The sequence below is a fragment of the Mustela erminea genome, chromosome 15 (genome assembly GCF_009829155.1).
Source record: "Mustela erminea isolate mMusErm1 chromosome 15, mMusErm1.Pri, whole genome shotgun sequence".
In the NCBI taxonomy this organism is placed as follows: Eukaryota; Metazoa; Chordata; class Mammalia; order Carnivora; family Mustelidae; genus Mustela; species Mustela erminea.
Genome location: NC_045628.1, coordinates 65,194,617 through 65,266,705, shown reverse-complemented (window position 1 = coordinate 65,266,705; position 72,089 = coordinate 65,194,617). Strand labels below are relative to the sequence as shown.

General features: G+C 41.0%; 1 protein-coding gene and 1 long non-coding RNA gene across 6 annotated transcripts; one reads left to right on the top strand and one right to left on the bottom strand.

Annotated features, from left to right (window-relative positions):
- Window positions 1–27,491: 27,491 nt before the first annotated feature.
- On the bottom strand, window positions 27,492–63,939 carry MRPS31 (mitochondrial ribosomal protein S31). Of its 5 annotated transcripts, XM_032315148.1 has the most exons (8): window positions 63,721–63,936; window positions 58,446–58,730; window positions 48,502–48,660; window positions 47,581–47,718; window positions 44,096–44,175; window positions 38,543–38,686; window positions 29,686–29,695; window positions 27,492–27,501 (listed from the first exon to the last, which is right to left on the bottom strand). In XM_032315148.1, the coding sequence occupies exons 1-7, from the start codon at window positions 63,834–63,836 to the stop codon at window positions 29,688–29,690; spliced, it is 930 nt and encodes a 309-aa protein (XP_032171039.1). In that variant the 5' UTR covers window positions 63,837–63,936; the 3' UTR covers window positions 27,492–27,501; window positions 29,686–29,687. The 5 variants fall into 5 exon arrangements, with proteins under 5 accessions (XP_032171039.1, XP_032171036.1, XP_032171035.1 ...); XM_032315145.1 differs by lacking the exons at window positions 27,492–27,501; window positions 29,686–29,695 and adding an exon at window positions 30,598–30,898 and having other exon boundaries at window positions 44,096–44,169; window positions 63,721–63,939; XM_032315144.1 differs by lacking the exons at window positions 27,492–27,501; window positions 29,686–29,695 and adding an exon at window positions 30,598–30,898 and having other exon boundaries at window positions 63,721–63,937.
- Window positions 63,940–64,060: 121 nt separating this feature from the next.
- On the top strand, window positions 64,061–69,593 carry LOC116574421. Its single transcript, XR_004279284.1, has 3 exons — window positions 64,061–65,112; window positions 65,210–65,281; window positions 69,558–69,593. It is a non-coding gene; the product is annotated as an uncharacterized LOC116574421 (long non-coding RNA).
- Window positions 69,594–72,089: the final 2,496 nt, after the last annotated feature.

The window sequence follows — 72,089 nt, the reverse complement described above, 5'->3', positions numbered from 1 at the left end:
AGAGGCACCAGAGTGGCTCAGAGGGCTAAGCCTCTGCCTTAGGCTCAGGTCATGATCCCAGGGTCCTAGGATCGAGTTCCACATCAGGCTCTCTGCTCAGCAGGGAGTCTGCGTCCCTCTCTCTCTCTGTCTCTCTCTCTCTCTGCCTGCTTCTCTGCCTACTTGTGATTTCTGTCTGTCAAATAAATAAAATCTTAAAAAAAAGAAAAGAAAGTGACTGTGGAAATGTACAGGGGCATATCTTCATCTCCCCAGTTCTCTTCAGCTAAGGGTTTAGGGTGTGTTCTCTTGCCTTTTGCCTCACAACCCAAGGAAGTATAGGCAACCTCTACAAACCACAGACTACCGGTCAGTATTAGTCGGAAGAACTTATCTGTGGCTACCTTCCTTTCAGCCAGGAATCATTTCAATTGCCAATGAATCACAAAAAGGAAAATCACTCCTCAGTGCTTTCTAATCTCCAGGAGATGGCCTCATTTTAGTCACCCACTGAACTGTCCCCAATCCATCCAGTTGCTGTAGGAGTCTGCATATTTGAAGATGAAGGCCAGCCTTTGTGTGATAATTAAGTTAGGTCAGTCAATCATCCAAATATATTATCTCTTTTCTTTAATAGCCGTATATCCGAGTTTTGGTCTGAGTTTTGGTCTGAGTTTTCACTTTTCATTATAGATAGGGCCGTATGAGAAGGCTGACAGGGCCTGGGGAAACACTTCAGGGGGAGCAAGGAACAGAATGCCTCCTCTTGAATCTGAAAGCCCTCCAGACTGTGTCCCTGGGGTTGTTTCCAGCCAGGGCCTGAGGGAGTAGGAAACCACAGTGACATGGATTTGACAGCCTTTTTATCAAGAATGCCACCCTGATGTTTGTTGGCCTCACATGCAAAATATGATAAAGGGAAATCACCAATGGATCTTCCAAGAAAAGCTGAAAATCAACAAGGCATGATCAACGAGGAGCTCTTTTCTTCCCTATGCAATGTTCAATTTATTCTGCATTATGAATTTTTATTTCGGTATGACTTGCCACCTACATACCTCAATAAGGTATTATAAGGATTAAAATAATGTCTTAAAACGCTTTGAAGCAGGGATAAAATGTTTGTTCTTTGACATTGGTACAACCTCGTGGGTAGGTTTTTGTTACACTATGAATTACTTTAAGGAAGGTAAACATATGATTTCTAAATCACTAAATCCTACCATGGCTCCTTCGTATTCAAGCGTTATGAACATGGCTTGCTAATTCCAGCTGATTCTTTGTGAATTCAGAAGTAATGTGTGTAATATCCATGGAATATCATAGCAAGCCATTTAGGAGAAGTCTCAAATTAGGGATCTTCACTACCTATCAATGGCCCACAGCTGAGGTTAAAAAGAAAGCAGTACATAAAAAGGACTTGAGAATTCTAAACCTTCATATGGTCTGATAATATCAAAACTTTGCTATAAAGACCTTAAAAATCCTATTATTCTTGACAGTCTCAGTAGACTATTAAAAAGCAGTTAAAAATAAAGTTAGCTGACTCATTTGCGGAGTGTAGTTGATGATGTTACTGGCAGCTTCAACTTCAACAGATAATGTTATCACAGAAGGCAGCCCAACTTAACAATAGAGAAGATTTCTCTAAAATAATTTCAACAGAGAACTGATACAATTTATTCTTTGGTTTTCTGTGGTTCTTTAGGGTAAAATTCTTTTTTTTTTTTTTAAGATTTTATTTATTTATTTGACAGACAGAGATCACAAGTAGGCAGAGAGGCAGGTAGAGAGAGAGGGGGGAGCAGGCTCCCCGCCGAGCAGAGAGCCCAATGCGGGGCTTGATCCCAGGACCCTGAGATCATGACCTGAGCCAAAGGCAGAGGCTTAACCCACTGAGCCACCCAGGCACCTTAAGGTAAAATTCTTAAAAATGAAACCCACTCAGACATTCCAACATATTTTATAACAGGTAGATGTGCTTCTAAGAAACATAGAAACTGAAGACCAGTGACTTTCTCATGAAGAAAAAACAAACAAACAAACAAAATACCTCTCTCAAAAAAAATACCTCTCTCAAAATACCTCTCTCAAAAAAAGAAAAGGAATCCTACAGAACAAGAGTGACAACAAGTATTCTACTTAAATGGAAATAGAATATAGCTGCTTCTAAGTCCTGGATTTTTTTTTTAAGGTATGATTTTTTTTTAACTATTTCTATAGTTTATTGAGGAAGGAGTCATCTAATATTCACTTTTAAAATTAAAAAGGACTCATGTCTGCTCACGTAGACAAATTATTTCTAACAAGAAACACCACCTGTATTATGAGATTTTGCAGTTATTCCTAGATAAGTTATTCTTGGTAGCTGTGCTGTAAAATCACGTGTCAGTGTGTGTGTGTGTATACTAGTGTGTGTGCGCACGCACGTTCCTATGTGTACACACCAGGATTCTATTAAAAGATCACAAATCGCCACCTTATTTTTACAGTCAAATGAAAACATACAGCAAATTTAGTCACTAATAAAAGTTGGTGAGAACCATGGAAACCTCCTAATTTAGAAATCAGGTGGACCTGAAAGACAAAAAAAAGATTTTTTTGAGAAAATTAAGCAGTCAAGGTAAGAACGTTACCCCAAAACATTTAAAGATGTGGACGTTTTTTATTAGCAAGGGCCTTTGCTAATAAACTCTTAAACGGATCGTGATGGAAAAATTATTTTTAAATGGGTCATGATGGAGAAATTATTAAAATAGTAATTTTAATACCCCAGGTAGGGGTGCCTGTCTGGCTCAGTGGTTAAAGTGTGCAATTCTTGGGGCGCCTGGGTGGCTCAGTAGGATAAGCCTCTGCTTCGGCTCAGGTCATGATCTCAGGGTCCTGGGATCAAGTCCCATATCAGGCTCTCTGCTTGGCAGGGTGCCTGCTTCCTCCTCTCTCTCTCTGCCTGCCTCTCTGCCTACTTGCGATCCCTCTCTGTCAAATAAATAAAATCTTAATAAAATAAAATAAAATAAAAATAAAGTGTACAATTCTTAACCTTGGGGTTGTGAGTTTGAGCCCCCTGTTAGGTGTAGAGATTGCTTAAAAATAAATCTTTTAAAAAATAGTAGTAATGGGTAAAGCACTCTCCCTTATCTCTCAGTAAGTCCCAGGCCTTTCTTGAGTAGGACAGGTGTGTGTGCATGGTGGCAGGTGGTAACAAGGACGGGACGTCAGTTTTCCTGAAGTAGCTCTCCTCAGTCATCACTAATTTCCCTCCGCTATCCCTGACCACTTTGCTTCTCGTGGCCAGCTGAGAGAGAGAGAAGAGAGAAGCTAGGGGAAAATTCTAAATCATGATATCCTACCTAGTCCACAATCTGGAGTCTACTTTGATGCCTGAACATTCTCCTGGTCATGGGATGGTACTCCTGCTAGCATTCACCAACCATCAGATACCAAGCTCTCAACTTCTCCCTTTAGATGGCACCTATCTCATACTTTGATTGATGTTAACACATCTGGATTTCTTTTTTTTTTTTTGCTTGAGGAATCTATTATGGACTGAATTAAGCCCCCCTCTCCCATGTATTGAAGCCCCCAGAACCTCAGAATGTGACTGCATTTGGAGATAGTGTCTTTAAAGAGGCAATAAAGTTAAATCCAGTCATTATGGTGGGTCCAGATCCAATCTGATTAGTTTTCTTCTAAGAATTGGAAATTTGGACACAGGAGAGACCCCAGAGGCATATGATATGAGGACACTGAGAGAAGCAGGCCTTCTGCCAGCACAGGAAAGAGGCCTTAAAACAAAAACACAAACACAAACAAACATGCAAACAATCCTGCTGGCACCCTGATCATCTTGGACTTCAGCCTCCAGATCTATGAGAAAATTAAAGCTGTTGAAGCCCTCCCCAGTCCCCTCCCTAGGACCTATTCACCCCAACACCCCTCACACTCCCACCGCCGTCTGTGCTGTGGAAGCCCAAGCAAACGAATACACTGACTAAATGATCAGCTATGTTTTTGCAAAGCGTAAGTTAGATTTTTAATATTCCATTGAGGAACTAAAGGCCCTAACCCAGAAAGACAGTTAAGCAAATAAAACACTAATTTGAGAGCCAGAGTCTCATCCGAACCCACCTGCTAATGCTGGGGTTATTATCAAGTGGCACAGCCAGCGTTAGAGGGAAATCAAGCCCTAGGCGTTGTTCTAAGCACTGGACTGTACAAACTCATTTCATCTTCACCGCCTTGCGGGGAGGTTTGACTGTCTTACAGTTGAGTCCAGAAGGTAGAGTCACTTGCACAAGGCCACCTGCTAGCAAGTATGAGAGCTGGGATACTAACTGAGGGAGTCCAGAGTCTTTGCCCTTGACCATTAAGCCATGTGGCATCCTTAATTAGTAAGTCTACTACTTGGGACGCCTGGGTGGCTCAGACGGTTGGGTGTCTGCCTTTGGCTCAGGTCCTGATCCCAGGGTCCTGGGAGAGTTGCCCGCTTCTCCCTCACCCTTTGCCTGCCACTCTGTCTACTTGTGATCTCTCTTTTTGTCAAATAAATAAATTTTTTTAAATCTTAAAAAAAAAAAAAAGACCTGAATTCAAATTCTCACTCTACCCCTTAGCCCTCTAGGTAGCTTCCTTATCTGAATGATAATGGTACTTCTTATGGGCCTGATAATGCCTATCCACTGTGGGGGCCAACTGAGAGGATCATAGAAAGGTGCTTTGCAGGCGGGATTAGCCCCAGGCATTGTAGGCATGATTAAAGGGGCTGAGATTCCTTCTGGAAATTTTTTTTTATAGTCCTTTTTTTTTTTTTAAAGGATTTTATTTGTTTATTTGATACACAGAGAGAGATCACAAGTAGGCAGAGAGACAAACAGAGAGAGAGGAGGAAGCAGCCTTCCCGCTGAGCAGGGAGCCCAATGCGGGGCTTGATCCCAGGACCCTGAGACCGTGACCTTAACCCCCTTAACAGCCTGAGCCACCCAGGCACCCCCCCTTCTGGAAACATTTAGAGGGGTTCTCAGAAGAGTGGGAATCTACCATGGCCTTAGTTCCATCAGGGCTGTATATTCCCCACTGATCATTCCTTTTTTTTTTTTTTTTAAGTTTATTTATGTTTTAATAATCTCTATAACCAACGTGGGGCTCGAACCCAGGACCCCAAGATCAAGAGTCCTCCAACTGGGCCAGCCAGGTGCCCCCAGTCGGTCTTGTATCTACAGTCCGTGAGGACTCTTCAATGCCATCCACACAGCTCCAACTCTGCCTTCTGTAAACCATTCTGTGGACAAGTAAGCATGGGAGAAAAGAGAGATCCCCACTCACTTCCCCTAGCCTCTGGAGCCTTCTCTCCTGCCTTCTGAGTTTTCCCAGAGCCCTTAGAAACACCGTGTTTAGGACATGCAGAGTCTTTAGATGAAAAACATATGTGAGTGGGGCTCTGGACTAAAGGGAAGGCCGGGCCCCTGGCTGGCTCAGTCAGTACAGCATGGGACTCTTGATCTCGGGGTTGTGAGCTCGGGCCCCACCTTGGGTGTAGAATTTATTTAAAATAAAATATTGGGGTGCCCGGGTGACTCATTCAGTTGAGTGTCTGCCTTTGGCTCAGGTCGTGATCCTGGGACCCGGGGATCGAGCCCAGGGTTGATCTCCCTGCTCAGCAGGGAATCTGCTTCTTCCTCTCCCCCTACCCGCTGCTCCCCTTGCTTGTGTTCTCTCTCTCTTTCATTCTCTAAAATATAAATAAATAAAAATTAAAAAACAAATAAATAAATAAATTCTTTTTTTTTTTTTTAAGATTTTATTTATTTATTTGACAGGGAGAGAGATCACAAGTAGACGGAGAGGCAGGCAGAGAGAGAGGAAGGGAAGCAGGCTCCCTGCTGAGCAGAGAGCCCGATGTGGGACTCCATCCCAGGACCCTGAGATCATGACCCGAGCCGACGGCAGCGGCTTAACCCACTGAGCCACCCAGGCGCCCAATAAATTCTTTAAAAAATAAAAAAGAAAGAAAGGGAAAGCCAGCCTATTGAATAAGGCAAACACAAGACCAGATCTGACCACAGCCCCCTGCAGGCCCGCGGGAAACGTCCTCCGTCCCACCGCCAGCCGCCCTCAGTGCACTCACACTCATTGCCCGCTATGGTGCCTGTGGCTGTGAGGCATGGGAAGGCCACCAGTCTTCCCTGGGACAGGCCTCAGATGTCCGTGTTAGACCCAGTTCACACCAATTGTAAACCCTGGCCCTCCAGGTTAATACCTGTCGCTTCCTCCCAGGCCCCCCCACAGCTTGGGCCTTCTGGAATCATACTTCGTAAGTTGTCAGTCACCCCCATCCCTGACACTCGGCCTCGGCAGCGTTGTCCATGCCTTGCCATGCACCTGTTGGGGTGCAATAATTAATTAAATGACAACATTTCATTAATTTCCTGCCTACGCTTGATCTTAGCACAAGCCTCACCATGGGAAGAGAAAGACTCTTTCAAGAACCGGCTTTTGAAATCGACACTCCCCACCGAAGCTTGCATTCCCCTCAGCTCCATTCCTGCTGCTGCTCCCATGTCAGGATCCAAATCCAGCTCATCCCATGTGTGGAGCAGCTAATTTACCTTTCGGAGAAAGCTCTGTACATCTTGGCAGGGACAGAGCATCAAGCTTACCCCACAAGAGACTAGCTGGGCTGGGGCCCATATTGAAGATAAATCTTCACATATTCAGAGCCATAGGAATTTTTTCCCTGTGCTGTTGGCTTCTTTCTATACTACAAACATTTGCAAAACAAAGGACAAAAATGCCACAGGCTGGGCTAAATGCTGTGCACATTCTCTAGCTCTGTGGCACAGCCAAAGGGAAGTGCATGGGCTTACTTTTCCCTCTGTTCTCATGGAAATAAACACTCCAAGAAAGTAAGTGTTTCACTCACTGTTTAAAGATCTAATGGTCATTTACCTCCCACTGTTGGTTGTCCAAGCCAGTAGTCAAGGCCCCCAGCAGCCCAGCCTTCCCAGGTGAATACAACGCCCCACCCAAGAAGGCCATCTGGTCATTCTTCACCATGGACTCTTGCCACACTTCAAGTGGACAGCTAAATGTCCCAAGCCTAAGCTATCATTTATCTGAAGGCTACTACAATCTAGTATTTTCCGAAGTGGCTTATTCTAGACCACCAAAATGTGCAACAGGCCATGTGCAATTCAGTTTTGCCATTTGTTTCTGTTTGGGGGATCCTCATACATAATTGTCTATGTTCATGGTGAGGCGTCTGGGATGAGCATGAAGTTTTATGTTCATGAGCCCCTAATACTGAACATATTAAAGTGGGCTGTCACGTTGCTTTTTACACAGAAGATGATTCTCTACAAATTTAGTCATGGTTATTTGTCAGTTTTCATCTTCTCCTTGAACCACATTTCTCTCCCTTGCCAGTGTCCTCCATCATCTTCTGATGAATGAGAAGAGGCAAAGAAGTTGCCAAAAAGTCCTTTTTCACTTTGATAAAGTACCTTTAATAACGTTTAAAAGCAGTGTTTTAGTGCCCCCTACTGGTATATAATATTAGTAGTCCGTCTGCCAAAAAAGGTTCCCTTTTTAAAGAAAAGACAATAAACTCATGGAAAAGTAAAAAAAAAAAAAAAAGAAGAAGAAAAAGAAAAGTCTTTTATAAGAAATTTAGAAATTGTTTGATTTTTAAAATATCTTCATAGTAGGGGCGCCTGGGTGGCTCAGTGGGTTAAAACCTCTGCCTTCGGCTCAGGTCATGATCCTGGGATCAAGCCCTGCATTGGGCTCTCTGCTCCGCAGGGAGCCTGCTTCCTCCTTTCTCTCTCTCTCTCTCTCTCTCTCTCTGCCTGCCTCTCTGCCTACTTGTGATCTCTGTCTGTCAAATAAATAAATAAAATATTTAAAAATAAATAAATAAATACAATAAAATATCTTCAGAGTAACATAAATACTCCACCATTTTCACTATTGTACATTATGTAGGCGCACTAACATGAAATGTCTTGAATTCTCTATCAGCTCTTTTCTTCCATCTAATATTTAGTTTTGGCTGGGAGGAAAACTTTATCAGTTGTACTTTTTAAAATTTTATTTATTTTTAAGAATATTTTATCTATTTATTTGATAGAGAGAGACACAGCAGGAGAGGGAACACAAGCAGTGGGAGAAGGAGAAGTAGGCTTCCCACCCAGCAGAGAGCCCGACACAAGGGCTCCAGTCCCAGGGTCCTGGGATCAGGGCCCCCGTGGAAGCAGATGCCCAGCAACTGAGCCACCTGGGTGCCCTTCAGGTGTCCTTTTAGAAACTGTGTCATTTTTACTCAATGAGTAAATATACTTACTAAGAGAGAATTTTCCTTAGATCTTCACACCCTCTCTGAAACATCATTTTTGTTCATCTAAAAATAGCAATGTTCCACTTGAGGAAAAGGGAGGAAGTAGGCTTTGGGAATGAATCAATCTTTAAAGCAAATTGATGCCTTAGATTCTCATGAACGATGATAATTCTGAAAGTAGATCGATGATAGCCATTAGGATAAAACCCCAAACCCCTACAAGAATACTAGAAGAACACGTCGTGCCACATGAGAGACGGGATATAAGGGCCACTGATGTGGAGAGGAACTGAGGCAAATGGGTAGGTTGTGGGGTGGGGGGTGAGTTCGAACTAGAATGACTTTTAATTAAATGCAGAGGAAGAAGGGCGCCTGGGTGGCTCAGTGGGTTAAGCTTCTGCTTCGGCTCAGGTCATGATCTCAGGGTTCTGGGATCAAGTTCCATATGAGGCTCTCTGCTTGGCAGGGAGCCTGCTTCTCTCTCTCTCTCTCTCTCTCTGCCTGCCTCTCTGCCTACTTGTGATCTCTCTCTGTCAAATAAATAAATAAAATCTAAAAAAAAAAAAAAATGCAGAGAAAGATTTTTGTCCTTAATAAAACAAGCCTTGCTTTGAGTAGTAAAATAATTTCGCAACATTGATTTGCACACAGAAACTACTTTTTCTCCTTGCATTTGGGTGGAATGCCAGCCAACTAGGGCAAGAAGGACCCCATATGGCCTAGAGCTTTCTGTGCACTCTTAGCCAGAAGGAAGAGGAGAAAATACAAGGGAGCGTCCAAGCAGCCGGCCACAGCCAAATGACGCCCTATCTGCAGTGATGGCTCCCAGGGGCCCATGGGGAGTGGGGGGCGGGGGGGAGATGCATTAGAATAGGGGTTTCCAATTCAGCCATTGATGGGCAGGCCTGTTTTGGCAAAACCAGAGGGAAACTAGCCATAGATTCCTGTCAAAAATATGCCAAGTGAAACTAATTCAGTGATAACCTTGTGCCAAATTTGAATGATTAGCCCTGACATGAAAAATGCTCTCAAAGTATTATATCCTCACAGTGAGCAAAGCTTCCCAGGAAATTTAAATTGCCTGAAACATTCTTCTGTTACTTCCTCAGGGATTTTCTAAGCTGTTTGCAAATCTTTTAGACCTGATCTTCTCAGATTTTTTTTTTTTATTCTTATCCTAATTTTAATTTTAAAATTCAGTGGAGAAGATCATTTAAGGTACGTTTGTCATATTACTTTTATTTCTGTCACTTATTTCCACCTCTTGCTTTTAAAATCTGTTAAGCAAGAAGTGAACATTTCATCAAGGCATATACTTAAATGTCCAAAACTATGGAATGTCTCAGTGTGTTCTGCCAAAATCTTAATTCTAGGTATTTTGGCTTCAATGTTAATAACTACCATTATTAGTCATACCGAAGTGGGGGAAAGCTCCTTAACTGACAGTTCTCCTAAAACCTAACCTACCCATTAAAATTTCACAGGAACTAGACAACTTGGAAATCTACGTTCGTCTCCAGGGTTTATTTCTCATAAGGTCAGAAACGCATTATAAATTTGACACAACTGTACATCTCAGCTCATGTTCCAGGGGAAGGGAAGGGACAGGACGAAAGCTGGATTTTTGTTTGTTTGTTTAAATAAGCAAGCCTATTAACACATAGATCATTCTCATGAAGGAGCTCACATTCATTTGCAATCCATAGTTTGACTAAAATACCTAGCTTGGAGAAAGTAAAAATAGACTGTCACCCACAAACACATTATGGCTTATGCAGTCTCAAACGTGCTTTAAAAGAACAACTTCTGGTGGGCGCCTGGGTGGCTCGGTGGGTTACGCCTCTGCCTTCGGCTCAGGTCATGGTCTCAGGTTCCTGGGAAGGAGCCCTGCATCCCGCTCTTTGCTCATCCCTTCTCTCTGCCTGCCTCTCTGCCTACTTGTGATCCCATTCTCTCTCTCAAATAAATAAATAAAATCTTAAAAAAAAAAAAAAAAGTTCAGCTCCTGGGGTACCCAGGTGTCTCAGTGGTTAAGCGTCTGCCTTCAGCCTGGGTCAGATCCCAGGGTGCAGGGATCTAGTCTGGCATCCGGCTCCCTGCTCCGCAGAAAGCCTGCTTCTCCCTCTGCCTCTGCCTGCTGCTCCCCCTGCTTGTGCTCTGTGTGTGTGTCAAGTAAGTAAGTAAGTAAGTAAATAAATAAATAAATAAACAAGCACAACTCCTACAGGTAAGGAAAGTTGGAAACCCTGATATAAAAAACAGTTGTCCTGATTTTCTTTTGCTTTTCCTTTTCTGTCTTCTTCTTTAATCTGAGTAGAGCTGACACAAAACGTTACATTAGCTTTAGCGTACAACATAATGATTTGACAAATTTACACGTATGCTCTGCTTACCACCAGTGAAGCTACCTTCTGCCCTGATTTTCTTTTCTTTCTTTCTTTCTTTTTTTTAAGATTTTATTTATTTATTTGACAGAGAGAGTGAGAGAACACAAGCAGGGGGAGCAGCAGAGGCAGAGGGAGAAGCAGGCCCCCAGCCCAGCAGGGAGCCCAATGCAGGGCTTGACCTGAGCCCAAGGCAGCCACTTAACCATCTAAGCCACCCAGGCGCCCCTGCTCTGATTTTCTTTATGCTGAATTCCACCATGAACTTAGAGAAAACCTAGGATTACATAGGGGTTCAACAAGAAATTCACTGAAGCCTACTTACACAATGTTTAAGGCTACAAGAGAGATGTATGCAAAAGCATTTAGTTCATGCTTAGTATGTGCATTTATTCATCTTCTACAACATAGCGCAACAATCCTATAGGCTGGGGAAAAGTTTTACAATCCTTGTCAAATGAGGAAACGAAGCCACAAGGTAGTAAACAATTTATGCGCAAAGACACAGTTGATCACGGAACCAGGGATTCAGGGTCCCCGGTGGTCAGCAAGCCCAGCAACAACAGGGAGCCCACCTCTCCCTCTCCCTCTGCCCCTGCTCATGAGCTCTCTCTCTCTCCGACTTACTCTCTTGCAAGTAAATAAACAAAATATTTTTAAAAAATGACTTATCAATACTGCTTTTAAAAAACCAATCACTCGGGTGCCTGGGTGGCTCAGTGGGTTAGGCCGCTGCCTTCGGCTCAGGTCATGATCTCAGGGGCCTGGGATCGAGTCCCGCATCGGGCTCTCTGCTCGGCGGGAAGCCTGCTTCCCTCTCTCTCTCTCTGCCTGCCTCTCTGTCTACTGTGATCTCTCTCTGTCAAATAAATAAATAAAATCTTTAAAAAAAAAAAAACCAACCACTCTGGAGAAATTGTGTGATCTATTTTGGGCTCTTTTAGTTATGCACATAGAAGCAAATTCATCCTCATTGTTCTCAGGGACCACAGGACTGTGATGCTTCAGGAAGGGATGCAAAGTGTTCTGTTATTATCTTCTTATAGGACCATGCTCCAGTAAATTATGTTTCTATTAGGGGAGCCCTTCCTACCCAAATCTGGATTTAGCCCACTCGATGCTTACAGATTATAGAATGATTTTACAGACTTGAGTCTGCTGAGCTGGTGTTTGCAAAGGTGATGAGGACTGAGAGAGAGAGAGAGAGAAAGAGATCAGGGGTCAGATCCTTCCTCCTCCTGAGCTGGATGCAAGACTGGGAAAGGAGGCTGAGCAGCCCAGTACCTGGGGTTGAGCTGTCAGTGTCCACCAAATGAGGAAATCAAGAAGAAGGACCTGAGGGACAGCTGTTTGGCTCAGTCTGTAGAGCTTGTGACTCTCAATCTCGGGGTCATGAGTTCTAGCCCCATGTTGGGCTTCGAGTTTACTTAAGAAAAATAAATAGAAATTGAAAATTGAAAAAAAAAAAAAGATATGTTACCACTGTACCTCGGCAGGGGCAATATTAGCATTTAGGGCAGTTCTTCAACAATACTGGACTCTTGTGTGTATGACAAGGTGTTGACTTAGCAGTTGTGACCCTAGCAACACCACTGTCCTCTGCAAGTCATGGAGACTACCACAAAGCAAAGACCATCCTCCTGTCACACACATTTCCAAATACCCTCTAAGTGGGGTGGTTACATTCCATAATGAGTTTAGAGGGAATTTCAAGTAAATATCCTGATATTTCCATATATCACCTGTAGTTAAATAGAATTAATCAAGTGATGTCCCCCCAAACAGAGGACACAACATCAGAACCAGAAGTCACGATTCAGACTGCTTTGCAATTAAACCACCACTGCCACCACAAAGGAAAAAAAAAAAAAAAAAAAAAGCTCATGTCCCCAGAACTCATACCTGGATTTGGAGGAGTGTCAAGTGTTCAAACTACACAGTACCTAGCACAAAAAATGGGCACTCAATAAATTACACGTGGTTCTTGGGTTAAAATATACTGAATTCTGATTTGCATTGACTTCTAGCTAATCGTTTTATGCCTGTCTTTCACCCTAGACCCATGCTGTTGTAGCTAGCGGTCATGACTTAGTCATCTTTACCTCCCACAGTAGATCTGCAAATAACAGGAAGTATCTTGAACATCGTAAAGGTCAATATTGATGGAAAGTGATGAAAGATACCAGTAGTTGGATTAACTGGTAGCACCGTCGGCTCATGCACTGGTCCCTGGCTCCTGGCTGCATTTCAGAATCACCTTGGGGAGGGAGAGTTGTTAAAACTTCAGATTCCTAAGACTCATCTCACACCCTCTGAAATCAGAATCTCTGGGGCGGAATCAGCAGCATTTGGATTTTTTTTCTTTTCAGCAGCATTTGGATTTTTGTCAAACTCCCCAGGTGACTCCTCTATGCCTACCTGGGACACATCCAAAGACTTGGGTTTATGGAACCACCTTTCACAGGAGTGTCTCTCATACTTCCCAGATGGCAGAATTTATTAAATAAATTTCCAGGTTTCTACCTCAGAGGCTCTCATCAGAAAATCTGGGCTGGGGGGCGCCTGGATGGCTCAGTGGGTTAAAGCCTCTGCCTTCGGCTCAGGTCATGATCTCAGGATCCCAGGATCCTGGGATGGAGCCCCACATCGGGCTCTCTGCTCAGTAGGAAGCCTGGTTCTTCCTCTCTCTCTGCCTACTTGTGATCTCTGTCTGTCAAATAAATAAAATCTTAAAAAAAAAAAAGAAAAGAAAATCTGGGCTAGGTCTCAGGAGGCGAGATTTTTAAACAAGCATCCCAGGTGATTCTCATAACCACTCAGGATCACTAGCTTAAGGATTACGGCTGAATCTAGTCCCCATGGTGAAGGCAGGTGCCCACACAAGGTTTTGTGGTTGGTTGGTATAGAGCATGTGATAGCAAGAACTAACCAACACTTTCTTCCTCAGAAAGCTATTAGAGGATGTGCTTCAGTAAAAGATGAGGTCAACTAAGAAAGAGGAAGAACTATAGGAAGAACTATAGGAGATATAGGAAGAACTATAAGCAAGTTCTTCTATAGGACTTATAGGAGATATAGAACTATAGGAGATATAGGAAGAACTATAAGCAACACTGGAGAGAGGTCCTGGGGTGCCAGGTAATCACCATGTGCAGTGGACAGCCAGCCCAGAGCAGGAGAAGAGCCCCCAGGCAAGACGTCTTCGGGAAGGTGAACTGGATAACACAAGAAGCATCTCAGTATCTTCAGAGGAGAGATCTAGACCTTTTGAGTTTCCATTTAATCTCTCTGTTATTAGTGCAGAGCCTGGTATCCTCCAACCCCATCCTTCTGTTTTACCCTCTCTGGAACACATCTCCAGTGTTTTATGAGTAGGGTAGGTGAGACAGGTATCTGTCTCAGAGGCTTAGGTGTGTGTTTTCTAAGTAAATTCCACCTCCCACTCGGGGCTCAAACTCAGGACTCCAAGATTAAGAGTCACATGCTTCACCAACTGAGCCGGCCAGGTGCCCCACCTGACTTCTTCTTAACCTATTTTTCCACCAGTGTGTTTTCTTTTACCTATTTCCTTCTATCCTCGCCTCCAGAGGAATCTGGTACAATCGATGGCCAACCGGGGGAGGGGGTAGATTCTGTAGCATACAACAGGTTGGTCCCATTTCCTTGGTCGGCTCCCCCTTTATCACTCACTCATTGGCTACCCAGCCTCCAAAATGGTTTCATCTTTTCTTCTTTTCTGTCCAATTTTATGTACTTGGGCCTCTTTTATTTATTTATTTTTTTTTAAAGGAAAGATCCCTTTACAGCCATTTTAATGAGGGTTCAGCAAGGAAGATAGATGGCATGTGTTCAGTTTGATATCTTTAATCAATCAATTTATGTGTTTATTAAAGGTTTTATTTATTTATTTGACAGAGAGAGACACAGCAAGAGAGGGAATACAAGCAGGGGGAGTGGGAGAGGGAGAAGCAGGCTTCCTGCTGAGCAGGGAGCCCAATCCCAGACCTGGGATCATGACCCGAGCAGAAGGCAGACGCTTAACTAACTGAGCCACCCAGGTGCCCCAGCTTGTTATCCTTAGACAGAAACTCTTATAGATTGCAATTTTCATGTACTTCAAAAGTTTTTATTACGGAAAGTTTCAAATATATATAAGATGCCTGTAATGTTAATGAACCATCATGAGTTTTAACAACTACCAATCCAAAGTCAATCTTGTTTCAGTCCACATCCCTATTTGGCCCTCCTCCTGGATTATTTTGAAGCAAATCCCAGGCATCGTATCATTTCATTTGTAAATCAATAATGGATTTGAAATGCTTGTGTAACTACCTCAAGGAATGAATTTCTGATTAGGGCACATCAAATGCTAACTAATCCCCCCCCTAGAGTGTGGGTTTCTAATTAGGGCACTTCAAATGTGCACAGCATCTAGGGTGTAGCTTAATTTATACACACATACAACATACTGTTAATATTAAAGTATTTGAAAGTAAATCATCTTACAGACAATTGGACACTGTGAAACTCAGAGGTCTGGGAGCATTAAAGTGCTTTGCTGTCCAACCAGCAGAAACTTAAGAGACAGAGCACTCAAAGCTGACACATTTTGTATGCAAAAATCCCAAGGCGCATTTTGCTCTTGAGAGAATAAGAGAGGAGAAATCTAAGGAAAAAGAGAGAATTTGTGGAGAAAAATGGAGAACTGGAGATAATGTTGGGTGCCCGAAGAAATACAAACAATTGATACTCCATGATTAGGGCTCAGAGAGAGGTCAGATTGGCTATTTATATTTAATAACCAGTCTTTTGAAGCAAGAATCAAAAGCATGTGAACAAGGAGTTTGTCCAATTGAAGAGACTGGAAAGAGACCAGAATGCCCCCAGTTGGGGGATGGGGAGAGTAAAAGCAGTACCTGTTTGTGGCTCAGTCGGTTAAACACTGGGCTCTTGGTTTCAGCTCAGGTTATGATCGCAAGGTCGTAGGTCAAGCCTCACATTGGCCCCATGCTCAGCGGGGAGTCTGCCTAAGATTCTTTCGCCATTCCTCTCCCTTCCCGCTGCTCATGCTTGCACACACACGTGCACGCTGTCTCTCAAATAAATAAATAAATAAATAAATAAATAAATAAAATATTAAAAAGAAGTGGTACCTGTTTGACAGAAAGGGATTTGGATGTGACACTTGCAATTTCCATTACAATATGTTATCATCATGGAGAGTGTGGTATAAATTTTGTATATGCTATGCTCTCAGAGTAGGGTTCTTTTTTCTTTAAAAGATTTTATTTATTTATTCATGAAAGACAGAGAGAAAGACAGAGGCAGAGGGATAAGCAGGTTCCTTGCTGAGCAGAGAGCCCGATGTGGGACTGGATCCCAGGACCCCGGGATCGTGACCTGAGCTAAATGGCAGACGCTTAACCTAATAAGCCACCCAGGTGCCCTTGAATAATGTTTTTAAATGCATAAAATAAACTATATGGGAGTATAAGAGAGCTAATTATGTTGAAATACAGTTATCAAAATATTTTTGAAATGTGATATAATAATAAGAGTTATTACTTTATTGACACATTAAATAACAAGATCTAGTGGCGGGTCTAATAATTACTATAATTTTCAAATAGTAATGAGCATAAATTATATTTTGAGATATCTGCAACAGTGTTCTAATGTGCTATGAAAATAGTTATGACTTCTATGGGTAACAAAGTCATAGCATGGTTAATATGAGTGTGTTGTGATGTGCACATTTATAATGGAAGGAAATGCTCATTTTCCATGAGAGGTGAGTGGAAATAGGACATATTTTCCTATCTAAGTTCACAGACAGCCCCCCACCCTGAACTCTAGCCCAGACACACCTCTTCTCTCAACAAGACCCTGGACCTATCCCAGCGACATCTGGGTGGCTCAGTTAAACGTCTAGCTCTTGATCTCTGCTCAGGCCTTGATCTCATGGTCTTGAGTTCAAGCCCTACATTAGACTCCATTAAAAATATATATATTAAAAAAACACAAACCCACTATTCCAATGGTAGACAGTTGAATACAGTTGACCCTTGAACAACCTGAGGATTAGAGGTGCCAGTCCAGTGCAGGTGAAAATCCATATAGAACTTTTGACTTCCCAAAAACTAATAGCCTACTGCTGACCAGAAGCCTTACCAATAACATAAACAGTTCATTAACATGTATTTTTATGTTATATATAGTGTATGTTCTTACAATAAAGTAAACTAGAAAAAGAAAAATATGATTAAGAAAATCATAAGAAGGGAGTGCCTGGATGGCTCAGTCAGTTAAGCATCTGCCTTTGGCTCAGGTCATGATCCCAGGGTCATGGGATCAAGTGCTGCCTCGGACTCCTTGCTCAGCGGGGAGCCTGCTTATCTCTCTCCCTCTGCAGCCCCTCCTGTTTGCGCTGTCTTGCTCTCTGTCAACTAAATAAATAAAAGCTAAAAAAAGGAAAAAAAAAAAAGAAGAAGAAAAAGAGCTACCATAAGTGGATACTTCATTTAAAAAGTACAGAAGAGAGGGCACCTGGATGGCTCAGTGGGTTAAAGCCTCTGCCTTCAGCTCAGGTCGTGATCCCAGACTCCTGGGATCGAGCCCCACATCGGGTTCTTTGCTCATTCCCCGCCCCCCCCCCCCCCCCCGTCTGCCTCTCTGCCTACTTGTGATCTCTGTCAAATAAATAAATAAAATCTTTAAAAAAAAAAAAAGCACAGAAGGGGGGCAACAAATAGTATGCTTCTTCCCTCTCTAAGCTCTGAACCATTCATGAGGTAAACAATAAAAATTCTGGCATATGGAGAGGTGCCTGGGTGGCTCAGTCAGTTAAGCAGCTGACTCTTGTTTTCTGCTCAGGTCGTGGGATTGATCCCCTCCACGCTCAGCAGGGAGTCTGCTTGAGAGTCTCTCTCTCTCCTTCTCTCTTTGCCCCTCCCCTTGCTCCCTCTCTCTCTCTCAAAAAAAAAAAAAAAAAAAAAATTAATAAATAAAAAAGAAAAGTATGGCATGTGGAGACCAGACTATTATGTTTATTATGAACAAAGCTGATTTTGGATAATGCAGCCTATCTCTACTTGTGAGCAGAGAGCCCTCCAAATTCTGCACCCTAGATTTTGGCAGATCTACCCAGCAACTCACAGAGAGTGCTGGCCTGAGATAGCTCTCTGCCTGCAGGAAGCAAATATTTCAGCAGGCGAGCAGTCTGATTAAATGCTTGTCTTTTACACCCTCAAGCCATTTCCTGGCCTTGGCATCCATCACACCGTACGGCCACAGAATCTTTTTCTCTCTTCTGCGAGCATGTGTCATTCATCCTTTCCTCTCCTCCAACAACTAGCGTTTTTTTTTTTTTTTAAAGATTTTATTTATTTATTTGACAGACCGAGATCACAAGTAGGCAGAGAGGCAGGCAGAGAGAGGAAGGGAAGCAGGCTCCCCGCCGAGCAGAGAGCCCGATGTGGGGCTCGATCCCAGGACCCCGGGATCATGACCTGAGCCGAAGGCAGAGGCCCCAACCCACTGAGCCACCCAGGCACCCCACAACTAGCGTTTTTAAATGCTTCTCTGGGGCCTGGTGATATGCTAGGTCTCGAGCACAAGATCTCCCAAGACGACAGAAGCTGACAAAACCTCTCCCCTTGAGGAGATCAGGATGGGGAATGTCGTAACGGAAGTCAACAGAGTGTTGTGTCAGACAGTAAGCGTGGAGAAATGACTTAAGGAAGCAGGGAGAGAAGGCTTTCTTGGGAAGTGACTTTTAAGATGACACGTCAAGGCCAGGGAAGACCTGGCCAGGGTGTTCACACTGTGGAGGCTGGGGGAGGCTCTGCGCATGGCAGAGCTCCGAAAACGCTCAGCAGCAGAGGAGTGATCACTGTCGAACACTAGGAAAGGAGCACACGAGGGTAAGCCATTATCATTGGTTGATACCTGCAGATCTACTTTCATTCCACGTCCTTGGGGTACCCGAAGAGACGCTGAGGCAGACGACAGGAAAAGACGTTCACGTAAAGGGCATCTGCCCATCTGGACAGATGCAGGCCCCTTCTCACCAGGCACGAGCTCCTGAGCTCCCACCCCCACGGAGAAGCCCCCACCCCTTTTTAAGATATTTTATTTATCGATTTGTGAGAGAGAGGAAGAACAAGCAAGGGGAGTGGCAGGCAGAGGGAGAAGCAGGCTCCCCACTAAGCAGGGACCCTGATGTGGGACTCGAGCCCAGGACCCTGGGATCATAACCAGAGCTGAAGGCAGATGCTTAATGACTGAGCCACCTAGGGCTCCCCCCCTTTTTAAAATTAACATATAATGTATTATTTGCTTCAGGGATACAGGTCTGTGAATCATTGGTCGTACACAATTCACAGTGCTCACCATAGCACATACCCTCCCCAGTGTCCATCTCCCAGCCACCCTATTCTTCCCACCCTCATCCACTCCGACAACCCTCAGTTTGTTTCCTGACATTTAGAGTCTCTTATGGTTTGTTTCCCTGTCTGGTTTCTTCTTGTTTCATTTTTGCCTCTCTTCCCCTATGATCCTCTGCCTTGTTTCTCAAATTCCACATATGAATGAGATCATATGATAACTGTCTTTCTCTGGTTGACTTATTTCATTTAGCATAATACCCTCTAGTTCCATTTACATCATTGTAAATGGTAAGATTTCCATTTTTGATGGCTGCATAATATTTGTGTGTGTGTGTGTGTGTGTGTGTGTGTGTGTATCACATATTCTTTATCCATTCGTCTGTCGATGGACATCTGAACTCTTTCCATAGTTTGGCTATTGTGGACATTGTTGCTATAAACATTGGGGTGCACATGCCCCTTTGGACTGCTACATTTGTATCTTTGGGGTAAATATCCTGTAGTGTGATTGCTGGGTCGCAGGGTAACTCTATGTTCAACATCTTGAGGAGCCTTCATGCTGTTTTCCAAAGTGGCTGCACCAGCTTGCATTCCCACCAACAGTGGAGGAGGGTTCCCCTTTCCAAAGGAGACCCTTCTATCCCAACACCTGCCTGGCCCCATGCCCACCCGCGAAAGCAAGAGTCTGCTACAGAGGGATGATGACGGTGATGAGACTGTTTATGGATCTTGGAGGAGGACATCATAAATAAAATCAAGCATTCTGTTTCAGTGATGGAAAGTAAAGGTAACTGTATGTGAAACCCCAAAAAGAGCAAGCTGCCATTCCCAAATTAATGTTGGATAGTGGGGAAAAAAAAAAAAAAAGACGCCTGGAGTGTTCTTTCTGACATCGGGGGTCTGGGGAAGAGTACAGAGAAAAGAAAGGACATTATTTTTGAAGTACACAGAAAGTGCCAGTCACGGCAATGTATGTTGCCTCGTCCCGTTCTAACCCCTGCAGGTCCCGCAAGAAGGGAATTCTAAGCACCGTTCACAAAGGAGCAAACAAACAGGCTGAGAGACTGAGCTGACATAGCAGGGATTTGAACCGAAGCTTCTGACTCCAAAGTGGAGAAAACCAAAGGAAGGAGAGAAAAATAGAGGAAGGACCCTGTAGAACTGTCAATGATTCAGGAGCTCGCAAAGCCAAGAAACTCTCAGAGCCTTTCTGTTTGCTTCCTTGCCCTCTGAACTGTCCAGTAAATAGTACAGCACGCAGTTAACTGTTTCAGACCAGCCGTTGCTTTCTAGATTGATACATTGTTTGTCACAATTAAAATTGGTAAAAATAGGGCATCTGGGGGCAGGGGCTCCATCCGTTAAGTGACTGGCTCTTGATTTCTGCTCAGGTTATGATCTCAGGGTCGTGAGTTTGATCCCCACGTTGGACTCTGCACTGGGTGTGGAGCTGGCTTAGAATTCTGTCTCCCTCTCTGCCTACCCGACTCCACCTGGTTCCCATTCTCTCTCTAAAAAAAAAAAAAAAGAAAGAAATTATACATATATATATATATGTAAAGGTAAGCCACTCTCAGACATACGAAATGTTCCCTTTTAGGGGTACTGTGCCAGAGACTATGACTAAGTGTTTTCATATTCTGTTCTACATTTGACGGGAGCACCCGTGTTTCATTCTCCATAAAGATGCTACTGAGATCTTGGATAACACTGTCCTTCCATTCGTGTGCTGCGAACAGGATTTGTTTAAGAAGCTCTAAATCGCAAGCATATTCCAGCAGCTTTTTGCTTTTCCTAACACAAGCTACTTCCCATTCTCTGCCACCATTACCAACATTCTGGTTCAAGGAGATATTAAGAGACACAGTAAATTATTCACTTTTCAGAACTCGCTTAGTCCTTGAATTAATATGTTTTAGAAAGCAGGTTTGCTTCAGCCCCTTATGACTCTATTACTTAGAAGGAAATCTCCCTAATTTAATAGTCAATTTGCATACATGTATAAATGCATGGATTTTATTTTTTTTAATTTTTTTTGGTAAGATTTTATTTATTTATTTGACAGAGAGAGATTACAAGTAGGCAGAGAGGCAGGCGGAGTGGGGGGGGCAGGCTCCCCGCTGAGCAGAGAGCAGGATGCGGGGCTCAATCCCAGGACCCTGAGATGACCTGAGCTCAAGGCAGGGGCTTAACCCACTGAGCCACCCAGGAGCCCCTAAATGCATGGATTTTAAAGCAACTTTGGGATTAAGAGGATTTTGTTGTCATTATTTGCATAACTTAAAGCTGATTATTCCAATGAATTTTGGATCTATTTTAAGAATGGTAACAAGGCAAGAATCTAATGATAACACATTCTTTAGAACCAAGAATCTAATGATAATAAATACATTCTTTAAAATCAAGTCTGTAAACAGCTAGATAAAGGATGTCGTTAACATCATGGCCTCAGCTGAGGACATACCTTTTCTATCATCTGTCAAAACTAGGGCTACAGTTATTTGTTCATTTCCATTCATTCCTTAAAATATTCTGAATTGTTGTTACATACAAAAGAGTACTGTGATATGATGTAAATATAAATAATATAAATAATTTAAAGCATGACAATAAAGTGACCACCTGTGAGCTTCCCATCCAGCTTAAGACAATGTTAGTATAATAGAAGCTCCCTGTGTCCCTCCTCAATCACATGGCCATTTTTCCTGAAATGCAATGTTGTGTCCATCATTCCTATGCTTTTCTTTTAGTTTCATCAAATTTATAGCACAAGGCAACATATTCAAAATTTGGCTTTTAAATTGTATGGACATGGTACTGTATTACATGCATTCTTCTGCAACTTATTTTCCATGCAACATTGTTTCTGAAATAATCTGTGTTGGGCACCTGGGTGGCTCAGTCCTTAAGTGTCTGTCTTCCGTTGGGGTTATGATCCCAGGGTCCTGGGATTGAGTCCCGCTTCAAGCTCCCTGCTCTGCGGGGAGCCTGCTTCTCCCTCTGTCTCTGTCTCTGTTTCTCTCTCTGTATCTCATGAATAAATAAATAAAGTCCTTTTTAAAAAAAATTTAAAAGATGAAATCATCCTTGTTGACGTGTATATTTCTATTTTAGTGATTTTCACTTGGGCATAGTGTTGCATTGCATAAAGAAGCCACAATTTATCAGTTCTCTGGGTGATGGGCACTTTCTCCCTTGATTTTTATACTTTGAACAGTTTTGAGTGTTTTTTTTTTCACTTTAAAAAAAAAGATTTTATTTATTTGAGAGAGAGAGAGTGAGAAAGAGCATTAGAGGGGAGAAGGTCAGAGGGAAAAGCAGACTCCCCGTGGAGATGGGAGCCCGATGCAGGACTCGATCCTGGCACTCTGGGATCATGACCTGAACCGAAGGCAGTGGCTTAACCAACTGAGTCACCCAGGAGCCCTCATTAACTGAGTCACCCAGGAGCCCACAGTAAGCTCTGTGCCTAATCTGGGGCTTGAACTCAAGACCTTGAGATCAAGAGTCGCATGCTCTGTTGAAGGAGCCAGCCAGGCACCCCTGCTTTGAACAGTTTTATACAGGCCTCTCAGCACGTATTTGTGAGGGTTTCTTTGGGCATATACTCCAGGAGTAGGATTACTTGCTTATAAGATTCTGTAATTATATAGGTAAAAAATATTTATATACACAAAATTATATGTATTTATATTATATATTTATAGTATACATTTTCATCTGTATAAATGTATAATTAAACATTACATGTATAATTGCTATATATTTATATATGTATATTCTGTAATATACATATATAAATTATGTAATTCCAAAAGTGGTTGCCAATTTACACTCCTACCAACAGTGTACAAATGATATTGCCTTTTAATTTTTTTACCCATCTAAAGAGAATACAAATGTTATCACAATATGGCTTAAATTTGCATTTCTCTGAACATTTTTCATCTACTTATTACCTATTTATATATTTTCTCCTATGAAATGAAATGCCTGTCCTTGTCATTTGACCACATTCTTTCAGTTGGTTTATTTCCCTCTATTTGATTTTTAGGAGTTCTCTATGTATGTTATATACAAATTATTTGGTGACTATATGTAAAGCATTTATCGTCATGTTTGAGGCTTGTCTTTGCACACTTGGCATTGCCTTTTTTAATTGAAATTTCAAAATTTTAACAGTTAAATTTATGAATCTTTTCCTGAGAGACTGTGCTTTTTGATATTTTACATCCTTGTCTATGCTAGAGCTGTAAAGATATTTTTGTTTTAAATGTTTTTTTAAAATATTTTATTTATTTGTTTGACAGAGAGAGGGAGAGCAGCAGATAGAGAGACAGGGAGAAGCAGGTCCCCCACCAAGTAAGAGGACTCCAGGATTATGACCTGAGCTGAAGGCAGACATTTAACCGACTGAGCCACCCACATGCCCCAAGTATCAAATTATTGAGTTTTGTTATCATGAACTGTTTATCCATCTACTTACTTAAATATATTCATTGTTATTATTATATTATTATTATTTTAATTTAAGTAGGCTCCATGTACAATATGGGGCTCAAACTCCCAACCTGGAGATCAAGAGTATCATTCATCCTCTACTGACTGAGCCAGACAGACATCCCTTTTTTCCTTATTTTTTTTTTTAAAGATTTTATTTATTTATTTGAAGAGAGAGATCACAAGTAGACGGAGAGGCAGGCAGAGAGAGAGAGAGGGAGGCAGGCTCCCTGCTAAGCAGAGAGCCCGATGCGGGACTCGATCCCAGGCCCCTGAGATCATGACCTGAGCCGAAGGCAGCGGCTTAACCCACTGAGCCACCCAGGCACCCTTTTCCTTATTTTTTATTACTTACTATGTTTCATTAACGTTTTAAGAGGTTTTCTTTACCAACATCCTAAATATCTTTCATTAAGATTTTGTTCATTTATATTTTTGATGCTACTATGAACAGGATCTCATAAATCATCTTTTTTTCTGTCACTGGTATATAGAAATGCAGTTGCAAACTTGCTAAATTCTCCTATTCTTATAATTTGTAGGTTATTTTTTTTCCTACATAATCATAGACTCTAATAATGACAATTTCATTCTTCCTTTCTGTATTCCCTTCTGTGTCCAGCAAATAACCTCAAACTTAGTGGCTTGGAACAGCATACACATTATCTCCCAGTTTCTGTGGGTCACTTAACTGGATCCCCTCTTCAAGGTCTCGCAAGGCTGCAGTCAAGGAGTCCGCTAGGCTCTGTGACTTTTCAGAGCTTGGCGTCCTCTTCCAAGATTGGCAGGAGAATTCAGCGTTCGGAGGCTGTAGAACTGAGATCTCCGTTTTGTTGCTGGCTGTCAGGCAGGAGTTGCCTTCTGCTCCCAGAGAAACTGCACGTGGCCTGTTCATAGGCCTTTTCATGACATGGCAGCTTCTTCAAAGCCAGTAGAATTCTCACCCAGTTGGCTAACAAGGAGTCTTATGTAATGTAATGTAGTCACAAGAGGGAAGAATTTCATCACTTTTGCCTAGAATGTAACTCAGTTGTGGGAGTGACTACCCCATCACCTTTGCCATAGAAGCAAATCTCAGGCTCTGTCCAGAAAGGGTGTGATTCACTGAGGATTACTTTAGAATGAATTTCTAATTCTAATAGCTTTTATATATATTTTTTCTTGCTACACTTATAGATTAGGCCCCCATATAAATTTTTAGAGATTTTTACTTATTTATTTGATAGGGACAGAGAGGGAGAGAACATGAGAGATGGAGGAAGAAGCAGACTCCCTGCTGAGCAGGGGGCCTGCGGCGGGGGTCCATCCCAGGACCCTGGGATCTTGACCTGAGCTGAAGGCACAAGATTAACTGACTGAACCACCTAGGCACCCCCCACCTTTTTAAAGATTTTGTTTATTTGAGAAAGAGAGACAGCATGTGTGCATGTGTGAGTGAGGGGAGAGGCAAAGGGGAGGGAAGGGGGGAGGGGTGAATCCCAGGCAGACTCATGCTGAGCACAGTGCCCACAAGGGGCTCAATCTCATGACCCTGAGCCAAAACCAAGAGTCAGAAGTTTAACCGACTGAGCCACCCAGATGCCCCTGCATTCTTTATTATTTTTTCCCCATTGTTAAACCTCCCTTGCATTCCAGGAATAAACTCAGTTTGACTATTGTTTCTTTTTTATTAATTGCCAGATTTAGTTTGCCATGTTGTTTGGTTTTTCAAATGTGCCTTCATGATTATGATTAACCTTTGTTAATTCTAGTCTCTTGAAATTAATTTGAGGTTTGTTTGTTCTTTTTCTGTGCTTTAGAATAATTTGTGTAAGAATTATCTTTCTTCTTCTTTTTATTTTTTTTGAAGATTTTATTCATTTGACAGTGATCACTAGTAGGCAGAGGCAGGCAGAGAAAGAGAAGGAAGCGGGCTCCCTGCTGAGCAAAGAGTGGATGTGGGGTTTGATCCCAGGATCCTGAGATCATGACCTGAGCTGAAGGCAGTCTTTAATCCACCGAGCCACCCAAGTTCCCCAAGAATTACCTTTCTTCTGAAGGCTTAAAACTCTCCTGAGAAATAGTCTGAAGTTGTTGCTTTCTTTCTCAGAAGATTTTTTTTTTTTTTTAAGTTATCTCTATGCCCAGTGTGGGGCTAGAAATCACAACCCTAGGATCAAGAGTTTCATGCTCTACCAAGCCAGTCAGGTGCCCCTTTCTAGGAAGATTTTTTTTTTTTTAATTTCTTTTCAGCGTAACAGTATTCATTGTTTTTTGCACCACACCCAGTGCTCCATGCAACCCGTGCCCTCCCTAATACCTACCACCATGTTCCCCAACCTCCCATCCCCCGCCCCTTCAAAACCCTCAGACTGTTTTTCAGAGTCCATAGTCTCTCATGGTTCACCTCCCCTTCCAATTTCCCCCAACTCCCTTCTCCTCTCCAACTCCCCATGTCCTCCATGCTATTTGTTATGCTCCACAAATAAGTGAAACCATATGATGATTGACTCTCTCTGCTTGACTTATTTCACTCGGCATAATCTCTTCCAGTCCCGTCCATGTTGCTACAAAAGTTGGGTATTCATCCTTTCTGATGGAGGCATAATACTCCATAGTGTATATGGACCACATCTTCCTTATCCATTCGTCCATTGAAGGGCATCTTGGTTCTTTCCACAGTTTGGTGACCGTGGCCATTGCAGCTATAAACATTGGGGTACAGATGGTCCTTCTTTTCACTACATCTGTACCTTTGGGGGAAATACCCAGTAGTGCAATTGCAGGGTCATAGGGAAGCTCTATTTTTAATTTCTGGAGGAATTTCCACACTGTTCTCCAAAGTGGCTGCACCAACTTGCATTTCCACCAACAGTGTTAAGAGGGTTCCCCTTTCTCCACATCTTCTCCAACACATGTTGTTTGCTGTCTTGCTAATTCTGGTGTAAGGTGGTATATCAATGGGGTTTTAATCTGAATCTCCCTGATGGCTAGTGATGATGAACATTTTTTCATGTGTCTGATAGCCATTTGTATGTCTTCACTGGAGAAGTGTCTGTTCATATCTTCTGCCCATTTTTTTTTTATATGATTCTCTGTTTTGTGTGTGTTGAGTTTGAGGAGTTTTTTATAGATCCTGGATATCAACCTTTTGTCTGTACTGTCATTGGCAAATATCTTCTCCCATTCCGTGGGTTGCCTCTTTGTTTTGTTGACTGTTTCCTTTGCTGTGCAGAAGCTTTTGATCTTGATGAAGTCCCAAAAGTTCATTTTCACTTTTGTTTCCTTTGCCTTTGGAGACATATCTTGAAAGAAGTTGCTGTGGCTGATACTAGGAAGATCTTTAAACTAGGGATCCAATTTCTTTCTTTTTTTTAAAGGCATGTAGATGCTCTTTTATTTTATTATGTTTTTAAGATTATTTATTTGACAGACAAAGATCACAAGTAGGCAGAGAGGCAGGCAGAGAGGAGGGGAAGCAGGATCCCTGCCGAGCAGGGAGCCCAATGTGGGGCTCGATCCCACACCCTGAGATCATGACCTGAGCCGAAGGCAGAGGCTTTAACCACTGAGCCACCTAGGTGCCCTGAGATCCAGTTTCTTTAAGTTATTAAGTTATCATTTTAAAAATAATGTCTCTAATAATGTGTCAGACTTTTTTTTTTTTTTTAAAGATTTTATTTATTTATTTGACAGACAGATCACAAGTAGGCAGAGAGGCAGGCAGAGAGGGGAGGGAGCAGGCTTCCTGCTGAGCAGAGAGCCTGATGCAGGGCTCGATCCCAGGACCCTGGGATCATGACCTGAGCTGAAGGCAGAGGCTTTAACCCACTGAGCCACCCAGGCGTCCCAGACTATTTTTTTTCTGATGTGAATCTAGCCACAACTGAATTAACACTTGTCCATTTTTTCCCTTTACTTCCAAACTTCTGGTATTCTTGTTTTAGCTGTGTCTCTGCCAAAGAGCATTATCACTTGATATTTTAAAAAATTCATCCTGGGCGCCTGGGTCACTCAGTTAAGTGTCTGCCTTCAGTTCAGTTCATGATCCCAAGGTCCGGCGGGGATCGGGGTCTTGGATCGGGGTCTCGGGATTGAGCCCAGAGTCCAGGTCCCTGCTCAGCAGGGAGTCTGTTTTTCCCCTTACACTTCCCCCTGCTCATCTCTCTCTTAATCAATTGGTTGAGTGTCTGCCTTCAGTTCAGGTCATGATCCCAGGGTCCTAGAATTGAGGGCTGCTTTGGTGTCCTTGCTTGGTTGGGAATCTGCTTCTCCCTGTTCCTCTGCCCATCCCCCCTGCTTGTGCACTCTCTCTCTCAAATAAAACAAAAATTAAAAAAAAAATTCATCTTCACATATCCTATTATTGTCATATATTTTAATCACCCCATAAGACATTTTACTATTTTGTAATTAACTTAGATATTTATCACTTTGCTATTTTTTCTTATATTTCATACCTAAAATGTGGGATTATGTCCTTTTCAGTTAAAGCACATCTTCAGGATTTTTTTTTTTAAAGAGTTTATTTATTTATTTGACAGAGAGAGATCACAGTAGGAGAGAGGAAGGGAAGAGATCAGAGAGAGAGAGGAAGGGAAGCAGGCCCCCTGCTGAGCAGAGAGCCCGATGTGGGACTCGATCCCAGGATCCTGAGATCATGACCTGAGCCGAAGGCAGCGGCTTAACCCACTGAGCCACCCAGGCGCCCCCATCTTTAGGATTTTTATGGTCTGCTGCTAGCAATTACTTTTATCTAACAAATGTATTTAACCCTCACTTTTTAATAAAGATTTTATTTATTAGAGAAAGAGCATGCGTGGGGGCAGGGAGGGGTAGAGAGGGAGAAGCAGGCTCCCTGCTGAGCAGAAAGCTTGATGTGAGACTCAAGACCCTAAGATCATGACCTGAGCCAAAGGCAGATGCTTAACCAACTGAGCCACCCAAGTACCGCTTAGCCCTTATTTTTAAGATATTTTATGTTTTATCACTCTCTTCCACTAGTATGACATGAGAAAAAATAACCAAAATGAAGGCAACAAAGCATACAAAGGGTACACAAAAGAAGCTAGTAAAAATAAATCCAAATAGATCAGTAACTATGATTAAAAATAAATGAACTAAATACTCGAAAAATTTCAGATGTCCCCATGTACTAGTAAAGAATGTATTTTGTTGTTGTTGGGTACAGTTTATATGTAAGAGCAAGAGATTACTGTCTGTGAATTGATATCTTTCATAAACCATAAAAACTCCTCAAGTATTCAGATAGCTTCTGTCCCATTTCTTCTTCTATCCTTCTGGAAATCTGATTGCACAAATGTTACCTTCTTTTAAAAAAACCTTTTTTAAAGTAGTTCTCCATGCCCAACATGCGACTTGAACTCATGGCTCTGAGTTCAAGCGTCATGAGTTCAAGTGTCACATGCTCTACAAACTGAGCCAGCCAGGTGCCTAACAAATGTTACCTTCTTGTATCAATCTTTACCTGTCTTTCAAATTTCTTTTCTCTTTTCTTATCTGCACTACATATGGGTTTTTCTTTAAATAGGTTTCACACTAGGCACTTTTTTTTTTAAAAAAGTACATTCAACACTCTTGGGGCGCCTGGGTGGCTCAGTGGGTTAAGTAGGTTCAACGCTTTGTTTTTTCTTTAAAGATTTTATTTATTTATTTATTTGACAGATAGAGATCACAAGTAGGCCAAGAGGCAGGCAGAGAGAGAGAGAGAGAGAAAGGAGGAAGCAGGCTCCCCGCAGAGCAGAAAGCTGGAAGGTTCAACACTCTTGACCCTAAGATCAAGACCTGAGCTGAGATCAAGAGTTGGATGCTTAATTTACTGAACCACCCAGGTGCCCCCACATGGATTTCTTTAGATCAACCTTTGTGTCTTATCTGTTGTTAAGACTCCTTAAATTTTCGTTTCCCAACATCTAGTAACTTTTATTATCTCCTGCTCTATATTTTACTCTATCTTACATTTAGTTCATAGTATATGATAAGTCCAATATTTATTTATTTATTTGAGAGCGAGCAGGTTCCACACTCAAGACAGAGCCAGGCACAGGGTTCGATCTCATGACCCGGAGATCATGACCTGAGCCAAAATCAAGAGTTGGACACTTAACTGACTGAGCCACCCAGGTGCCCCAAGCTTAACATTTAAAGACTTTATGAGTCTGCTTCTGCTCGTGCCCAATCACACTGTTTTGTTTATGTGTTTTGTAATTTGAATTCTGAGTCGATGATGGGTTCCTTCATAGAATTTCCATTTGCTTATGCTGGGAGCCTAAAACACTACTAGCGTACGACCACTACAAACTAAATTCTAGTTTTGAGTTTTTTAGAATCTTTCTTCCTTTGAGTTCTATGAATTTGAGTCACACTGCTAAGCACCGTAATGGAAAATAAATAGTTCTAACTTTGGTACAAAGACCTAAAGGACTAGAGGGGTTAGAATAAGCCACTTATCTCTACAAGGTTACTTCTTGTTCATGACCCAGACTTAGATGAGGGTAATTAATTAAGGGTGAAATATATAAAGATATATAAATAAAAATATACACAGTCAGTGCATATAAACCCGTCTATAAACCATCTCAACTGTTAGAGCACTCTGATGTCATCAGATATGTGGCTAATAATTGTATTTCAAAGACGTACAGTCACTGAAAAGAAAAAGAAGTTGTCTTAAACTTGTAGTAATTCTAAGATATTCTTCTTGTTACGAATTACCAGTTGATGGAGCGCCTGGGTGGCTCAGTTGTTAAGTGTCTGGTGCCTTCGGCTCAGGTCATGATCCCAGGGTTCTGGGATTGAGGCCTGCATTGGGCTCCCTGCTTCTCCCTCTCCCACTTCCCCTGCCCTCTCTCACTGTTGCACTGTCAAATCAATAAAAATAAAATCTTAAAAAAAAAGAATTACCAGTTGAATCTGTAAATACTGACAACTTTTCTTGATGCAAGAATATTCTTCAGTTACCACTATATACCATTCAAATCAAATGTACACAATTAACACAATATAGGAAAACTTCTAGTAAAATTATTTTATTTAGTTTTAATATCCATCACCAACAGCCTGAAATAAGAATTTCCATGGTCTTCAATTAAGCCGTATCCCACTTTCTTTTAGAATGTCTTGTTTTTCATTAAAGTAATTTCTAAACCACTCTATGTGCTCAATCTTTTGTTTAACACTCAGGTATGGGTTTTTGGAAAGGCCACAGGTCACCAGCTCCATGAAGTGGCGAATTGGTCCTTGTTTTGGAAAATCTTTCAGGTGTTTATCCAGAAATACATGTTCATGAAATTCAGAACCATCATCATCAAAACCTAGGAAATGAGATAAAATACAGTTTTGAAGTAAAATCTCTATTGCAAAATTAGCATTAATGACTACTACAGTTAAAGCCATCAACTTTGGAGTTAGACCTAGGTTTGCCCACCAATTTAACAACTGTGTAACTGGGCAAATTAATTAACTTCTCTAAGCATCAGTTTTCAGGTATAAAATGAAGATTAAAATAGAACCTTCTTCATGGGGTTTCTGTAAAGATTACATAGATACAAAGCTTATGAAATTCTTATAATGCCTAGCACATTATAAATGTTCATTATACATGTTCACATTATGATTCGTATTATAAATGTTCAAAGTGTAGCAGCAGTTACTGCTAATACAAACTTCAATTCTACAGCAACCACTAAGAAAACTACACAAACTACACAAAAAAATTATATAAATAAAACAAAATAGAATCTTAAAACATGTTCAAGCAGCTCACAGGGAGCCCCCCCCAAAATGTAATGAGAAATAGAGAAAATGAAAAGAAAACAAGTAATAAAATTGGAGACTTAAGTCCTAACAAATCAATAATTACTTCAGATGTAAATGGTCTAAATACAACAATCAAAAGACAAAGATTGGAGAGTGAATATAAAATCATGCATCCAATGATATGCTTTCTATAAGAAACTCACTTCAAACACAAAATCAGAAGATTGAAAATAAAAGGATGGAGAAAAATGCATCTTGTTAACATTAATTTTTTTTAAAAAGCAAGCATGAGTAGTTATATGATTATTAGACAAAACAGACTTCAGAGCAAAACAAAAAAAATTACTAGGGAGAAAGAAAAACATCTGAACTAGAAAATTAGCCAAGAAGAACTGAACAACAACTGACATTATCAAACTGACGTCTACGAACACTCCACCAAACTATTTCAGAAAACAAAATCTTTTCAGGAGTTCATGGAGCATTCACCTAGCTGGACCACATCTTGGGTCACAAACCACAACACATTTAAAATAAGTGGAGTAATACACAGTACATGCTCAGATCATAATGGAATCACACTAGAAATCAGTAACAGAAAGACAATAGGAAACAGTTAAAGATCAAGCAATATTCTTAAAAAAAACAATCAGAATTGAATGAAAATGAAAACACAACAAATTAAAATTTGTGGGACACGGCTAATGCAGTGCTACAAGGGATACATACAGCACTAAATTAATACAGATGAAGAGGAAAAGTCTCAATCAATAACCTAAGTTCCCACCTCAAGAACTAGCAAAAGAGCAAAATATTCTAAAGCAAGCAAAGGAAGGAAATAATAAAGATAACATCCAACATCAGTAAAATTGAAAATAAAAAAATAGAGAGAGATAACAAAACCAACACTAGTTCCTATCAAAATCTCAGTAAAGTTTTGCCAACAAATTTAATCTAAAATTTATATGGAAAGGCATAAGTCCTAGAATATTATAACAATCTTGAAAGAGAAGAATAAAATGGGAGCAATAATGCTAAGATTTACTGAAACAGCTACAGTCATCAAAAGTGTGGTATTGGCAGAGGGACAGACACAGATTGATGGGACAAAAGGGACGGCCCAGAAATAGACCCTGTTATGGACTGAATCTTATCTCTTCAAAATTGATAGATTGAGGTCCTAATCCCCAGTGTGACTATATTTAGAGACAGGACCTTTAAGGAGGTAATTAAGGTTAAATGAAGTTTTAACAGTGGATCCCAGATCCCTCCTATTGGGGCTTGATCTCACAACCCTGAGATCATGACCTGAGCTGCAATCAAGAGTCGGATGCTTAACCGGCTGAGCCACCCAGGAACCTCAATGCAAGCAAAGATTTAATAAAGGTCTAGAATATATTTAAAAAAACAAACAAGCAAACAACAACAAAAAAAACAACCTCCCAAAGCTCTATAGTAAGAAAACCAAACAATCCAATTAGAGAATGGGCAAAAAACAAGAAGAGACATTTCACTGAAAAAGATAGATGGCAAACACACACAAGAAAAATGTGGTCAACCTCTCCACCCATTAGGGAAATGCAGATTAAAACCACAATGAGCTATCAATACACATCTATCAGAATGTAAACACATCTAAAAGAAAAACAGCGACAACATCAAATGCTGGTGAGAATGAGAAGCCTGATGGTTCACATATTGCTGGTGAGAATATAAAATGACATAGCCACTCTAGGAAACAGTTTGGAAGCTTCTTTAAAAAAATTAAACACGCAGGCTCCCTGGGTAGCTCAGTTGGTTAAGTGTCTGACTTCCGCTCAGGTCTTCTCAGGGCCCTGGGATGAAGCAGTGTGTCAGGCTCCTCCCAAGCCCTGGGCAGGGAGTCTCCTTCTCCCTTTCTCTCTTCCTCTGTCCTTCCCCTGGCTCATGCTGCACTCTCACTTTCTCTCTCTCTCTCAAATGAACAAATACGTAGTAGAGCATGTGATCTTGATCTTGGGGTTGTGAGTTCAAGCCCATGTTGGGTGTAGATATTATAAATAAAAAAACTAGATTAAATTGGCATTGATACAATTCTCCATCTGTACACAGTTGGAGAATTGTATCAATGCCAATTGCTTGGCTGTACTACGGTTCGGTTTTGCAGGAAGTTAACTATTGGGAGAAAATGGGTAGAGGCTATCTAGGATATTTATTATCTCTTCAGTGGCATGGAAATCTACAATTATCTCAAAATAAAAAGCTTATAAGCTTTCTACTCACTTGGGAGTTAGTTTATATTTACTGAAAGAGATTTTAAAAATTTATTTGGATACTTAAAGATCTATACATTATTTTTATTTTTATTTATTTATTTTTAAAGATTTTATTTATTTATTGGACACAGAGGGAGAGATCACAAGCAGGCAGAGAGGCAGGCAGAGAGAGAGGGGGAAGCAGGCTCCTCGCTAAGCAGAGAGCCTGACGCAGGGCTTGATCCCAGGACCCCCAGATTATGACCTGAGCCGAAGGCAGAGAGGCATAACCCACTGAGCCACCCAGGTGCCCCTATACATTATTTTTATTAAAATTGAAGTAAATAAAAAATAAATCAAGGTGGTAGACAGATAAATGGCCACACATCGTATCACTCTCGTGCTTCTAGACATTCCCCTTCCCAATGTCATTTTGTCATTCTTTGCATAAAGGGAGTTTGTTTCTCAAACCCTTGGATTCAGGGTTGGCAAGTGACCTGCTTTGGTCAACGGGATATTACTCAACACAGTGCAAACACAGGCTTGAAAAGTACCTACACGTCAATACTTGCTCTTCCTTGCCGTTATGAACTCTACGACAGTCGTGTGAAGAAGTCCAAGTTAGTCTTTTGAGATGATGCGTGACAGATAACGCGGTTATCTCTACCTCCCCTGACAAGAGCCGGCGCCCACAACCAGACATGTGACACAGGCCGCTCTAGTGTGAACTACCCGCAGCTAAGATGCCAGAACTAGCCAGAAAACCCATAAATTCAGGAGCAGTTGTAAGTTAGTTGTTGTTTTATTAATTTTGGTGGTAGCATGTTATGTATCAAAAACTAATACATTTCCAAACTTACTGTACTTAACACGTTTTTGGTGGCATATATATGGCTAAAGAATATTCAAGAGCAAGACTGTTATCTGCGTAGCAGTAAAAGCATGATTAAATTTAAAGTCAAAGTTAAGGCTAAAATAAAAATGCTTTTATCATCAATCCAATATATAATAACTACTACAAAATCTAAGTGGGAATAATGCCATCTAACTGATCTTACGAATCTCTATGCTGGCAAACCAAAACAGAAGGGACAGTTCTTAAAAATGACAACAACAACCTGGAAAAAAGCTACTTCAAAATGGAAAATAATTTATATGTTTTATGTGGTAAAAGAACACACTGCAATTTTTTTATATAAATGAAAAACACAACACTGGAAAGTAAAGCTGTCAACACAGGACACGTCATTTTGCCATTTTCAGTATTATGTTCAGAAACCGGCATGGCCCACCCCTAAAAATAAAACACTTTTCCCTCAAAGCAGAGTAAATCTTCATGAAGCTAACTATTAGTAGAGAGAGCATGACATTTTATTAATCTTAAAATTTAAAACTAAGAAGTACAGAAGAATATTATTAAACTGTTGAGGCTTCAAATTCTAATGCCACTCTCTTAAAGTATTCTCAAGTTCCAAACTGTATACTGAGGGGAGTGATCAAAGTGAGAAAGTTTCCACAGTTCTTTTCCTGTTTTTCATTCTGATAACAATTGCCTCAAGGAGCTGGAAATGAGATACCTCCCTTTCCCATCCTGAAGCATCAATAATATGTACAAGTGTATATGGAAACTTGTCACACTTATCTCCCTAACCTGACCAAAAGACATGTTTTTTTTTCTTTTTGTAAAAATTAAACTTGCTCAAAACCCAGGTCAAATTTAAGATAAATTTCTTTGGAGTTTGGACATTCAAGATTTTGATGAACTGAAGTGTTTTATTTTTTAAAGATTTTATTTATTTGACAGAGATCACAAGTAGGCAGAGAGGCAGGCAGAGAGAGAGGAGGAAGCAGGCTCCCTGCTGAGCCAAGAGCCCGACTCGGGGCTCAATCCCAGGACCCCGGGATCATGACCTGAGCCGAACGCAGAGGTTTTAACCCACTGAGCCACCCAGGCGCCCTGAAGTGTTTTATTTTTGATGACAATGTACACTAACCCTTACTTTCCTGTTATCCTATTCGGTGGTTCCTAGAAAATACACATCCTCACTAACAGTTTAAGATTTAAGATCCTTGCAGTATAGTAAAACCCTCTCATAATACTGTTGTAGGAACAGAGATGATGATGGTTGATGATGCTTTACTTGTATAACCTCACTTGATTTTCAGAAGAATAACCTGAATTCAGAAGAAGAATAAATTTTATTTTTATTCCCATCATTTTATAGACAGGGAAAGTGAGGCTTAGGGATATTAAGCATACAACTCACTCAAAAGTTGAACCCCTAACCACTGTCTCACCTAAATAAAGTCACATGTTCGGGCACCTGGGTGGCTCAGTTGGTTAAGAGTCTGCCTTCCACTCTGGTCATGATCCCAGAATCCTGGGATCAAGCCCCAAATCAGACTCCCTGCTCAGAATATAATTTGCTTCTCCTTCTGCCCCTCACTCCATTCATGCACTCTCTCTCTCTCTCTCACATAAATAAATAAATAAATAAATAAAATCTTAAAAGAAAAAAGTCACGTTATTCTACTTCAATATTGTGTTTTAGAACCATATTTTTAATTATGATGACTCAGAACATGCACATTTCATCAAATACGGAATTTTCCCCTTAATACCACATACTGCATTCTGCTAATTTTTTTCTTTTAAAATTTTGTGTTCATACAGAGGGGACATGAATTAACATTTATTTACATTTATTATACAATAAGAACTGTGCTGAGCAACTCAAATAACTTTGCCTTAGTTCTTACATTCTTCCAATGAGGTACCTTTAATTTTCCAGATAAGGAAACTGATCTGGTTTTTTAACCTCAGGAGGTTAAATTGTTTTCTCAAAGGCAAATGCCTAATCACTGAGACAGCTAGATCTGTACTCTGATTTGCACAACTGAAAAGTCCTTGGGCTTTTTTGTCACCCTTCCCTGATACCTACCAGAGTATGGGAAGCATAACACTTTTTTTTTTAACTTTTTTTTTTAAAAGATTTTATTTATTTTTCTACTTAAGAAAGAGCAAGAGTGAGCGACTACAAGCAGGGAGAGCAGCAGCGGTAGAGGCAGAGGGAGAAGCAGGCTCCCCGCTGATCAGGGAACCTGATGTGGGTCTCGATCCTAGGACCCTGGGATTGTGACCTGAGCTGAAGGCAGATGTTTAACCGACTGAGTCACCCAGGTGCCCCTGGAAAGCATAATACTTTGAGAAATATACATTTTATATACACCAGGTGAAACACAGCAACATAGCATCCTTTATGACTGCATATACCATACAAATCCACAAAATATTCAGAATTTATTAAAGGTTTTATCAGTCTCTAAAAAGTTTTCCTACACAAAGTAATAATTTATGAAGATATAAGACAAAATATTTCTGATACTTAAGCTTCCATTCCACTTATTAATCCAAACAAATGAAAGATTATAAAAAAATAAAATGTTACAATGACAGCATACTACTACAAAGGTTAAAATATGGACTACATTTTCCTAAGACTCACTGCGATGTTTACATTTCCTAGCTAATGGTACCATAAAAATAAGTGAATCTCTTCTAATTGAAAATACACCTAAAAAAAACCATAAGAAATAAATTGCATAGTAATACTGTTTTCCTTTTGAGTGGGGAGAAGTATTATCTCCAGAATAATCTTCAGGAAAGTAGGTAACACAGCATCCAGCAGTTCAAAGAACCTACGCATAGAGCCAGAGTTCCAAAATATCTTGAAGTCTTCTAACAATTTTGCTTTGAGTAGCATTTAAGCACAAGAACCTTTTATCTCGTTAGTGCAATAGTTTTATGAGTAAAAGATAACCAGCATAAAACTTAAAAGTTGTAGTGTTCTCTAAAGCCAAAATATCATCTCATACCCAAGATTTAATGTAGGAGAAGATTTTTCAGGTAATCTCCTGCTTAGCAATTAGGAAACTGTCATCATTTGTAGTCAACACCTTCACGTCACATAGAAATTCATGACACAGGGCACCTGGGTGGTTCAGTCATTAGGCATCTGCCTTTGGCTCAGGTCATGATCCCAGGGTCCTGGGTTCGAGCCTCGCATGGGGCTCCCCGCTCGGCAGGAAACCTGCTTCTCCCTCTCCCACTCCCCTGCTTATGCTCCCTCTCTCGCTGTGTCTCTGTCAAATAAATAAAATCTTAAAAAAAATAAAAAAAAGAAATTCACGATACATTTCTATCGTATGATTTTACTTGCTTTTAAAATTTTTAATATTTTTTTTTTAAACAGACTCCATGTCCAGTGCAGAGTCCAACACAGAGCTTAAGACCTGAGCTGAGATCAATCTTGGACGTTTAAGGGTGCCTGGGTGGCTCAGTCGCTTAAGTGTCTGCCTTTGGTTCAGGTCATGATCCCAGAGTCCTGGGATGGGAGTCCCACATAAGGCTCCCTGCTCAGCGGGGAGTTTGCTTCTCCCTCTGCCCCTCCCCTCCCACTCGTGCTCTCTCTCTCAAATAAATAAGTAAAATCTCTCCCCCCGCCAAAAAAAAGAATAAAAGAGTTGGACCCTTAACCAACTGTGCTTCCCTGCCACCCCCTAGTTTTACTTCTTTAATTTTCTTATAAAAAAAAAACAGAATTAGGGGCGCCCGGGTGGCTCAGTGGGTTAAGGCCTCTGGTCATGATCCCAGGGTCCTGGGATCGAGCCCCACATCGGGCTCTCTACTCGGCAGGGAGCCTGCTTCCTCCTCTGTCTCTCTCTGCCTGTCACTCTGCCTACTTGTGACCTCTATCTGTCAAATAAATAAATAAAATCTTTAAAAAACAAACAAACCCAGAATTAAGTGAAATTCTAACTTAAAAAAAAAACACTGTCAAATTTCTTTTCAGATACCACAGAGACACAGTTTTGAAATTCATGTAAATATCTAGACTCTGTGACTAAACACCGACCAGATTTAATCTCCATACGGAATTTTATAAACCTCTGAAATTAACTTACCGGCTTCATTGTCAACTGGAAACTCCCACAGCTTCCCCTCTTTGGTCCACTGGATCATCTCTGCAAAACCATTCTGAAGGGGCTGTTCATTTACCATGGCCAATTGCTTCGCAAATTCCACGTCCCAAAGTGAAGGTGCTCTCTCTATAATAACATTTCAAAATAATCACAAGTCAATGTATATATCTTTATTTTTAAAAATGATATAATCAACTCTAAATTAGTAATACATTTCAGGCCCTGAGGATTAAAATAAACAGTATATAATGAAAGGTCACTCACTGAGAGCTAAAGCTAAAGGAAGATGACAAAAAAGCCTACAGCGACAATTCCTGCAAGCCTTAGCATTTACTACACTGCTGGGCAAGCAAGCCCTAAAATCTCACCATCCCCTCTACTGGAAAGAAAAAGGAATGTGTATTTTGTTTAAGAATATTTTCATGAATGTAAATATTTTTAAATATTTATTTATTTATTTTAGGGGCCCCTGGGTGGCTCAGTTGGTTAAGCGCTTGCCTTTAGCTCAGGTCATGATCTTAGGATTCTGAGATCAAGCCCCACATTGGGCTCTCTGCTCAGTGGGGGAGCCTGCTTCTCCCTCTCCCACTCCCCCTGCTTGTGTTCCCTCTCTCACTGTGTCTCTCTCTTTCCGTCAAATAAATAAATAAAATCTCTGGGGAAAAAAATATTTATTTGAGAGAGAAAGAAAGGGAGAGACCACGAGTGCAAGAGAAGGAAGGAGGCAGGAAGAGAATCTTAAGCAGACTCTACCTGAGCACAGAGCCTGCCAACCAGGGCTGGATCTCACGGCCCTAAGCCAAAACCAAGAGTTGGATGCTTAAATGACTGAGCCACCAAGGTGTCCCATGAATGTATTTTTTATATAACATGTGACTTTAATATTTAAAGTCTAGCCTCTTTATCTTTATTTTTAGTCTGTCAAGATAAGTCACAATATACTACTATTAATGACCAAAGAAATTAAATTAACATAAAAATGACAATACTACTAACGGATAAGGAGCACTTACTCTGCTAATGCTTTTTACGCATTAGTTCATCTCATCCTCACAACCAACTCTATGAGTAAGTTCATATAAGGTTAACTTATGACCACCATCATATCACATTTCAATTATTTATTTGCTTTCGAAATTGAAGACATCTTTCAAGAATGAATCCTATTTCCACCAGTCACTGCTGGTGGGAATGTAAAATGGTACAACCTCTTTGAAAAATAGTTTGGCAGTTCCTTAAAAAGTTAAAAACGCATTTAGCATACAATTTCACTCCTAGATATTTACCCAAAACAAAACTATGTCTACACACAGACTTGTATGTGACAGTTCATGAACGACCACACCTAGGCTTAATTAGCCACATTTACAGAATAATCATAACAGGGGCGCCTGGGTGGCTCAGTGGATTAAAGTCTCTGCCTTCGGCTCAGGTCATGATCCCAGGGTCCTGGGATCGAGCACCTCATCAGGCTCTCTGCTGGGCAGCGCGCCTGCTTCCACCCTCTCACTCTGCCTGCCTCTCTGCCTACTTGTGATCTCTCTCTGTCAAATAAATAAATAAAATCTTAAAAAAAAATCATAACAGCAAAATAATTATCAGTCACATTTTTTAGATTTATTCAGTAGGCAATGATCAGCCCATGTCTTTTCGGTGATGACAATCATCACCACCATCATCACTGTCATTGCTAACCGCTGCAACTATGTCCCGAATGTCAACTGTAGTTTTGGCACTATGCCTGACACCATTACTTCATTTAATCCTTGCGAGGTAGGCATTAGCCCTATTTTATAGATGGAGAACGGGAAACTCAGAAAAGTTAGTATGACAGAATCTGAATTTGAATAATCCACATCTATCAAATGCCAAAATTCCTTCCATTAAGCTATATTGCCTCTCAGTTCTAAATTACTGCAGGTTAGTAGAAAGGTCTATGACTACATCCTTTGCAGCAGTGGAATGAACCTGAAGGGAAGCAAAATGTGGGAATCATGGGACAAAGAATTCATTCATTCTGTCAATAAATAATTACTGAATGCCAACTATACATCAGGCATTACTTTAAGTGGGAGAGAGACAGCAGTGAATAAAAACTGAATTGAAGTCTGTAGGCGGTTGGTATTACACTTAACTGGGAACAAAAGACATTCTTTAGACTCAATCAAGTATAACTTATTAAAACAGTACCTTCATTGAATTTTTAAAAAAATTTTACTTACTTATTCTTACTTAATCTAGAGAGAGAGAGAACAGGGGAAGGAACAGAGGGAGAGAGACAAGCAAACTCCCCGCAACTTGGGACACATCAGGCTCCATCCCACAACCTTGAAATCATGACCTGAGCTGAAACCAAGAGTGGGATGCTTAACCAACTGAACTACCCAGGCGCCCCCTAGGGTAAATGTTAATAAATTCAGCTTATAAGCATATAATCATTTTACATTTTTTATAGAACACATAAAACTGCAGTGCTTCCTTGCCAGCTAATTTCAGTTTTAAGAAACAGGATTTCTGATTTTAAAAAGCAAGCTGGCTCCTTCAAGAATCCAAGTGCCTCTCCTGGCTGTTCATTAGGTGGACAACCGCAGCTGGCCTGACAATAAATGCCCCCTTTTTAAAATTTTTCAGCATAACAGAATTGTTTATACACCACACCCAGTGTTCCATGCAATACATGCCCTCCATACTAGCCACCACCTGGCTCCTCCAACCTCCCACCCCCCGCCCCTTCAAAACCCTCAGATTGTTTTTCAGAATCCATAGTGTCTCATGGTTCATCTCCCCTTTCAATTTCCCTCAAGTCCCTTCTCCTCTCCATCTCCCTATGTCCTCCATGTTATTTGTTATGCTCCACAAATAAGTGGAACCATATGGTAATTGACTCTCTCTGCCTGACTTATTTCATTCAGCATAATCTCTTCCAGTCCCGTCCATGCTGCTACAAAAGTTGGGTATTCATCCTTTCGGATGGAGGCATAATACTCCATAGTATATATGGACATCTTCCTTATCCATTCGTCCATTGAAGGGCATTTTGGTTCTTTCCACAGTTTGGCGACTGTGGCCACTGCTGCTATAAACACTGGGGTACAGATGGCCCTTCTTTTCACTCCATCTATATCCTTGGGGGAAATATCCAGTAGTGCAATTGCAGGGTCATAGGAAAGCTCTATTTTTAATTTTGTAAGGAATCTCCACAGTTCTCCAAAGTGGCTGCACCAACTTGCATTCCCATCAACAGAGTAAGAGGGTTCCCCTCTCTCCATATCCTCTCCAACACACATTGTTTCCTGTCATGCTAATTTTGGCCATTCTAACTGGTATAAGGTGGTATCTCAATGTGGTTTTAATTTGAATCTCCCTGATGGCTAGTGATGATGAACATTTTTTCATGTGTCTGATAGCCATTTGTATGTCTTCACTGGAGAAGTGTCTATTCATGTCTTCTGCCCATTTTTTGACATGAGTATCTCTTTTGTGTCTGTTGAGTTTGAGAAGTTCTTTACAGATCTTGGATATCAGCCTTTGTCTGTACTGTCATTTGCAAATATTTTCTCCCATTCTGTGGGTTCCTCTTTTTTTTGTTGACTGTTTCCTTTGCTGTGCAGAAGCTTTTGATTTTGATGAAGTCCCAAAAGTTCATTTTCGCTTTTGTTTCTTTTGCCTGTGGAGACATATCTTGAAAGAAGTTGCTGTGGCTGATATCGAAGGTTACTGCCTATGTTCTCCTCTAGGATTCTAATGGATTCCTGTCTCACATTGAGGTCTTTTATCCATTTTGAGTTTATCTTTGTGTACAGTGTAAGAGAATGGTCAAGTTTCATTCTTCTATATTTAGCTGTCCAATTTTCCCAGCACCATTTATTGAAGAGACTGTCTTTTTTCCACTGTATATTTTTTTCCTAATAAATGTCCTTTTTGATGCAAGTGTAACAGCTGCCACATCAACAGGGAAGAGGTGATCTACTCTCCATGACCACATATTTTATTGTGCTTTTTTCAAGTAGCTTGTTAGAATCATCTAAGTGTGTGTGTGTGCGCATTTCGTATCCCTCCCCTTTTTTAAAAGATTTTATTTATTTATTTGACAGAGATCACAAGTAGGTGGAGAAGGAGGCAGAGAGAGAGGCAAGTAGGCTCCTCACTGAGCAGAGAGCCCGACGCAGGGCTCGATCCCAGGACTCTGAGATCATGACTTGAGCTGAAGGCAGAGGCTTAAACCACTGACCAACCCAGCCGCCCCCCCCGCCTTTTTAAAGGTAATCTCAACACCCAATGTGGGTCTTGAACCCATGACCCCAAGATCCAGTTACATGCTCTGAGAACTAAACCAGCCAGATGCCCCCTGTATTTCCTGTCCATCATACAGGACAGAAAGCAGTTTTCGCAGTAAGAGTAGGTAAGTTGTTCTCTTAGTTTCTCCTTTAGTTTAAAAGAACAAACACTGATTGAATTAACTCCTTTCCTCTATGGATTGATATTTCATAGCTCAATTTGTTCAAAAAGAGCATTTATTTAAAAAAAATTTTTAAAGCATTTATGATTTAAGGTAGTTAATTCCTATGATTCATCAGCCACTGGCTAGGTGTTGCTGGGTATAGCAAAATCAGTGAAACCCAGCCCCTAATATCTAGCGGTTTACTAAATAGTGGGAAAAATCAGATGTTTATATAAGTAACTATGATAGATTAAATGAGCCATTGGAGGCAGGCCACGGAACTTAAATATCAATTACAAAATTATCAAGCCCAAAAGCTAACTTATAATCTTTGGAAATGAAAGCCACTTGTAAGCTGAAGACCATTTGTATTGAGCTTCCTGTTTATCTGAATTTATCAGTAAACCACACTTAATGTCAAGCAAGAGGACACTCTTACATCTCTTTTAATTAGACGTAAATGGTGATTATGAAAGATTTGACCTCCTACCCAAAGGGATAAGTACATGGAACAAGGATGGTGTGTTTTCAAAAAAAAAAAACACGACCACCACAAATCTGCTAAATATATTTCCTGACTGCTCTTCTTCCCAGCTCCTAAACAATCACTAAGTCAAATCATTAAGTCTACAAATACTATCTCCCTTTTTTTTTTTTTTAATATTGTATTTATTTATTTGAGACTAAGGCAGAGGCTCAATGACTGAACCACCCAGGGTCCCCCTCCGCCCCCCCATCTCCTCTTCTAGATAGCAAGCTACCTTAGGGCAGAAACCATAGTTTATCTTTTGTAATAGCATAGTTGCAAATAGAGGGTGACAGTTAATGTTCTAACCCAAATCAGTAGCCAACTGCTAGCTCTGGATTCAAGAAGGTGGTAGTAAATACCTCCCACTGTCTCACAGAATGCAGCATTTCAAGGGAGGAATCTGGCCAAGACTAGCAATGGCAACAATTACATTCATAAGCAGGATCCAGGCCAACGACAGGACGGATTATTAAAATACCTCACATTGAGCAATCTAATCTTTAAGGACTTTTTTTTTTGAAAGATGGAATGTTTCTATACCTGAGAAATCATGTTCTTAACAAACCTGTTTTAGGTGCCTCTTCAGTAACTGTCTTAAGGTCAAAAATATTAAGTCTCTTCCCTTTGAGCATATTTTTCCTAAGACTGAAAAAGAAAAAAGAATTTAACTTAACATTTTTACAATGGCCAACAAAAAATTGAGAAAATTATTCTGTTATTATCATTTTTAAAGATTTTATTTATTTATTTGAAAGAGAGAGAGAGACACAGCGAGAGAGGGAACAGAAGCAGGGGGAGTGGGAGAGGGAGAAGCAGGCTTCCCTTCCCGCCAAGCAGGGTGCCCAATGTGGGGCCCGATCCCAGGGCCCTGGGATCATGACCTGAGCCATAGCAGATGCTCAATGACTGAGTCACCAAGGCCCCCTTAAGAAAACTATTTTACATGAAATAGTCAATGTAGAAATTAAAAATAATTCCATTGGGGTGCCTGGGTGGCTTAGGTCATGAATCCAGGGTCCCAGAATGAGCTCTGCAGCAGGCTCCCTGCTCAGCGGGAAGCCTGCTTCTCCCCCTCCCACATCCCCTGCCTGTGTTTCCTCTCTCAATGTGCCTCTCTCTGTCAAATAAATAAATAAAATCCCTAAAAATAAATAAATAAATGAATGAATGAATGAATGAATAAAAATTCCCTGGCCCACAACAAGACATTTTAACTAAATTGCCACATCATAAGAATGGATAACTAAAAACTGGAACAAATGCACTTGAATTTTTGCATCATGATACAATAAAGCAGTTTGAGTAGTTTAATTTCCAAAATACTTAACTGAAAAGATTAATTTTCCATAATTTTATGTGATCCATTTCATAGTAAGGTTTTAGAAAATTAACATTAGAAAGCTATTAAAATATGCTAAATTAAAAGTTGTTAAAGTCAACAGTTGTTTTAGTTTAAGGGCAGAAAACACTGCATGTTTAATTACAAACTATAATTATAAAAGATGGCACAAATAAAACATTCCCACTTATAAAGCAATCATTCTGTAATTTTAACATAATGATTAACTTTCTTTACATAACATTTTAAATTAATTATTAAAATTAATGTCAGAGAGTTAATAGGTAACTTTTCCTTGTATATTTTAATCAACTGCTTTATGCATCAATTCACATTCACACTTGAATCAATTTACTGGGAGATTAAAAACCAGTTCAAAACTGGATAATCAGTTTTTAAATAATTTTGAATTCTTGGGGCGCCTGGGTGGCTCAGTCAGTTAAGTGTCTGCCTTTGGCTCAGGTCATGATCTCAGGGTCCTGAGATTGAGTCCCCCCACAATGGGCTCCCTGCTCAGTGAGGAGCCTGCTTTTCTATCTCAAATAATAAATAAAATAAATAAAATCTTTAAAATTTTAAAAATTCTTTTCTGAACCAAATTTTAATTAATTAATTAATTAATTTTCAGAAAAACAGTATTCATTATTTTTTCACCACACCCAGTGCTCCATGCAATCCATGCCCTCTATAATACCCACCACCTGGTAACACAACCTCTGACACCCCCGCCACTTCAAACCCCTCAGATTGTTTTTCAGAGTCCATAGTCTCTCATGCTGAATCAAATTTTTTTATGAAATCACATTAACTGAAAAAATTCAACTACCATATTCAAATTAGATAAAGTAATCTCAAATCACTTAAGTTTTCCTTTAACAGATCCCCAAGTATTCCTAAACAGAGGTATTTACGCTCCCCAACTATTTTCAGTGCTTTTGGGTCCCTCTCCCCACCTGCACGCCCTCACTTTGCATCAGGTTAACAGGCTGATGGATTAAGGTAACTCACAGCAAACAGGGAATGACTTGGTAAAGTATGGAATTTTAGAATGTACTAAAGAGGAAAGGAAGGGAACAGACATTTGCTGTGCATCTACTATATATAGCTGGCACACTCCTTTCCCATTTTTCAAGAAAGCCATTTAAGTCGGGCTTCAGTTTCAGCATTTTATAGATGGGGACATAGAATGACAAGGCTATAAAAGTTGCCCCAGTCCCAGAATTAGTCAGTGGCATAACGCCAAGATTCTGAGGCAGGCCAGAATGACCCCAAAGCCAGTGCTCTGTGCCTCACCCCTCTCAGAGGTCTCTTCCTTGGGAATTAACCCAAGGTGTATCTAGTCCCGGACTGTCTCAGGCTGTCCCAGGACAGAGCAGGGTAAAAATCTGGTATCCCATCATTCCTCTCCCTTACTCTAGAGTCCTTCAGTCAGTTTAACACAGTCATTATATGCACAAAAACAACCGTCCTACTCTTTAGCTTCTCCCTTATCACTTTCTAATTTCTGAGAATTTTTTTTTGACAGACACACACGTGTGTTGGCAGCGGCGGGGGTGGGGGGCCGGAAGGAGGAAGAAGAGAGAGGGAGAAGGAGTGAAAGAATCCTAAACAGGCTCATCTCACATCCCTGAGATCATGACATGAGCTGAAATCAAAAGTCAGACACTTAACCAACTGAGCCACCCACCCAGGTGGCTGCCACCTTCTAATTTTTAATGATGGCTAATATCATTAAGAATCAAACTATGATATAGCATTCTGATGTAGTTTCCCTGAAATTAAATATTTTGAGGAATCTTAAGTAAAACTCCAAGTATACATTATACTCTATCCAACATGTCATAGGCATAAAATCACTTTAAATTAGTAATTCAGGGAATCCCTCTAAATCATTGTAACTTCTTGAACTTGCTTTGTTAACAGCTGACTATCTTTTACAATCTTCCTGTACAAATCAGTAGTTTAACTTCTGATTAACTTGCTGGGACTATACTTAAAAGAAAATACAAAGAATACATAACATGTCAAAAATACTCACTGTAAGCTCCCCCTTCTATCAAGATCAGTTAGTTTTTCTTAGAGCATACTAAATATCTGGTTTCCCCTCCCCAAATATTACTTCATGGGCTTGAAGGGGAGAAAACAGAAACTTTCTGTAAATAAACACAGCTTTTTATTATAAAATAATTACATAAGGCATGGCTTAGCATCTTTAAGTCTGCAAATCACCAAACTCAAATTGCCACAAATAATCTACCACCTTAAGGTATTATAATGGATCTTTCTTTTTTTTTTTTTTTTTGTTTGATGGTGGATTATTTCTCTAGGGTATGAATAATAATTGCATAGAGATAGAAAAATTAGATAAATACTGTTATGTACATATCAGAATGAAAAATAATGCTTCTCACAAGTGCTCATTTGTTCAGAATTCAATCAGTTCCACTTACCTTAAATCAGGAGACCTCCACTCATCATGGATAAATAGGAGGCAGGGCCCAATGTGATTAATGGTATAGAAAAGCACAAGACTACTTAACCCAGAACATTCGTTTCCTCTATAGGAAATGGTACATGCAGGGTGAGAAGAGAGATATAAATGCGTCCATAATGCTCAAATACCTATCAGCAGTAACACGCACAGAATAAAGTAAATCTACAGAGAAACAAATAAAACTAACAAAACCAAACAGACTGCAAAGCCCGAGTACCTTTTCTTAAGATCATCAGTCTTCTGTCCCATCAAACTGTCAGTTCCTTCATCAAACTGAATTTGATGCACTGGTCTTGTACTAACTCTACCTGTGGCAGATTTGGCAACTTTCATATCTGATATTATGTTACTGACGCTGAAATAAGAAAAAGGTCAAGTGTATTAGAAACTGCAGCTACAGGACAGTAATAAACTTTCTTATACATGAGATTCCTATTATTTAATTCATATTTCACCTCCATGCACTATAACAGCACAAAGCTTTATGTTTAAATGAAAGATTGTATGTCACATGTTAATTCACATCCCACAAACCACTAAGATTTATATTTCTTTTTGAAATACAACTTTTGAAGGTATTCTTCAGAAATGTTCATTTAAAACATAAAAGTGTCACTTTGATGTGACACTATTAAAAAAAAGTGTCACTTATGAAACAGTATCAGACATCTGAAGTAGTATATCAACTTCAAACCTGGCGTAAAATAATGAGATGAGAGGCAGAGTGAGGCGGTGTCAGCTAAAACATAAGGATAAGAGTAAAGGTGAAGGAAACAGGCCTGAAGATGATCATACTGTACATAAGACCAGCAAATTATTTAACAGGAAAAAATTAATATTCTCAGAGAAACTATCTTATTCTTTTATTTGTTTTTTATCACAATACTGAATTTATCATTTCTTTTTCAGGGACAAGAAATTGTGTACTTCGCAAAAGAAAAATTTTAACCATTCCATTGATCTTTGAAAGACTGCAATCTTACTTAACATGTCAGTTTAAAAAAAAATTACTAATATTACACCTATGAGAAATATTTAATGTATAAATTGATATACTGTGCACCTTACTCACCAGTCACATGAAAAGAATCTATTTGGAAAAACCAGCATTACCGACAGAACTATTTGATTTACTAACCTGATTTTAGTTCTTTCTCCATCTTTCTGTGTCTTTGAGACTTCCTCATGCTGCTGGAGTTGCCTGAGCAGCTCTGACTTGGTTGTCTGCTTATCAAAACGGAGGAAATCTGCAACAGCAGATGCTGCTGCTTCCAACTCAGGACTCACGGACTTGGTTCTAACAAAGAAAATGAAAAACAAGAAAAAAAATGGCATTATCTATTATGCCATTAGTTTAGTGGAAAGTAAAATGATTCTTTTCCAGAGAAAACTTTGTCATTCAAAAAATCCATTTCTGACAAAATCAATTATTTTTAAATATTTGGCTTTTTTTAAAGTAGGCACCACACCCAGCCTGGGGCTCAAACTCACGACCCTGAGAGTCAAGATTAAGAGTCACATGCTCAATCCACAGAGCTACCCGGGTGCCCTAGGTATTGCTTTTTTGTTTTTAAGATTTTGTTGATTTATTTGGGGCGCCTGGGTGGCTCAGTGGGTTAAGCCGCTGCCTTCGGCTCAGGTCATGATCTCAGGGTCCTGGGATTGAGCCCCGCATTGGGCTCTCTGCTCAGCAGGGAGCCTGCTTCCTCCTCTCTCTCTGCCTACTTGTGATCTCTGTCAAATAAATCAATAAAATCTTTAAAAAAAAAGATTTTGTTGATTTATTTGACAGAAAGATACAGCAAAAGACGGAACACAGTCAGGAGTACTGGGAGAGGGAGAAGCGGCTTCCCGCAAAGCAAGGAGCCCGATGAATGGCTCGATCCCAGGACGCTGGGATCAGGACCTGAGCCGAAGGCAGACACCTAACAACTGGCGTCCCAGTATTGGTTTCATATAAACTTTAAAATGTCAAAAGTTGAAGGTAATGGATACTTACTGAAGCACAATACTACCTCAGAACACATTAAAGTAATATATTAAAGTATAAATTAAGCACAATACTAACTCAGAATATATTAAATTAAATATATATTTTATATATATTATATATTTATGTAATGAATAAAGTAGAGGGGTGAGAAAAAAAAGAGTGGCGGTTATAGTTCACTGGATTTTTAGATGCCAATTTATTTCAGAAACTACACATATTGCAAGCCAATATTAAAGTAGCTAAATCTATTCACATATCATGATAGATCCATATGATGGAATAGTACTCAGCTCATGCTATTAACATGAATGAAACAATGACAAGTTGGATTAAAAAAAAGGATGCTCTGTAATATTCCATTTATACAACTTCTGGAACAGGCAAAATTAACCTACAGTGAAAAAAATCAGCATAGTGATGGCCTCAGGACAGAAGGCTACTGATGGGAAGAAGGAAATAAGAAATGCTCTGTGTCTTGATAAGCATGTTGGCGATGTGGGCAACATGGGCCTATGGATTTGCTAAAATCCTACAGCTAAAATGCATATGCTTCAGAGTGTGTAAATTTTACCTTGGAAAAAAGAACCATAAATCATTATCATGACCTAGGAGGAGATGGAAAATAGGTGAAGATATAGACGACACAAGAATGGCAAAAATATTGCTTACTGAAACTGTGTGACAGGTACAAAGGGGTTCATTACGTGATTTTATGTTTTAAACTTTCCGTAAGAAAAAGCTTTAAACAAAGCTCTTCCTCAGTAAATTAGGATAAATTAATGGAAAAATGTGCCAGACATAAAAAGAAATTATCTACATTATTACATATTAACTCACTAAGAACTGCTCTCTCAGTGAGTGGGATCCAAGTTAATGTTTTACTTTCTACATAATGATCAGTTGTCTAATATGTAAATCAAAATTCCCAAATCCCCAAGTTGCTGGATAAAGATTTAAGGACTTCACCTAAGATATGAAAACTCTAAAATCTGACTGTGTCAAGGAAGAAAAACAGAATAAAAAAGGGAATATTACAATTCATATTACTATTAGTTAAAAAGAAATGAGCTACTTACAAAACTGTTACCTATGAATAAGGTCTGAACTTTATCGCAAATCACTTTCCTAAACTACTTGAGAGGTTTGTTTTCAAATTTTAATATACATATTTGATCAGAGTGTACAAAGAATATAAATGAGTATTCATCTTCTAGAACCATGCATTTTATCACAACAGTGTTCTTTACAATCATAGTTTCTGGTTTTATAATTTGAAATGTTGTAGTTAATAAAAATTGTCAGGAAGCTTCTATCATTGAAATAAGATGATCTTTACATCTTGAGATCCTTCTACCCAGATTTTTAACAAGAGAACTTGCTAAAATAACAACCTGTTCTATCCTATAACTCAGACTATTGCATGAAAACATACTTTATACCATTCTGTACTTCCTCAATTTATTTAAAATGAATTGTATGGCATATACAATTTCAGAAAAGAAATTCTTATAACGAGTAGGATCCTATTAAGGGGACACAAAAGTTACCACAATTTCTGGCAATCTGATGACACGTTTTCAATAGCCTAAGCAGCACCTGGCTAGCTCAGTCAGTTCAGTGCCCAGCTCTGGATTTTGGCTCAGTCCTGATCTCAGGGTTCTGAGAAGGAGCCCCAGGGCGTGCTCATTCTCTCTCACCCTCTGCTCCTCCCCAACTCCACTCTCACCAGGGAAAAAAAAAGTCTCAAACATATGCAAATCCTTTTACCTAGAAATTCCACTTCCAGGAGTATTTGTCTAAAGAAAATAAGCAGACACATACATGGAATTTGAGGGATACTACACCCTCCAAATTCAAGGCCTAAGCAGTTATATCCCTAGTACCTGAAAGCAAATCATCTTTCAGATGTCTGCATGGCTTTATGCATAATGTTATTTCAGGCCTTTTTCTTTTAAAGATTTATAGAGATTACAAGTAGGCGGAGAGGCAGGCAGAGAGGGAGAGAGGAGGAAGCAAGCTTGCCACCAAGCAGAAAGCCCGATGCGGGGCTCAATCCCAGGACCCTGAGATCATGACCTGAGCTGAAGGCAGAGGCTTTAAACCACTGAGCAATCCAGACGCCCCTCAGGCCTTTTTGTTTTTGTTTTTGTTTTTTTTTTTTGAGAGAGAGCGAGCACAGGAAAGGGGTGAGAGGCAGAGGGAGGAGGAAGAGAATTTCAAGCGGGCTCCATGCTCAGTGCAGAGCCTGATGCAGAGCTCTTACAACTGTAAGAACATGACCTGAGCTGAAATCAAGAGCCAGTCACACAGCCAACTGAGCCACTCAGGAGCCCTAGTATTTCAGGCCTTTGCTTAATCATTATTCTCCCATGATCCCTTTTTAAAAAATAGCCCCTCTCCAGCCTATCTTATTTTTCTTCACATTTCATCACCTGACATATTGTGTGTCTATGTTGTGTGAGTATATCTACTCTCTCCCACCCCAACTCCCCCACTATTCCGTAAGGAGCAGAGACTTTTTTTTGGAGACTGTTTTGTTCACTCTTCTCCTCCATCTCCTTGGACACTGCCTGAGATATAATGACAATCTAAAGCAGCTGAATGAAGTTCATCATAGCATTATTTTATACCAATGAAAAACTAGAATAATCTAAATTTCAATTCGTGGATTCATTAATTAATAAGTAAGTGAAACCTTATTGGATGATGAGAGCAGATAGTTGCTTAGTTAAGAGAAAGTTAAAGTACGAGCTAGAAATTTTGGTTATTGCTGTACTCACCAGGGGTCTTGTTAGGTTCCACAACCCATTCAGACTCACAAAATTACCACAAACGTGTTTGGTCCAGTCTGTTCAGAAAAATAAAGGACAGAACCACAGCGCACTGGCAGGGCAGCCTCACGTGTCCCTCTTGGTGGCAATCCTTGCAGCACTCATGTGGATGACACCGCACCCGCCATCCAAAAGTTAGGAGACCCATAGGCTGCAGGTGCAGGAGCTGCTTCACTTAGTGCCCCATGAGAACTGGTTCTCTCTTGTACCAAGGCCACAGAGCTTCCATAGTCCCCACAACGGACATGCATTTATAAGAGCAACTGTGCAAGGAAGTCCTAGGTACATAGGGTGAACAGTGAGGTATTGATATTCTCCCAATCCAGATGTGATGACCCCTAACTCGGGGTCAATTTCGCCATGGTAATGTTCCCTTTAGTACAACAGACATCAACAGTTATCAGGTTAACAGGTGTGGCAGATTATATTTTTAGAAAATAGAGACAGCAGTATTTCTGGTGCTACAAACTCTTCCAAAACCTTGCCACGTTCCTATAGAGAGAGGGACTCCATGTTCCCTCCCCTTGAAACCAGAGCAAACTGTGACTGCCTCGATGAACACAATGATAGAGATGACGCACGGTGACTTGCAAGCCTAGGTCATGTAAGATGCTGCAGCTTTGGTTTGGCTCTCTTGAGATGTCTGTCCCTGGAACTGAGCTAGCAGGTTATGGAGAGGCCTTGGCTCAGTGTTCTGGCAAAAAGCCCCAAATATAGTCTCAACCAGGAGCTAGCACCAGCCACTGGAAAGTACATGAGCGAAACTTCCGCTTGCACTGGCCCTCACTAGTGCCGAGTGGGGCCGATACGGCTACCTCCACCACGCTCTGCTCAAGCCATGGGATGGTTTGTTAGGCCACAACACGTAACTGGAAGATTTTGGGATCTAGAAGTTGGGTACTACTGTAACAAAAAACCTAAAATGTATGGGAAACCTTTGGGTATTAGGCAGTGGGTGGAAACAGGAAAGACCTTGAGGCAAGTATACATGAGAAACTAGAGCCTCAAAGAGACTTAGAGTCTGAGGGCCCTCAAAGCCGCTATAAGGGAGAACTTTAGGAAAATCAACATTACTGGAAGCTGCAGGAAAGGGGCCTTCTGTTTAGCAACACTGTTGTTTGTAGTAACATGGAAAACAGGAAATATACCCAGGGAATTGGGTAAGCCAGTCTAAGGAGACTTCCAATGTAGGAGGTGCCTCTTGGCTTCTTAGTTGCGGATGATAAAATTCAAGAACACAGAGATAAGAAAAAACTTTACCATATAAAGGAACCAAGATTTGCTGGAATCAAAAGTAAAACATTTTTCCTTCTTAGCTCCTCCAGGAAGGAAATGATGCTAAAATTCAGAAATGGCTTCGGATACGATCTCACTGATATGTGGAATTTAAGAAGAAGGCTGAGGATCATAGGGGAAGAGAGGAAAAAATGAAACAAGATGAAACCAGAGAGGGAGGCAAACCATAAGAGACTCTTAATCTCAGGAACAAAACTCAGGGTTGCTGGAGGAGAGGGGATGGAGGGATGGGGTTAGTGGGTGATGGATACTGGGGAGGGCATGCGTTGTAACGAGCACTGGGTATTATATTAACACTGATGAATCCTAGGCCTGTACCCCTGAAACAAATAGTATATTATCCGTTAATTAATTAAATTTAAATAAAATTTAAAAAAGAAAAAAGAAATAGCTTCTGAACAGAGATCAAATTCACTGCAGTGTCAGGAAAACACTGTTTAATGATAAAGCCATGGGTATCACTACAAAACCCCTTGTTAAAATCTTAGATTTTTTCAAAGATTTTATTTTTAAGTAATCTCTACACCCAACATGGGGCTCAAATTCACAACCCTGAGATCAAGAATTCCATGCTCAGGAAATTTGGGGGGCTCAGACAGTTAATCATCTGCCTTCAACTCAGGTCACGATCCCAGGGTCCTGGGATTGAGCCCATATGAACCCTGTATCAGGGTCCCTGCTCAACAGGGAGGCTGCTTCTCCCTCTCCTGCTCCCCCTGCTTGTGCTCTCTCAATCTATCAAATAAATAAAATCTTAAAAAAAAAATTTCATGCTTTACCAACTAAGCCAGAATTTCATGCTCTACCAACTAAGCCAGTCAGGCTCCCAAAGATCTTAGAAAGATTTAAAATGGTGCCTTAGGGAACCTATGAACAGACAACAGGAATTCTAAGAAACTAATAGGTGTGGTCCCACAGGCTTGCACAGGGAGTTCAATGCAGAATAGGACCTAGATTCTCAAACAATGCCCTAAGGCACCCTGGAGCACCATAGGGAAACACAGCCATCAGTCAGTGCCGTGCAAACTACTAAGTCAAGGTGGTTCCCAGTGTTAACACAAGACCACTGCATTCCTTTTGATGATATATTTTTGTGAAGATGCTTTTCTGGCGGTTGCTATGATAAAAAGCAAGTACCACTCCCCCACCCCAATCAATATGAAAAAGGAAAGTATCCAATCTTATCCAGTAGGAGTCCTAGGTTATACCATAAAAACAACACAAATTCTTTCTGGCTCACTTTCTCTTGAGACACTTGCCTTTGGAACCCAGATGCTACGCAGTGAGAAAGCCCAGGCCGCACAGTCCTGCACTAAGGTCTCAGCTAACAGCTAGTTTCAACTGTCAGAGCTATGAATGAGCAAACCTTTAACTGATTCCAGCCCCTGGACTTCCAAGTCTTCCAAAGTCTTCCAAGGTAGTCCAGCCCCTTGGACTTCCAAGTCTTCCAAAGGTATCTTTCCACTGTGTCCTGTCCAAAATGCTTGACCCACAGAATCCATGAGCTTTAAAAATGGTGGTGGGTTTTTTTTTTTTTTTTAAAGATTTCATTTATTTATTTGACAGACAGAGATCACAAGTAGGAGAGATGCAGGCAGAGAGAGAGAGGAGGAAGCAGGCTCCCTGCTGATGCAGGGCTTGATCCTAGGACGCTGGGACCATGACCTGAGCTAAAAGCAGAGGCTTTAACCCACTGAGCCACCCAGGCGCCCCAAAAATGGTTGTTTTATGCCACTAAATTTTGGAGTAATTGCTGTGCAGCCACACTAACTTTATCAACAGCTGTTTAATATATAATACAAATAAAAAACTAAAATCAGGTCATACATGGAGCCATGACAGTTATCATGAATCAAAGATGATTAACCCAAATCTGAACATCTCGGATCCCTTAAAAAAAGAAGGTGGGGAACAAAATCATTAGATACCTTAAAAGCAATTTTTTTTTTTTAATTTGAGAGAGAGAGACAGAGAAGCAGGCTCCCTGCTGAGCAGAGAGCCCGATGTGGGGCTCGATCCCAGGACCCTGGGATCAAGACCTGAGCCGAAGGCAGAGGGTTAACCCACTGAGCCACCCAGGCACCCTAAAAACAATTTTTTAATTAAGTAACCTCTATGCCCAATGTGGGGTTCAAATTCAGGGCCCCAAGATCAAGCACTACATGCTCTTTAGGGCCAAGGGCCCCTAAAAGACACATTTTTATTTTATTTTTAAAAAAGATTTATGTATTTATTTTAGAGAGAGAGAGAGCAAATGCGGGGAAGCAGAGGAAGAAGAACAAGCAGATTCCATGCTGAGCATATAGCCCGATGCGGGGCTTGATCTCACAACACCTAGATCATTACCCTAGCCAAAACTAAGAGCCTGAAGCTCAATGAACTGCGCCTAAAAGATCAATTTTTAAAACAAATGTATCTCGTTCACCAATATTTTGATGTAGGACCAAAGCCCTTCTTTGAACAGAAATTCCAACATGTATCTTTTATATATGCACTGCACCACAGAACATCCTCCAAGAGTTCCAATTTTGGTTTCTTTAAAGTGGAAACTCAGATCAAGAACTTAAAAAAGCTTACAAAGCATTCTGAGCGCAGCATTTTCTTACATTTTTCTGCTTGTCTCATTCATACCTAATTGGAAGGGAATTAAAAAAAATTTGTTCTGAGTCTTTGCAAAATATTCAATTTATTTTAACCATTTCTATAATAAATAATTAAATTATATAATTGTAATAAAAAACCACAATGGGTCACAAACAGGTCTGGAAGCTTAAAAAAAAAAAAACCTGTCGATAAAGATAGATATATATATGTGCATGTGTGTGTGTCTAGCTCATCTAATTCTACATACTTTTACTTACTATTTTTGGTTTATTTTGTTTCTAAAAAGGAGGAGGAAGATGGGGCACCTGGCTCATTCCGTCAGTAAAGCATCTGACTCTTGATCTCAGGGTTGTGGGTTTGAAGTCCACATTGGGTACAGAGATTATTTAACAATGAATAAATAGAGGAGAGGGGGTACCTATGACAGGCATACACTGAATTAGCTTATTCTCTACCACCCAATTAGCATTTCAAGGATGGTTTTGATACAATGGGATACAATACAGAAACCAGTAAATTTCATAAAAATATTAAGTCATTCTAGAAAGTAGAAATCTACATTAGCAGGAGCCTGGGTGGCTCAGTCATTAAGCGTCTGCCTTTGGCTCAGGTCATGATCCTGAAGTCCTGGGATGGATCCCCACATTGGGCTCCCTGCTCAGCAGAAAGTCTGCTTTTCCCACTCCCAGTCCCCGTTTGTGTTCCCTCTATTGCTATGTCTCTCTCTGTTAAAAACCTTTAACTAAAAAAAAAAATCTACATTAGCTGCTGATTCTGCTAAGAGACGTCAAAGATGGGGTTGTTTAAGCCACATACCTTATTACTATTTGAATCGATGACATCATCTGTGTAAGACTCACCATTATTTAAGTATCATTAAAACAAAACACTGTCATTTAAACTACAACACAATGCGAAAACATTATTAGAATCAGTGAAATAGCGGCACCTGGGTGGCTCAGTAGTTAAGCATCTGCCTTTGGCTCAGGTCACGATCCCAGTGTCCAGGACGCTGGGATCCAGCCCTATATCTGGTTCCCTGCTGAGCAGGAAGCCTGCTTCTCCCTCTTCAGCTTCCCCATGGCTGTGTTCCTTCTCTTGCTACCTCTATCATAAATAAATAAAATCTTAAAAAAAAAGAATCAGTACTCTTTTCACAAGCACAAGTAATTACAATATTCTGAGGAAACCTCATAAGCTGAGAGCACTGATAATTACTGGTCAAAGGAAGTCATATAAAACAGTTCTAATCAACATGCTTAAATTCTATCCTCAGTGGAATTTTTAAAATGGAGATTTCAAACCCAGTCCTTCAGAGACATGAGGCTACCTCCAAATCAGGATATAAACAATTTGGTAATTAACAGTTTAGAGAGGCAATTAAGTTGCAGTTAATAACACTGATGAATATGTAAGAAAACGTGTGGAATTCTCAATTAGATCATGAATCTCTTCCTCTCTAGATTGTATGCAGGTGTCCCCTTCCTATTTAAAGATTTTTTTTCCCCCTTTTAAAAATTTTTAAGTAGGCCACCCCACCCTCGCCCAGGGTGGAGGCCAACACTGGGCTTTAACTCGTGACCTGGAGATCAAGACCTGAGCTGAGATCAAAAGACAGATGCTTAACCAACTGAGCCACTCAGGCTCCCCTTAAAGATTTTATTTTATTTTTTTTTTAAATATTTTATTTATTTATTTAAGAGAGAGAGACAATGAGAGAGGGAATATAAACAGGGGAAGCAGGAGAGGGAGAACCAGGCTTCCTGAGGAGCAGGGAGCCTGATGCAGGGTTCAATCCCAGGATACTGGGATCATGACCTGAGCCGAAGGCAGATGCTCAGCACCTGAGCCACCGCCCCAAAGACTTTAAGTAACCTCCAAACCCAAATAGGACTTGAACTCACAACCTCAAGATCAAGAGTCACATGCTCAACCCACTGAGCCAGCCAGGTGCCTCTCCCCTTCCTATTTAAATATAGAAGGCTAACAGTAGGGGCACCTGGGTGGCTCAGTGGGTTAAGCCACTGCCTTCGGCTCAGGTCATGATCTCAGAGTCCTGGGATTGAGTCCCGCATCGGGCTCTCTGCTCAGCAGAGAGCCTGCTTCCCTCTCTCTCTCTCTCTCTGGCTGCCTCTCAGTCTACTTGTGATTTCTCTCTGTCAAATTAATAAATAAAATCTTTAGAGAAAAAAAAAAAAAGAAAGCTAACAGTATCTTTCATGTGTTAGAGTCTCTGTGTTTACAGACTAAGTCTTCATGTAGCATCTCCCAGGTCCTCTAATTTCAATTTTATTTTCCTAAAAGAAAAAGGAGTTTCAAAAATTACTTTCAATGTAATTGAAATTCAGTTCAATTTACCTCTTCTTTGGGGCATCTTCCAGAGTTTTTTGAAGGCTGCCAATTGTAGCTTCCACACTCTTGTGTTGTCTTCTGCTGGATGGCTTTGTTGTTTGTACATTTACTGTGCTTAACTCAATTTTCATGCCCTTAATAATATCTAACAAGTTTTTTTTTGTATTCTCCTTTACACTCTCTTGGCTCTCTGTTTCTTTGGAAATCCCATGCGTTGGAGCAGACTGCTCATCTTTCTTGCTATAATTCACACTGTCAGTGCCAAAGTTTCTTTGGACATTATTTTTTGTCCTAGAAAGAAGCATTAAAGAAAAAAAAAAATGAAAAATACAATCCAAAATAATAAAGGAAGGATTCAAAACACTTCTTTTATGTGTTTTTAAAATTTTCTAATTAGAATCCTTCCCTTTTGTTTTTATTATTATTCTCAGCAACCGTAACAAGCGCAATGTAACATTTTTTTTAAAAAATTTATTTATTTATTTGACAGGCAGCTATCACAAGTAGGCAGAAAGGCAGGCAGAGAGAGGAGGAAGCAGGCTCCCCACTGAGCAGAGAGCCCCATGCGGGGCTTGATCCCAGGACCCCGAGATTATGACCTGAGCCAAAAGCAGAGGCTTTAACCCACTGAGCCACCAGGCGCCCCAAGAGCAATGTAACATTTATTGAATATATACTATGTGCTTAGTCTGGTGCAAAATATTTATTACATTTCCTCATGGCCGCAACAACTCCGTATTACCCCCATTCTGCAGATAAGGAAAATAGAAACCAGAGAAGCGAAGTGATTTACCCAAGGTCATGTAGCGCAGGGCTCACTAAGGCCTCAGATACACTGGTGAGTCACAAAGGGGTTACAGGTGTGCTGAGACTGACTGATCACCTGGTCCTTGGGGTAGCTGGGTGATGCCTTGGGCTGCTAGAGCTCCTGTCTGTTGCCTCCCTCCGTTTACCTCAAGGTTTGACACAAGATCATTTTCTATGCATTCTGTGACATTTTAAAAAGGTGGTAACTTTGTGATCCACCATCTGTGGTGGAAATATCACCAAGATGAAAGATTTTCATAAAAACCTTATGGGGAAAGACCACTTTCCAGGATGAACCCTTGGATACAATAGAAACTGTAAAGGCCAAGATTCGGGATAAAGAAGGAATTCCTCCTGACCAGCAGAGACTGATCTCTGCTGGCAAGCACCTGGAAGATGGACGTATTCTGTCTGGCACAACATTTAAAAGGAGTCCACTCTTCATCTTTGGCTGAGACTTCACCGTGGTTCTAAGAAAAGGAAGAAGTCTTACACCACTCCCAAGAAATTCTTCTTGAGAATTCCTTATGAGAGAAAGAAGGTTAACTGTCCTGAAATACTATAAAGTGGAATCAGAAGTGCCCTTCAGATGGATGTGGTGCTGGAGTCTCATGGCTAGCCACCGTGACAGACATTACTGTGACAAGTGTTGTCTGACCCATTGCTTCAACAAACTGGAAAACAAGTAATTGTGTATGTGTTGATAAAAGACATGAACTATGGGGTGCCTGGGTGGCACAGTGGGTTAAAGCCTCTGCCTTCGGCTCAGGTCATGATCCCAGGGTCCTGGGACTGAGCCCCGCATCGGGCTGTCTGCTTAGCGGAGAGCCTCCTTCCCCCTCTCTCTGTCTCTACCTGCCTCTCTGCCTACTTGTGATCTCTGTCTGTCAAATAAATAAAATCTCAAAAAAAAAAAAAAAAAAGGGTTCCACAGGCTGCCTGGTTGGCTCAGTCAGGTTAAGTGTCTGCCTTTGGCTCAGGTCATGACCTCAGGGTCCTGGGATTGAGGCCCACAACAGGCTTCTTGCTGGGGTGTCCACTTCTCCTTCTGCATGCCGCCCCCCCTGCTTGTGCCCTCTCTCTGCCTTTCTCTCAAATAAGTAAAGATAAAACCTTAAAAAAAAAAAAAGGTTGCAAAAACCATGAGAGAGTTAATAAATTGCAATTTACTATTCTCAAACCCCAAACTAACTACCAAGTCCTTCTTCTTAACATGATATAATACTACCTCTTTAAAAGGTATAAAAATACAGAAATTTCTTTTTTTTAAAGATTTTATTTATTTATTTGACAGAGAGGTCACAAGCAGGCAGAGAGGCAGCAGAGAGGGGGAAGCAGGCTCCCTGCTGAGCAGAGAGCTGGATGCAGGGCTCGATCCCAGGACCTTGAGATCAAGACCTGAGCCGAAGGTAGAGGCTTAACCCACTGAGCCACCCAGGCGCCCCCAGAAATTTCTATTAATAAAGAAAAGTTACTTTCTTTAAAAAACATGTCTGAGTATTATTCTAATGTCTGGGTGTTATTCTAATCTGATCAACTTTCTCACTGAGCTGCATGTCATTTAACCAATCACCATTTGTAAACTAAGCTGAAATGGACCAGTAAAAAGGATATTCAATGGTACTTTCCACTTTTTTCATTAAATACATTTGTGAAAAAGAATGACACAAATGATTACATCTATTTCAAATTCATGCAAAAGATCTGCCAAATTTAAGTCACCCAAATATCTAAAATTTTTTTGTGGTGTTAAAAACCTTTTGATACTTGATATTGAAGAACTTTTATTTTTAGAGATGCATTTATGTATTTGAGAGAGAGAGCGTGTGAGCAAGAACGCAAGCACCAACAGAAGGGGCAGAGGGAGAAGGAGAAAGAATCCCAAACAAGCTGAGCACGGAGCCCGATGTGAGGCTCGATCTCAGGACCCTGAGATAATGACCGGAGCTGAAACTGAGCCAGACATTTAACCAACTGCACCACCCAGGGGTCCTGATACTGAAGAAATTGAAAAGCTAGGGCACCTGGGTGGCTCAATCACTTAAGCATCTGCCTTCCTCTCAGGCCACGGTTCTGGGATCCAGCCCCACATCCTCCATGTGGGGCTCCCTGCTCAGTGGAGAGCCAGCTTCTCCCTCTCCCTCTCCCTCTTCCTCCCCCCCTCCCCCCGTTCCTGGGTGTGCTCTCTCTTACACTCTCTATCCCAAATAAACAAATCTTAAAAAAAATATATTAGAAAAGTAACAAGCTAATGAATGTGTTAGATTAGAAAGGTAAAATGTACAAAGTCATTTGTTAAATACAATGAATATATGAATATCTACTCTGTGCTGGATACTATACTATGCATTGATGATAGGATACAATAGTAAATCAGAATCTCATGGTCCCTATCTTTCTGAAGCTAACAGGCTAGAACATCTCAAACTTCAATATGCATAAGAATTACCTAGGCCTCCCATCAAGGAATCCTTATGCAGTAGCTTTGAGGAGGGACGCCAAGTGTTTGCATTCCTAACAAATTTCAAAGTAATACTGAATTTGCCCATCAGAGGACCACATATCTGAGGAGCTACGTGACACACGTCCTTTAGTCCTTACAATCTTACAGGACAGGTTTCACTACTTCTGTTTTATACAAGAAACTGATGCTTAAAGAGGTTAAATCGGTGGTTCTTAACCTTTAGGGATCATCTGAATTATGTAGGGAGCTTATTTAACCCACTGAGCCACCCAGGCGCCCCCAGTAGGGAGCTTATTTAAAATACATTCCTGAGTTGCTAAGTTTGGTATGCTGCGCAAGGACCTGCATTTCACCACGATGCCACGTGCTTCTGATAGGACTCATCTCAAGACCGCATATCAGACCCTGGGCTACATATCATATCAACTTCTCAAAGCTAGGCAATAGCAATATCAGACTAGGGACCCTTTAATGAAAAAAAAAATGGCTATTGCCAAGAATTCTGAAACAAACTATTTGATCTGCTTATAAAAATGTGAAAGGCTATCAACTAGAGGCACTTAACAATTAGAAAGCAAAACTAATTACATAATGATGATCTTTATAATCAGTACACAGGATCTTCATCATATCATTCAATATACGGTACAATTCAGTTTAGGAAAATATTATTTCAATGTTAAAGTTAAATATTAAAGGTATTATAACAAAGGTGGCAATCAGGAGAATCTCACATATAACCTCCCATCTTTCAATGTTTCCTTCCAAGACTACTAGGGGGCCACAGAAAGTAATCTATGTTTAGTGCAGGAAAATCATGTACGGGCAGTAACTCCCTAATACTCAAGTAATAAAACTTCAGTCATAACCTCCCACCAGGGCTTGTTTCCACTCAGAGCATTTCATCAGCACTTCAAATACAACACATCCAAAATCACATTCAAGAGCTCGCCTCTCACACTGACTAACCGTTTTTCACCCTTCTGTACTGAAGGGGCTTCTTACTGTTAACAGATATTTTGAATTCTAAAACTATGACATATTTTAAAAGCTTTCTCAAAGGTGCTCTTCAATCTTCTATTAACATTAACAGTACACCTGTCTTGTAGGGTAGCCTGCTTAAATCTTTTCTCTACCTTACCCTTATTTCGTATGTCACCTCATATCAATTCTACCTGTGCAATTGTTCTCCTCTGTCCAGCTACTTTTCCCCATCTCTATTGCTACTAACCTGCTTTGAGCTACACTCAACCATAGTAACCCTGGCTCCAAATCGTTCTGCTTGGACTACATGCAGTAGAATTTAGTTTCCATAATGATGAGAGTTCTTGGAGAATGACCAGCAAGACGAAGTATGCATGACTACTTTTCTTGCCTGGCTAGCTCCAACCCTTGATCCCCCTTTAGATTTTATCAGACTTCTTTTCCGGAAAGGATACTCTGAACCTCTCCTGCAACAGTCAGCTGTCCGGACTTGCTCACCCAGCCACGACTGGAATTAATAAAGCATTCTGTGCTGCCCACACCATCTCAGCTTCACTCCGCTAAACTTGATTTGCATGCTTGGTGAACTACAAGCTTCGTGGTGGCAGAACTGTTGTTATTCGGGGTTTAACGCCAGTATCGGTACAGTGTGAGTACTTTAAATGACGAATCAAAGAAAAAAATGGAGGCAGGAATGAGACCGTTATAGTCTCGGGAAGTTAAAAAAAAAAAAAAAAGGAGTGGGTGAGACAACTTTGCTTCTGGAGCCCGGACTGAATGGGGGGAGGCGTGGCGGAGCGCTCGGGACAGGAGCCAACCTTGTACCCCGAGCTCTGTTTCTCACCCCCGTTATGACCTTGGGCAAGTCATTTTAGCTTTCTGGGATTTCCCGTTCCTCAGCTTTAAAGCAACGGCCTCTGAGATCCCGCGGGCTGGAACATCCACCCCAGGAAGCGGAGAATGACCACTGAACGCCCCGGAGGGTGCCTTGACACCCGCAGGGCCAACAGCGCCCAAATGCGGTACCTGACCGTTCCGTGCGGAGCACCGAGTAGCACAATCGCAGCCTCTGAGCCTCCAGAGCATAAAGGGAAGCGGGAGAGAGGGCGCAGAGGTAGGAACGCGGAGACCCTCGGAAACATCGCCAAGACACAAACCCAACTGGGAGCACAAACGATCAGGCCGTCCCTCCGCCAAACACGTCCCCCGCTCTCTCTTTCCGTTCCGCCGCCTGGCGCGTTCCTTCCCTTCACGTTCCGGTGGGCAACAGGGGCCTGTAACTGAGTTCCGGGCTCGTCCGCGGCCCGGCCCCGTAAGCGGCGTCCGGGCGATTCTAGTGGCCTAGGTGGAGTGGATGCCTGAGTTCAGCTAAGATGCGCGGGTTCAGGCATCAGGACCAGCGCGGGAGAGGAAGAGAGTGGAGGAAGATCTAGTGTGCAATACTACTTTGAGGGGCGGGGAAGAGGCGGAGAACTGACCCCACTGGGCGCTGTCTGGGGGAGAAGGTGCACAGCGTTCATCACATTTTCAGAATGGCCCCTGGCCACAAGGTTAAAAGAGAAAAATTACCCTGGATCATAGAAATTAGTATTTCTTTTCAGTCTCTGTTCTTGATGTAGCGTCAAAACATGAGACGTGTATGTTTCTTCGCCCGCCCCCCACCCCAAAATTGTTTCAGAGAGAAAAATGAGCAAGAGAAAGGCGTGGCTTCGTCCTGCCCTTGAGGAAGGCCACGAAGGCTGAACGAGGGGGGTCAGACCTCGGCGTGCATGAGCAGAAACCCCGGCAGAAGGCCGGCTGGTAGGTCACGCGCGAACCTCTGGACTGCACTTGCATGGTGGCCGCCGAAGGCTGACGCCAATTTCCCTACCGTTTCAAGAGGGAATCAAGATTGGTGGCGAGTGTTTTGTAAACGGGAATACAGAAAAGCGTACGAGTCATAAACACGTTGGGAAAATGTGCCTCATGAATTAGTAAGGACTGAAATTTACCCTAGCTCAACTTTCTTCCTTTCTTCTTCTTTTTAAATTTTTAAATAAATTTTTGTAAGATTGATTGATTTTAGAAAGACTGAAAGATAGGGAAAGGGGCAGAGGGAGACAACGTCCAAGCTGACTCCTGCTGAGTGCACAGCCACAGGTGGGCCTCCATCCCAGGACCTATGGGATCAGGACCTGCATCGAAGCCAAGAGTCCAACGCTCAAAAGACTGAGCCACTCAGGCGGCGCAGACTCTCAACTACTGCTTTCCGGAAGAGGCCGTTAATGATTACCCTAGTTAAAACAGCCTCCTGCACCACCCAGTCCCAGTCTCTGGCAGGGATCGTTGTTGTCTACCAATCCCCATCTGCCTCTTCCTCTGGAGTTTTCCCTCTTTGTGGCTACAGAAGAAACATTTCCCAGTCTTCCTTGCAGACAGGTACCTCTACATTTTATCAACAGAATGTGAATAGAAGTGATGTACCCATAAAAAAATGGGCACAAATTCCCCTAAAACTTTTCCTCTTTCCTCCTAGTTGGAATACAGACAAGATTATAGGAGCTGAAGCAGCTAGGAGATGGAGAGATGAAGGCTTTCAGAGATAAAGGTGAGAGCCACCCTACCTCTGTCCCTTGCTGCCTCCTCCAGACTCTCACAGAGGAAGGGGGGAGGGGAACCCTTCCTTCTTGTTTAAATATATTTCTTAGTTTCTCTGTGACAGGTAGTCTAGATTGTATCTTAACTAAGGTACCCTCTATGCCAAAACCTTGTTTCATTTTCTACAGAGTACCACCAATGGAAATTTATCTCAAATTTATGTGCTTTTGTTATCTCACTCTGACAGAATGTGTGTTCCGTGAGGGAATGGACTTTGTCTTATTCACTGCTGCAGTTCTAGTTCCTAGAACCGTGCCTGTCATATGATAGATGCTCAAAAGTATTTGGGGAATACATTAATTATTTCCAAGTACAAAATAGGTGCAGAGAGTTTAGGATTTGCCCAACTTCTTGCCGCTAATCAATGGCAGAGCTAGATTCAAACTCAGAACCACTTAACTCTGATATTCTTGTTCATCTTGGAATACCTGAGGGTTTATGATTTTACTTATGCATAAAGTCACACGGAGGCACTCACTAAACACATAAATGAGTAGCTCAAAAGATCTGAATCCGAGATTCTAGCAAGAACCTAGGTGATTTTGGTGCAGGTGGTCTTCAGACAAAATTTTGAGATACACTACAATCACAGTGTGGCTTACTTAGCTATTTATAACTCTACATTCATTTAGGATACACATAAATACAAAGTGTTATAATTGGTGTACTATTAAAAGTGATGATCAGACTATTACTTCTGATGAACGTCAAAGTCCTAATGCTCAGCAAACAGAGCCAGACGTAAGAGGCCATACACTGTATGATTCTGCTTCCATAACAGTGTGAAGAAGACACAGCTAAAGGGAAGAAATCAGATCAAAAGTTACCAGAAAGTGGGGATGGAAGGAGGGGATTGGGTACCGCAGAACATGAGGGAACTTTTTATACTTACTGAAATACTCAGGGCGTCTGGGTGGCTCAGTGGGCTAAGCCTCTGCCTTCGACTCAGGTCATGGTCTCAGGGTCCTGGGTTAAGCCCCACATCGGGCTCTCTGCTTAGTGGGGAGCCTGCTTCCCCCTCTCTCTCTGCCTGACTCTCTGCCTGCTTGTGATTTCTGTCTGTCAAATAAATAAATAAAATCTTAAAAAAAAAACTTACTGAAAAAAAACTATATCTTGATTCTGGTGGGGGTCATGGCCTTTCACACTTACCAAAACTCAAGACTTGTACACCTAAAATGTGTGATTTTTACTGTATGTAAATGATATAGCTCAGCAAAACTGATTTGAACAAAAAAGTTAATTAAAATAGTTAGAAATCTGCAATTATAAAATCAGTCACAAATTAAACCACAGGAGAAATTTAATATATCCTAAGAAAAAGAAAAGAAAAAACCTGTCCTTTGAAAAAGTACAATTTGTGCGATGGTTCAAAGCAATCATTTATAAAAGCAACAAAAATGTAGCCTGAAAGTAGAAAATGTTTTTCCTCCTTCTTCTATTCTGCCATGGACTCACTAATCATTTTCTTCTCAGTGCCCCCTGAAATGCACTTTCTAGAACAATGTGCCTTTGGCAAGAGGCAGCCAATCAACTGAAATAGGTCCTGATATACATCAGGGACTTTGTCCTAAATGTCTCATGAAATTCTACACTAATTAACTCGACAAGCGTTCCATGAGCGGAAAAGGCAAAAATTATTCTATATTCCAGTTACAGATTGCTGTGTAACACACCACCCCAATACTTAATGACTTAAAACAACAATTTATTCTCTCTCACAGTTCTGTAGTTCACTGGGTGCAGCTGGGTGGTTCCCCCTTGGGGTTAGTCATGTGGCTACAGTCAGTTTGCAGCTAGTCTGGATTGGATGTCTCGGATGTTAAACATCTCATTCACATATTTAATGGCACAGCTGGGATGGCTGGAAGACACAGGGCCTGGCCGAGTAATATTCTCTCTCTTTCTTGCTTCCTCTTTCTCCACGTGGCCTCTGAAGGGTAGCAAAATATGCCACCTTAAAATATACCACTTGGGTCATAAAGGTCATTTTGACCTGTGGACATTTAAGATGCAAATACAAGTGGAGCTCTCTGCCCTCCCCCTATTTGCCTAAACGCAGGACATAAACTTTTGAAGGTGTTCCCCCTCCCTTCTCTACCAGGAAAGACAATTTAAGCACTGGCTACCGCTCTAGAAATGTCAGCCCAGAAATGGCACTAAAGGAATCCACATAAATAACTTTACTAACTATCCCTTAGTTTACATTAGTTCCCCCCCACCATATATTTGCCTTTTTACGATTTGCTGCCCTAGAAACTGAAAATCCTTTGCCCTGCTCTTGTCACTTCCCTGAAAATTCACCACTGTTTTCTTAAGATGCTATAAAAGCCCCAATTCTAACCACCTCTTTGAATTACTCATCTCTGAGTGCTCTCAGACACAGAGATATGTCTGTGCGGCATATGCATTAATGAACTTCTATTTGTTTTTCTCTTGTTAAACTGTCTTCTGTTAGTCTAATTTACAGGGTCCTAGCCATTGAACCTAAGATGGGTAGAAGGAAAAGAGATCTTTCTCCTCCCCTGAACCTCTCTACCTGGCTAGCTTGGGCTTCCTTACAAAGTAACATCTTAGAGCATTTGAGTTTTTTACATAGAGACCAACTTACCATATAGCCTTACATACAGTGAGCATTCCATGAGGCCCAGAGTAACACTGCACAACTTTTTCCAGCATTGGAAATCACATAGTATCACTGCCGTGGTATTCCGCTGGTAAAAATAAGCCATGAGGCCAGCCCAGATTCTAAGGAAAGGAACTGTACCTCCCCGGGACCCTAGGAGGAGTGGCTCGTAGGGCCCACCTTTGGAGACTTGCTCCCATCTCTCAGCAAACTTTTAATTACGTCCATTCACTGTACCAGCCACTCTGCTGTCTTGTTTTGTCTTTTTTTCTTTTTTAAATATCCAACTATTTTGATAATTGTTTAAGAACTCATTTCAGTTTATATAAAATATTGCAAAGAAGTATCACATACATTATTTAATTTGGTCATTGTGATACTAATAGAGGAAGCCAGGACAAGGATTTTTATTTTTTTTAAAAGATTTTATTTATTTATTTGAGAGAGAGAGCATGCAGAGGGAGAGGGAGAAGCAAACTCCCCACTGAGTGGGGAGCCCGGTGCAGGGCTTCATCCCAGGATCAGGACCTGAGCCCAGGGTAGACGCCCCACTAGCTGAGCCACCCAGGTGCCCCAGAGCAAGGATTTTTATCCCCAGAGCAAGGATTTTTATCCCCGTTGTACCAACAAGAAAATGAGCCTCAGAGAAGTTCACGGAGTCACCGGAAGTCACGTGACTAGTAAGTGCCAGCCCACAGCCTGCTGACTCCCAACCAGGGCTTTTCACTGGCTCTCATGCGGCCTCAATGGCATGTTTGTGTTTCACTGGCATCATTCCAGCCCGAATGTCACAGTTCACTTGACAGCGTCCAAGTGCTGGTGTCGGCAAAACCATGCCTCTGAGGTTAGTGTGGTAAGACAAATTAAGAAAAAGCAAACAAAGCTTTAGGGAGCTGCCCACTGGAGAGATTTTAATGAGCCTATGTTTCAGATGAAGATTATAGATATTGATTGTACTATTTTTTAAAAAAAGGGCTTATTCAATCTGATTTGATTTTGCTTATAAAATATGAGATAACCCTTGTGAATAAAGTAGCAATAAATTGGGGGGGTCCCTGGGTGGCTCTGTTAGGTAAGTGTCTGCCTTCAGCTCAGGTCATGATCTCAACATCCTGCGATCACCACTCCGCACCACCCTGCATCTCCCTTTGCCCCTCCCCTCCCATTTGTGCTGTCTCTCCCTCTCTCTCTCTCTCTCTCTCTCTTTTTCTCTCAGTCTCTCAAATAAATAAATAAAATCTTTAAAAAGAAAAGTAGCAATAAATTTGCCATTATGCAATAACGTTAGAGATGATGCCAAGGTAACTTTTTTTTTTTTTTTTTGACAGAGAGAAAGACAGCAAGAGAGGGAACACAGCAGGGGGAGTGGGAGAGGGAGAAGCAGGTCTCCCACAGAACAGGGAGCCCGATGCAGAGCTCGATTCCAGGATCCTGGGGTCAAGACCAGAGCTGAAGGCAGACGCTTAATGACTGAGCCACCCAGGCGCCCCTGATGCCAAGGTGTCCTAAAATAATACATAGACAAGTCATGAATGTTCAAAGGATCACTAAAGAAAATATTAAGGTCTCAAATATTTTTATTTATTTATTATTTATTTAGAGAGCAGCAGGAGGCGCAGAAGGAGAAGGAGAAGAATCCCCACTGAACAGGAAGCCAGACACGGGGCTTGAACCCAGGACCCTGAGATCATGACCTGAGCCAAAATCAACAGTCAGACACTTAATGGACTGAGTCACCCAGGTGCCCCCGGTTTCAAATATTTATACTGATGCTTCAAATATGTTTCAAATATTTATACTAATTGTTTAGCATTACTTCACAATGCCAAGCAGATGTCGAAGTCAATAAAAAAGGGAGGATTTGCTGAGGTATGTTAGAGAGCTAACTTCATGGAGCTCCTCACCTCCTTAACACCTGGAGACAAACTGACATTGGGTCCAATACTATAAGCAGACAAAACTCTTTGAAGTTTGCCATGCGACATAGACTACCCACAAAGTTCACATAATTAAAGAAAAATAAACTCTAACATGTGTTTTTATACTATTTGTATTTTAATCGAAAGCAAAGAAATGAAAAATTAAACAATCACACTAAAACTTCGTAGCTCAGGGGGCACCTGGCTGGCTCAGTTGGTAGAGCACACAACTCCTGATCTCAGGGTTGCAAGTTCAAGCCCATGTTAGGTGTTGAGATTACTTAAAAATAAAATCTTAAACAACAGCAACAACATGGGGGCACCTGGGTGGCTCAGTCATTAGGTGTCTGCCTTCAGCTCAGGTTGTGATCCCAGGGTCCTGGGAACGAGCCCCGCTTCAGGCTTCCTGCTCAGCAGGAAGCCTGCGTCTCCCTCTCCCACTCTCCCTGCTTGTGTTCCCTCTCTTGGTGTGTGTCTCTCTGTCTAATAAATAAGTAAAATCTTTAAAAACAACAATAACAACACCTCTACAGAAGGTGCAATAGACACAGTAGAATGTGGTTGTTCTGGGATGTATATAGTGAAGGACCAGGCTCTGCCCAAGAAACTTTGGTCAAGTTTTCTTACCCTCTTTGGGTCTCAGATGCCTTATCTGTGGAAAGGGAATAGTAATGGTACCTACCTTCAAGGTGGCTATGAGGATTAAGTGGGTTAAGACGTGTACAACTGCTTAGAACAGTGCCTAGCACACAATAAGCACTATAGAAGTGTTTGCTACTTTAAAATTGAAAGACGAATGGTAATATCCTTTGAAAGTTTAAAAATTACAGAAGCTGTAAGGAAGACAACTTTGTTTTTGTAATGAAACTTGAATGTTTCAATAATTGTAGACATACAGAAAAGTTGCAAAAGTTGTACAAATATTTCCCGGACTACCCAAATGTTATCATTTTATCACGTTTGTTTTTATCACTTTCATTCTCTTGCCTGTTATTTTTCCCAGAACACTTGAAAATAAGTTGCAGAGGGGCGCCTGGGTGGCTCAATGGTTAAGCCTCTGCCGTGGGTCCAGGTCAGGATCCCAGGGTCCTGGGTTCAAGCCAAGCATCGGGCTCCCTGCTCAGTAGAAGTCTGATTCTCCCCCTCCTGCTCTCCCTGCTTGTGTTCCCTCTCTTGCTGTATCTCTCTCTCTGCCAATAAATAAAAATAAAATAAAATCTTTAAAAAAGAAAAAAAGAGGGCGCCTGGGTGGCTCAGTGGGTTAAGCCGCTGCCTTCGGCTCAGGTCATGATCTCAGGGTCCTGGGATCGAGGCCCGCATCGGGCTCTCTGCTCAGCAGGGAGCCTGCTTCCCTCTCTCTCTCTCTGCCTGCCTCTCTGCCTAGTTGTGATCTCTTCTCTCAAATAAATAAATAGAATCTTTTTTTTTTAAAAAAGGGACATTATCTTACATAAGTACAGTGCAATTATAAAATTAGGAAATTAACATCAATACAACACTATAATTCGATCTGCAGACCTTATTCAAATTCCACCAATTGTCACAATGATGTCCTTTATAGCAAGAGCAAAAGAAACTCTTTTCCTCATCCACGACCCGATCAGAGATCACAGGTTGCATTTAATTCCATGCCTCTTCATCTCCTTTGAGTGGAGTTTCTCAGTGCATCATTGTCCTTCATGACCTTGACTTCTTTTTTAATTAAAGTATAGTTGACACACAATGTTACATTAGTTTCAGGTGTTTGACCTTGAGGTTTTTGAAGAGTTCAGGTGAGTTATTTTGTAGCACATCCTTATTTTTTTTCCTGTTTCCTAGTGATTAGATTAGTTTTTTTAAATCAGGAGAAATACAGAACTGAAGTTATATTTTTCACTGTGTTCCATTTCAAGAGGTATTTGTGTTTGTCAGCCCCATTACTAGCGGTGTTAAAAATGAACAGCTAGATAAGCAAAATAGGTCAATCAGAGAAAGGCAATTATTATATAATCTCACTGATATGTGGAATTTAAGAACTAAGGCAGAGGATCATAGGGGAAGAGAAGAAAAAATGAAACAAGACGAAACCAGAGAGACTCCATAAGTCCCAAACTATAAGAGACTCTTACAAACCATAAGAGACTCTTTTTTTTTTTAAAGACTTTTTATTCATTCATTGGGCAGGCAGAGGTCACAAGTAGGCAGAAAGGCAGGCAGAGAGAGAGAGAGAGAGC

Coding starts and splice junctions, on each gene's coding strand:
- MRPS31 (XM_032315144.1), bottom strand. CDS start 63,836: ATGTTTCCGAGGGTCTCCGCGTTCCTACCTCTGCGCCCTCTCTCCCGC. Junction 48,661..58,445: donor GAAGATGCCCCAAAGAAGAG/GTAAATTGAACT, acceptor TTTCTTTGTTAG/AACCAAGTCCGTGAGTCCTG. Junction 44,176..47,580: donor ACTGATGATCTTAAGAAAAG/GTACTCGGGCTT, acceptor TTTCTTTTTCAG/TCTTAGGAAAAATATGCTCA.